Source organism: Artemia franciscana, unplaced genomic scaffold (genome assembly GCF_032884065.1).
Source record: "Artemia franciscana unplaced genomic scaffold, ASM3288406v1 Scaffold_1445, whole genome shotgun sequence".
Taxonomy (NCBI): Eukaryota; Metazoa; Arthropoda; class Branchiopoda; order Anostraca; family Artemiidae; genus Artemia; species Artemia franciscana.
In genome coordinates this window covers 11068-83156 of record NW_027062833.1, presented here as the reverse complement: position 1 = coordinate 83156, position 72089 = coordinate 11068, and the positions used below count along the sequence as shown (strand labels likewise).

The 72089-nt window shown below is 34.1% G+C and overlaps 5 protein-coding genes across 8 annotated transcripts; 2 read left to right on the top strand and 3 right to left on the bottom strand.

Annotated features, from left to right (window-relative positions):
- Nucleotides 1-19829: 19829 nt before the first annotated feature.
- LOC136042545 (uncharacterized) lies at nucleotides 19830-34486 on the bottom strand. The gene is made up of 6 exons (XM_065727511.1): nucleotides 34328-34486; nucleotides 28209-28342; nucleotides 26963-27104; nucleotides 24847-24968; nucleotides 22848-22946; nucleotides 19830-19898 (listed from the first exon to the last, which is right to left on the bottom strand). Exons 1-6 carry the CDS (start codon nucleotides 34443-34445, stop codon nucleotides 19830-19832), a joined length of 684 nt encoding a protein of 227 aa, XP_065583583.1. The 5' UTR covers nucleotides 34446-34486.
- Nucleotides 34487-36582: 2096 nt separating this feature from the next.
- Nucleotides 36583-37563, top strand: LOC136042544 (uncharacterized). Its single transcript, XM_065727510.1, has one exon. It carries the CDS (start codon nucleotides 36583-36585, stop codon nucleotides 37561-37563), a length of 981 nt encoding a protein of 326 aa, XP_065583582.1.
- A 2585-nt stretch (nucleotides 37564-40148) lies between these two features.
- LOC136042547 (replication protein A 32 kDa subunit-like) lies at nucleotides 40149-71121 on the top strand. Of its 4 annotated transcripts, none has more exons than XM_065727513.1 (7): nucleotides 40149-40490; nucleotides 53811-53917; nucleotides 58206-58418; nucleotides 60587-60775; nucleotides 62792-62923; nucleotides 65798-65877; nucleotides 70967-71121. In XM_065727513.1, the coding sequence occupies exons 2-7, from the start codon at nucleotides 53855-53857 to the stop codon at nucleotides 71046-71048; spliced, it is 759 nt and encodes a 252-aa protein (XP_065583585.1). In that variant the 5' UTR covers nucleotides 40149-40490; nucleotides 53811-53854; the 3' UTR covers nucleotides 71049-71121. The 4 variants fall into 4 exon arrangements, with proteins under 4 accessions (XP_065583585.1, XP_065583584.1, XP_065583586.1 ...); XM_065727512.1 differs by having other exon boundaries at nucleotides 40149-40652; XM_065727514.1 differs by having other exon boundaries at nucleotides 40481-40574.
- On the bottom strand, nucleotides 43508-44200 carry LOC136042543 (uncharacterized). Its single transcript, XM_065727509.1, has one exon. It carries the CDS (start codon nucleotides 44198-44200, stop codon nucleotides 43508-43510), a length of 693 nt encoding a protein of 230 aa, XP_065583581.1.
- LOC136042548 (uncharacterized) lies at nucleotides 48691-49749 on the bottom strand. Its single transcript, XM_065727517.1, has one exon. It carries the CDS (start codon nucleotides 49747-49749, stop codon nucleotides 48691-48693), a length of 1059 nt encoding a protein of 352 aa, XP_065583589.1.
- Nucleotides 71122-72089: the final 968 nt, after the last annotated feature.

Below are 72089 nucleotides of genomic sequence, written 5' to 3'. Positions count from 1 at the left end.
ATAATATCTTATACAATAAAATCAATTAGAATACAAGAAAGTTTGATTCTAGCTAGTCTATCTACTATTTCTTATCAATTTCTACTATTTCTGTTCGTGGATTTGCTTACTAGGTCAGAGATCTACTCATCTAGATCTCTAGATGAGATCTAGTCTATCTACTATTTCTATGAGTCATATGCAAGACGTCATTTTAGAAAAGACGCGCAGTGGCCGATATTATTGTCTATTTCTACAATATTATTGTCTTGCATAAGACTCATAGAAATAGTAGATAGACTAGCTAGAATCAAACTTTCACTGCTGAATCTATTAAAAGTTTTATTGAAGTTTCATTAGACGGGGCGGTGTTCGTGGATTTGCTTACTAGGTCAGAGTTATGGACTTGCATATGAGAATATGCGTATGACTCATAGAAATAGAATCAAACTTTCACTGCTGAATCTATTAAAAGTTTTATTGATTCTTGCTAGTCTATCTACTATTGATTCTAGCTGGTCTAGAATCAATAGATTAGAATTCTAGAACCATATGCAAGACGTCACATACGAAATAGTGCTATTCTATTGATTCTATTAGAATCAAACAGAAAGTTTGATTCTAGATTCAAATAGATTTGAATCTATTTATTGAATAGTGAAAAAGTCTTTTCTAAAATGACGTCTTGCATATGACTCATAGAAATAGTATATAGACTAGCTAGAATCAAAATATTTTGCACAAGGACTTGCATATGAGAATATGCGTATGACTCATAGAAATAGAATCAAACTTTCACTGCTGAATCTATTTAAAGTTTTATTGATTCTAGCTAGTCTATCTACTATTGATTCTAGCTGGTCTAGAATCAATAGTAAGTTTTTAAAATCAATTAGAATACAAGAAAGTTTGATTCTAGCTAGTCTATCTACTATTTCTATGAGTCATATGCAAGACGTCATTTTAGAAAAGGAGCGCAGTGGCCGATATTATTGTCTATTTAATAGACAATAATATCTTTTATATCGGAATAGTAGATAGTTTGATTCTAGCTAGTCTATCTACTATTTCTATGAGTTTTATTTGTCTATTCTAGCTAGTCTATCTACTATTTCTATGAGTCATATGCAAGACGTCATTTTAGAAAAGACGCGCAGTGGCCGATATTATTGTCTATTTCTATTTCTACTCCGTTTAATAAATCTATCTACTCTAGTATGCAAGACCTTTCATTTCATTCATAACATAAATAGTAGATAGACTAGCTAGAATAGACAAATAAAACTCATAGAAATAGTAGATAGACTAGCTAGAATCAAAATATTTTGCACAAGGACTTGCATATGACTCATAGAAATAGTAGATAGACTAGCTAGAATCAAACTTTCACTGCTGAATCTATTAAATCTATTTGAATATCGGCCACCTAGAGGCCTAGAGGAAAATATTTTGCACAAGGCCGCAAGCCTTCACTAGAAACAGTGAAAGTTTGATTCTAGCTAGTCTATCTACTATTTCTATGAGTCTTTGTAGTAAAATATTGTAGTACTATTTCTATGAGTCATATGCAAGAATATAATATCGGTAGAAATAGACAATAATATCGGCCACTGCGCGTCTTTTCTAAAATGACGTCTTGCATATGACTCATAGAAATAGTAGATAGACTAGCTAGAATCAAACTTTCACTGCTGAATCTATTAAAAGTTTTAATAGATTCAAAACTTTTAATTCTTAAAGATTCAAAACTTTTAATAGATTCAGCGGTGAAAGTTTGATAAGTTTCTAAGAATACTTAGAGTAGATAGATAGAATAGAATAGATAGAGATAATAAGTTTTCTATGAGTCATATGCAAGACGTCATTTTAGAATCTATTAAAACTTTTAATAGATTCAACAGTGAAAGTTTGATTCTAGCTAGTCTATCTACTATTTCTATGAGCCATATGCAAGACGTCATTTTAGAAATCTCTTTGAATCTAGAATCAAACTTTCACTGCTGAATCTATTAAATCTATTTGAATATCGGCCACCTAGAGGCCTAGAGGAAAATGTCCAGAATCAAAGTTTTATAAAATTTTATTTCTATGAGTTTTATTAAACTTTCTTGTATTCTAATTGATTTTAAAAACTTACTATTGAATCTAGACCAGCTAGAATCAATAGTAGATAGACTAGCTAGAATCAATAAAACTTTTAATAGATTCAGCAGTGAAAGTTTGATTCTAGCTAGTCTATCTACTATTTCTATGAGTCATATGCAAGAATATAATATCGGTAGAAATAGACAATAATATCGGCCACTGCGCGTCTTTTCTAAAATGACGTCTTGCATATGACTCCGTTTAATAAATGACTTTTAAAGTCAGTAGAAAAAAAAATAAAAATTTTTCAGCTATGAATCTAGTAAGCAAGAGTCATATGCAAGACGTCATTTTAGAAAAGACGCGCAGTGGCCGATATTATTGTCTATTTAATAGACAATAATATCTTATACAATAAAATCAATTAGAATACAAGAAAGTTTGATTCTAGCTAGTCTATCTACTATTTCTTATCAATTTCTACTATTTCTGTTCGTGGATTTGCTTACTAGGTCAGAGATCTACTCATCTAGATCTCTAGATGAGATCTAGTCTATCTACTATTTCTATGAGTCATATGCAAGACGTCATTTTAGAAAAGACGCGCAGTGGCCGATATTATTGTCTATTTCTACAATATTATTGTCTTGCATAAGACTCATAGAAATAGTAGATAGACTAGCTAGAATCAAACTTTCCCTGCTGAATCTATTAAAAGTTTTATTGAAGTTTCATTAAACGGGGCGGTGTTCGTGGATTTGCTTACTAGGTCAGAGTTATGGACTTGCATATGAGAATATGCGTATGACTCATAGAAATAGAATCAAACTTTCACTGCTGAATGTATTAAAAGTTTTATTGATTCTTGCTAGTCTATCTACTATTGATTCTAGCTGGTCTAGAATCAATAGATTAGAATTCTAGAACCATATGCAAGACGTCACATACGAACTAGTGCTATTCTATTGATTCTATTAGAATCAAACAGAAAGTTTGATTCTAGATTCAAATAGATTTGAATCTATTTATTGAATAGTGAAAAATTCTTTTCTAAAATGACGTCTTGCATATGACTCATAGAAATAGTAGATAGACTAGCTAGAATCAAAATATTTTGCACAAGGACTTGCACATGAGAATATGCGTATGACTCATAGAAATAGAATCAAACTTTCACTGCTGAATCTATTTAAAGTTTTATTGATTCTAGCTAGTCTATCTACTATTGATTCTAGCTGGTCTAGAATCAATAGTAAGTTTTTAAAATCAATTAGAATACAAGAAAGTTTGATTCTAGCTAGTCTATCTACTATTTCTATGAGTCATATGCAAGACGTCATTTTAGAAAAGACGCGCAGTGGCCGATATTATTGTCTATTTAATAGACAATAATATCTTTTATATCGGAATAGTAGATAGTTTGATTCTAGCTAGTCTATCTACTATTTCTATGAGTTTTATTTGTCTATTCTAGCTAGTCTATCTACTATTTCTATGAGTCATATGCAAGACGTCATTTTAGAAAAGACGCGCAGTGGCCGATATTATTGTCTATTTCTATTTCTACTCCGTTTAATAAATCTATCTACTCTAGTATGCAAGACCTTTCATTTCATTCATAACATAAATAGTAGATAGACTAGCTAGAATAGACAAATAAAACTCATAGAAATAGTAGATAGACTAGCTAGAATCAAAATATTTTGCACAAGGACTTGCATATGACTCATAGAAATAGTAGATAGACTAGCTAGAATCAAACTTTCACTGCTGAATCTATTAAATCTATTTGAATATCGGCCACCTAGAGGCCTAGAGGAAAATATTTTGCACAAGGCCGCAAGCCTTCACTAGAAACAGTGAAAGTTTGATTCTAGCTAGTCTATCTACTATTTCTATGAGTCTTTGTAGTAAAATATTGTAGTACTATTTCTATGAGTCATATGCAAGAATATAATATCGGTAGAAATAGACAATAATATCGGCCACTGCGCGTCTTTTCTAAAATGACGTCTTGCATATGACTCATAGAAATAGTAGATAGACTAGCTAGAATCAAACTTTCACTGCTGAATCTATTAAAAGTTTTAATAGATTCAAAACTTTTAATTCTTAAAGATTCAAAACTTTTAATAGATTCAGCAGTGAAAGTTTGATAAGTTTCTAAGAATACTTAGAGTAGATAGATAGAATAGAATAGATAGAGATAATAAGTTTTCTATGAGTCATATGCAAGACGTCATTTTAGAATCTATTAAAACTTTTAATAGATTCAGCAGTGAAAGTTTGATTCTAGCTAGTCTATCTACTATTTCTATGAGCCATATGCAAGACGTCATTTTAGAAATCTCTTTGAATCTAGAATCAAACTTTCACTGCTGAATCTAATAAATCTATTTGAATATCGGCCACCTAGAGGCCTAGAGGAAAATGTCCAGAATCAAAGTTTTATAAAATTTTATTTCTATGAGTTTTATTAAACTTTCTTGTATTCTAATTGATTTTAAAAACTTACTATTGAATCTAGACCAGCTAGAATCAATAGTAGATAGACTAGCTAGAATCAATAAAACTTTTAATAGATTCAGCAATGAAAGTTTGATTCTAGCTAGTCTATCTACTATTTCTATGAGTCATATGCAAGACGTCATTTTAGAAAAGACGCGCAGTGGCCGATATTATTGTCTATTTCTACAATATTATTGTCTTGCATAAGACTCATAGAAATAGTAGATAGACTAGCTAGAATCAAACTTTCACTGCTGAATCTATTAAAAGTTTTATTGAAGTTTCATTAAACGGGGCGGTGTTCGTGGATTTGCTTACTAGGTCAGAGTTATGGACTTGCATATGAGAATATGCGTATGACTCAAAGAAATAGAATCAAACTTTCACTGCTGAATCTATTAAAAGTTTTATTGATTCTTGCTAGTCTACCTACTATTGATTCTAGCTGGTCTAGAATCAATAGATTAGAATTCTAGAACCATATGCAAGACGTCACATACGAACTAGTGCTATTCTATTGATTCTATTAGAATCAAACAGAAAGTTTGATTCTAGATTCAAATAGATTTGAATCTATTTATTGAATAGTGAAAAAGTCTTTTCTAAAATGACGTCTTGCATATGACTCATAGAAATAGTAGATAGACTAGCTAGAATCAAAATATTTTGCACAAGGACTTGCATATGAAAATATGCGTATGACTCATAGAAATAGAATCAAACTTTCACTGCTGAATCTATTTAAAGTTTTATTGATTCTAGCTAGTCTATCTACTATTGATTCTAGCTGGTCTAGAATCAATAGTAAGTTTTTAAAATCAATTAGAATACAAGAAAGTTTGATTCTAGCTAGTCTATCTACTATTTCTATGAGTCATATGCAAGACGTCATTTTAGAAAAGACGCGCAGTGGCCGATATTATTGTCTATTTAATAGACAATAATATCTTTTATATCGGAATAGTAGATAGTTTGATTCTAGCTAGTCTATCTACTATTTCTATGAGTTTTATTTGTCTATTCTAGCTAGTCTATCTACTATTTGTATGAGTCATATGCAAGACGTCATTTTAGAAAAGACGCGCAGTGGCCGATATTATTGTCTATTTCTATTTCTACTCCGTTTAATAAATCTATCTACTCTAGTATGCAAGACCTTTCATTTCATTCATAACATAAATAGTAGATAGACTAGCTAGAATAGACAAATAAAACTCATAGAAATAGTAGATAGACTAGCTAGAATCAAAATATTTTGCACAAGGACTTGCATATGACTCATAGAAATAGTAGATAGACTAGCTAGAATCAAACTTTCACTGCTGAATCTATTAAATCTATTTGAATATCGGCCACCTAGAGGCCTAGAGGAAAATATTTTGCACAAGGCCGCAAGCCTTCACTAGAAACAGTGAAAGTTTGATTCTAGCTAGTCTATCTACTATTTCTATGAGTCTTTGTAGTAAAATATTGTAGTACTATTTCTATGAGTCATATGCAAGAATATAATATCGGTAGAAATAGACAATAATATCGGCCACTGCGCGTCTTTTCTAAAATGACGTCTTGCATATGACTCATAGAAATAGTAGATAGACTTGCTAGAATCAAACTTTCACTGCTGAATCTATTAAAAGTTTTAATAGATTCAAAACTTTTAATTCTTAAAGATTCAAAACTTTTAATAGATTCAGCAGTGAAAGTTTGATAAGTTTCTAAGAATACTTAGAGTAGATAGATAGAATAGAATAGATAGAGATAATAAGTTTTCTATGAGTCATATGCAAGACGTCATTTTAGAATCTATTAAAACTTTTAATAGATTCAGCAGTGAAAGTTTGATTCTAGCTAGTCTATCTACTATTTCTATGAGTCATATGCAAGACGTCATTTTAGAAATCTATTTGAATCTAGAATCAAACTTTCACTGCTGAATTTATTAAATCTTTTTGAATATCGGCCACCTAGAGGCCTAGAGGAAAATGTCCAGAATCAAAGTTTTATAAAATTTTATTTCTATGAGTTTTATTAAACTTTCTTGTATTCTAATTGATTTTAAAAACTTACTATTGATTCTAGACCAGCTAGAATCAATAGTAGATAGACTAGCTAGAATCAATAAAACTTTTAATAGATTCAGCAGTGAAAATTTGATTCTAGCTAGTCTATCTACTATTTCTATGAGTCATATGCAAGAATATAATATCGGTAGAAATAGACAATAATATCGGCCACTGCGCGTCTTTTCTAAAATGACGTCTTGCATATGACTCCGTTTAATAAATGACTTTTAAAGTCATTAGAAAAAAAAATAAAATTTTTTCAGCTATGAATCTAGTAAGCAAGAGTCATATGCAAGACGTCATTTTAGAAAAGACGCGCAGTGGCCGATATTATTGTCTATTTAATAGACAATAATATCTTATACAATAAAATCAATTAGAATACAAGAAAGTTTGATTCTAGCTAGTCTATCTACTATTTCTTATCAATTTCTACTATTTCTGTTCGTGGATTTGCTTACTAGGTCAGAGATCTACTCATCTAGATCTCTAGATGAGATCTAGTCTATCTACTATTTCTATGAGTCATATGCAAGACGTCATTTTAGAAAAGACGCGCAGTGGCCGATATTATTGTTTATTTCTACGATATTATTGTCTTGCATATGACTCATAGAAATAGTAGATAGACTAGCTAGAATCAAACTTTCACTGCTGAATCTATTAAAAGTTTTATTGAAGTTTTATTAAACGGGGCGGTGTTCGTGGATTTGCTTACTAGGTCAGAGTTATGGACTTGCATATGAGAATATGCGTATGACTCATAGAAATAGAATCAAACTTTCACTGCTGAATCTATTAAACGTTTTATTGATTCTTGCTAGTCTATCTACTATTGAGTCTAGCTGGTCTAGAATCAATAGATTAGAATTCTAGAACCATATGCAAGACGTCACATACGAACTAGTGCTATTCTATTGATTCTATTAGAATCAAACAGAAAGTTTGATTCTAGATTCAAATAGATTTGAATCTATTTATTGAATAGTGAAAAAGTCTTTTCTAAAATGACGTCTTGCATATGACTCATAGAAATAGTAGATAGACTAGCTAGAATCAAAATATTTTGCACAAGGACTTACATATGAGAATATGCGTATGACTCATAGAAATAGTCTCAAACTTTCACTGCTGAATCTATTAAAAGTTTTATTTATTCTAGCTAGTCTATCTACTATTGATTCTAGATGGTCTAGAATCAATAGTAAGTTTTTAAAATCAATTAGAATACAAGAAAGTTTGATTCTAGCTAGTCTATCTACTATTTCTATGAGTCATATGCAAGACGTCATTTTAGAAAAGACGCACAGTGGCCGATATTATTGTCTATTTAATAGACAATAATATCTTGTATATCGGAATAGTAGATAGTTTGATTCTAGCTAGTCTATCTACTATTTCTATGAGTTTTATTTGTCTATTCTAGCTAGTCTATCTACTATTTCTATGAGTCATATGCAAGACGTCATTTTAGAAAAGACGCGCAGTGGCCGATATTATTGTCTATTTCTATTTCTACTCCGTTTAATAAATCTATCTACTCTTGTATGCAAGACCTTTCGTTTCATTCATAACATAAATAGTAGATAGACTAGCTAGAATAGACAAATAAAACTCATAGAAATAGTAGATAGACTAGCTAGAATCAAAATATTTTGCACAAGGACTTGCATATGACTCATAGAAATAGTAGATAGACTAGCTAGAATCAAACTTTCACTGCTGAATCTATTAAATCTATTTGAATATCGGCCACCTAGAGGCCTAGAGGAAAATATTTTGCACAAGGCCGCAAGCCTTCACTAGAAACAGTGAAAGTTTGATTCTAGCTAGTCTATCTACTATTTCTATGAGTCTTTGTAGTAAAATATTGTAGTACTATTTCTATGAGTCATATGCAAGAATATAATATCGGTAGAAATAGACAATAATATCGGCCACTGCGCGTCTTTTCTAAAATGACGTCTTGCATATGACTCATAGAAATAGTAGATAGACTAGCTAGAATCAAACTTTCACTGCTGAATCTATTAAAAGTTTTAATAGATTCAAAACTTTTAATTCTTAAAGATTCAAAACTTTTAATAGATTCAGCAGTGAAAGTTTGATAAGTTTCTAAGAATACTTAGAGTAGATAGATAGAATAGAATAGATAGAGATAATAAGTTTTCTATGAGTCATATGCAAGACGTCATTTTAGAATCTATTAAAACTTTTAATAGATTCAGCAGTGAAAGTTTGATTCTAGCTAGTCTATCTACTAATTCTATGAGTCATATGCATGACGTCATTTTAGAAATCTATTTGAATCTAGAATCAAACTTTCACTGCTGAATCTATTAAATCTATTTGAATATCGGCCACCTAGAGGCCTAGAGGAAAATATTTTGCACAAGGCCGCAAGCCTTCACTAGAAACAGTGAAAGTTTGATTCTAGCTAGTCTATCTACTATTTCTGAGTCTTTGTAGTAAAATATTGTAGTACTATTTCTATGAGTCATATGCAAGAATATAATATCGGTAGAAATAGACAATAATATCGGCCACTGCGCGTCTTTTCTAAAATGACGTCTTGCATATGACTCATAGAAATAGTAGATAGACTAGCTAGAATCAAACTTTCACTGCTGAATCTATTAAAAGTTTTAATAGAATCAAAACTTTTAATTCTTAAAGACTCAAAACTTTTAATAGATTCAGCAGTGAAAGTTTGATAAGTTTCTAAGAATACTTAGAGTAGATAGATAGAATAGAATAGATAGAGATAATAAGTTTTCTATGAGTCAAATGCAAGACGTCATTTTAGAATCTATTAAAACTTTTAATAGATTCAGCAGTGAAAGTTTGATTCTAGCTAGTCTATCTACTATTTCTATGAGTCATATGCAAGACGTCATTTTAGAAATCTATTTGAATCTAGAATCAAACTTTCACTGCTGAATCTATTAAATCTATTTGAATATCGGCCACCTAGAGGCCTAGAGGAAAATGTCCAGAATCAAAGTTTTATAAAATTTTATTTCTATGAGTTTTATTAAACTTTCTTGTATTCTAATTGATTTTAAAAACTTACTATTGATTCTAGACCAGCTAGAATCAATAGTAGATAGACTAGCTAGAATCAATAAAACTTTTAATAGATTCAGCAGTGAAAGTTTGATTCTAGCTAGTCTATCTACTATTTCTATGAGTCATATGCAAGAATATAATATCGGTAGAAATAGACAATAATATCGGCCACTGCGCGTCTTTTCTAAAATGACGTCTTGCATATGACTCCGTTTAATAAATGACTTTTAAAGTCATTAGAAAAAAAATAAAAATTTTTCAGCTATGAATCTAGTAAGCAAGAGTCATATGCAAGACGTCATTTTAGAAAAGACGCGCAGTGGCCGATATTATTGTCTATTTAATAGACAATAATATCTTATACAATAAAATCAATTAGAATACAAGAAAGTCTGATTCTAGCTAGTCTATCTACTATTTCTTATCAATTTCTACTATTTCTGTTCGTGGATTTGCTTACTAGGTCAGAGATCTACTCATCTAGATCTCTAGATGAGATCTAGTCTATCTACTATTTCATATATATGCAATATGCAAGACGTCATTTTAGAAATCTATTTGAATCTAGAATCAAACTTTCACTGCTGAATCTTTTAAATCTATTTGAATATCGGCCACCTAGAGGCCTAGAGGAAAATGTCCAGAATCAAAGTTTTATAAAATTTTACTTCTATGAGTTTTATTAAACTTTCTTGTATTCTAATTGATTTTAAAAACTTACTAATGATTCTAGACCAGCTAGAATCAATAGTAGATAGACTAGCTAGAATCAATAAAACTTTTAATAGATTCAGCAGTGAAAGTTTGATTCTAGCTAGTCTATCTACTATTTCTATGAGTAATATGCAAGAATATAATATCGGTAGAAATAGACAATAATATCGGCCACTGCGCGTCTTTTCTAAAATGACGTCTTGCATATGACTCCGTTTAATAAATGACTTTTAAAGTCATTAGAAAAAAAAATAAAATTTTATCAGCTATGAATCTAGTAAGCAAGAGTCATATGCAAGACGTCATTTTAGAAAAGACGCGCAGTGGCCGATATTATTGTCTATTTAATAGACAATAATATCTTATACAATAAAATCAATTAGAATACAAGAAAGTTTGATTCTAGCTAGTCTATCTACTATTTCTTATCGATTTCTACTATTTCTGTTCGTGGATTTGCTTACTAGGTCAGAGATCTACTCATCTAGATCTCTAGATGAGATCTAGTCTATCTACTATTTCTATGAGTCATATGCAAGACGTCATTTTAGAAAAGACGCGCAGTGGCCGATATTATTGTCTATTTAATAGACAATAATACCTTGTATATCGGAATAGTAGATAGTTTGATTCTAGCTAGTCTATATACTATTTCTATGAGTTTTATTTGTCTATTCTAGCTAGTCTATCTACTATTTCTATGAGTCATATGCAAGAATATAATATCGGTAGAAATAGACAATAATATCGGCCACTGCGCGTCTTTTCTAAAATGACGTAATGCATATGACCCCGTTTAATAAATGACTTTTAAAGTCATTAGAAAAAAAATTAAATTTTTTCAGCTATGAATCTAGTAAGCAAGAGTCATATGCAAGACGTCATTTTAGAAAAGACGCGCAGTGGCCGATATTATTGTCTATTTAATAGACAATAATATCTTATACAATAGAATCAATTAGAATACAAGAAAGTTTGATTCTAGCTAGTCTATCTACTATTTCCTATCAATTTCTACTATTTCTGTTCGTGGATTTGCTTACTAGGTCAGAGATCTACTCATCTAGATCTCTAGATGAGATCTAGTCTATCTACTATTTCTATGAGTCATATGCAAAACGTCATTTTAGAAAAGACGCGCAGTGGCCGATATTATTGTCTATTTCTACGATATTATTGTTTTGCATATGACTCATAGAAATAGTAGATAGACTAGCTAGAATCAAACTTTCACTGCTGAATCTATTAAAAGTTTTATTGAAGTTTTATTAAACGGGGCGGTGTTCGTGGATTTGCTTACTAGGTCAGAATTATGGACTTGCATATGAGAATATGCGTATGACTCATAGAAATAGAATCAAACTTTCACTGCTGAATCTATTAAAAGTTTTATTGATTCTTGCTAGTCTATCTACTATTGATTCTAGCTGGTCTAGAATCAATAGATTAGAATTCTAGAACCATATGCAAGACGTCACATACGAACTAGTGCTATTCTATTGATTCTATTAGAATCAAACAGAAAGTTTGATTCTAGATTCAAATAGATTTGAATCTATTTATTGAATAGTGAAAAAGTCTTTTCTAAAATGACGTCTTGCATATGACTCATAGAAATAGTAGATAGACTAGCTAGAATCAAAATATTTTGCACAAGGACTTGCATATGAGAATATGCGTATGAATCATAGAAATAGAATCAAACTTTCACTGCTGAATCTATTAAAAGTTTTATTGATTCTAGCTAGTCTATCTACTATTGATTCTAGCTGGTCTAGAATCAATAGTAAGTTTTTAAAATCAATTAGAATACAAGAAAGTTTTATTCTAGCTAGTCTATCTACTATTTCTATGAGTCATATGCAAGACATCATTTTAGAAAAGACGCGCAGTGGCCGATATTATTGTCTATTTAATAGACAATAATATCTTGTATATCGGAATAGTAGATAGTTTGATTCTAGCTAGTCTATCTACTATTTCTATGAGTTTTATTTGTCTATTCTAGCTAGTCTATCTACTATTTCTATGATTCATATGCAAGACGTCATTTTAGAAAAGACGCGCAGTGGCTGATATTATTGTCTATTTCTATTTCTACTCCGTTTAATAAATCTATCTACTCTTGTATGCAAGACCTTTCATTTCATTCATAACATAAATAGTAGATAGACTAGCTAGAATAGACAAATAAAACTCATAGAAATAGTAGATAGACTAGCTAGAATCAAAATATTTTGCACAAGGACTTGCATATGACTCATAGAAATAGTTGATAGACTAGCTAGAATCAAACTTTCACTGCTGAATCTATTAAATCTATTTGAATATCGGCCACCTAGAGGCCTAGAGGAAAATATTTTGCACAAGGCCGCAAGCCTTCACTAGAAACAGTGAAAGTTTGATTCTAGCTAGTCTATCTACTATTTCTATGAGTCTTTGTTGTAAAATATTGTAGTACTATTTCTATGAGTCATATGCAAGAATATAATATCGGTAGAAATAGACAATAATATCGGCCACTGCGCGTCTTTTCTAAAATGACGTCTTGCATATGACTCATAGAAATAGTAGATAGACTAGCTAGAATCAAACTTTCACTGCTGAATCTATTAAAAGTTTTAATAGATTCAAAACTTTTAATTCTTAAAGATTCAAAACTTTTAATAGATTCAGCAGTGAAAGTTTGATAAGTTTCTAAGAATACTTAGAGTAGATAGATAGAATAGAATAGATAGAGATAATAAGTTTTCTATGAGTCATATGCAAGACGTCATTTTAGAATCTATTAAAACTTTTAATAGATTCAGCAGTGAAAGGTTGATTCTAGCTAGTCTATCTACTATTTCTGTGAGTCATATGCAAGACGTCATTTTAGAAATCTATTTGAATCTAGAATCAAACTTTCACTGCTGAATCTATTAAATCTATTTGAATATCGGCCACCTAGAGGCCTAGAGGAAAATGTCCAAAATCAAAGTTTTATAAAATTTTATTTCTATGAGTTTTATTAAACTTTCTTGTATTCTAATTGATTTTAAAAACTTACTATTGATTCTAGACCAGCTAGAATCAATAGTAGATAGACTAGCTAGAATCAATAAAACTTTTAATAGATTCAGCAGTGAAAGTTTGATTCTAGCTAGTCTATCTACTATTTCTATGAGTCATATGCAAGAATATAATATCGGTAGAAATAGACAATAATATCGGCCACTGCGCGTCTTTTCTAAAATGACGTCTTGCATATGACTCCGTTTAATAAATGACTTTTAAAGTCATTAGAAAAAAAAATAAAATTTTTTCAGCTATGAATCTAGTAAGCAAGAGTCATATTCAAGACGTCATTTTAGAAAAGACGCGCAGTGGCCGATATTATTGTCTATTTAATAGACAATAATATCTTATACAATAAAATCAATTAGAATACAAGAAAGTTTGATTCTAGCTAGTCTATCTACTATTTCTTATCAATTTCTACTATTTCTGTTCGTGGATTTGCTTACTAGGTCAGAGATCTACTCATCTAGATCTCTAGATGAGATCTAGTCTATCTACTATTTCTATGAGTCATATGCAAGACGTCATTTTAGAAAAGACGCGCAGTGGCCGATATTATTGTCTATTTCTACGATATTATTGTCTTGCATATGACTCATAGAAATAGTAGATAGACTAGCTAGAATCAAACTTTCACTGCTGAATCTATTAAAAGTTTTATTGAAGTTTTATTAAACGGGGCGGTGTTCGTGGATTTGCTTACTAGGTCAGAGTTATGGACATGCATATGAGAATATGCGTATGACTCATAGAAATAGAATCAAACTTTCACTGCTGAATCTATTAAAAGTTTTATTGATTCTTGCTAGTCTATCTACTATTGAGATTAGAATTCTAGAACCATATGCAAGACGTCACATACGAACTAGTGCTATTCTATTGATTCTATTAGAATCAAACAGAAAGTTTGATTCTAGATTCAAATAGATTTGAATCTATATATTGAATAGTGAAAAAGTCTTTTCTAAAATGACGTCTTTCATATGACTCATAGAAATAGTAGATAGACAAGCTAGAATCAAAATATTTTGCACAAGGACTTGCATATGAGAATATGCGTATGACTCATAGAAATAGAATCAAACTTTCACTGCTGAATCTATTAAAAGTTTTATTGATTCTAGCTAGTCTATCTACTATTGATTCTATCTGGTCTAGAATCAATAGTAAGTTTTTAAAATCAATTAGAATACAAGAAAGTTTGATTCTAGCTAGTCTATCTACTATTTCTATGAGTCATATGCAAGACGTCATTTTAGAAAAGACGCGCAGTGGCCGATATTATTGTCTATTTAATAGACAATATTATCTTGTATATCGGAATAGTAGATAGTTTGATTCTAGCTAGTCTATCTACTATTTCTATGAGTTTTATTTGTCTATTCTAGCTAGTCTATCACCTATTTCTATGAGTCATATGCAAGACGTCATTTTAGAAAAGACGCGCAGTGGCCGATATTATTGTCTATTTCTATTTCTACTCCGTTTAATAAATCTATCTACTCTTGTATGCAAGACCTTTCATTTCATTCATAACATAAATAGTAGATAGACTAGCTAGAATCAAAATATTTTGCACAAGGACTTGCATATGACTCATAGAAATAGTAGATAGACTAGCTAGAATCAAACTTTCACTGCTGAATATATTAAATCTATTTGAATATCGGCCACATAGAGGCCTAGAGGAAAATATTTTGCACAAGGCCGCAAGCCTTCACTAGAAACAGTGAAAGTTTGATTCTAGCTAGTCTATCTACTATTTCTATGAGTCTTTGTAGTAAAATATTGTAGTACTATTTCTATGAGTCATATGCAAGAATATAATATCGGTAGATATAGACAATAATATCGGCCACTGCGCGTCTTTTCTAAAATGACGTCTTGCATATGACTCATAGAAATAGTAGATAGACTAGCTAGAATCAAACTTTCACTGCTGAATCTATTAAAAGTTTTAATAGATTCAAAACTTTTAATTCTTAAAGATTCAAAACTTTTAATAGATTCAGCAGTTAAAGTTTGATAAGTTTCTAAGAATACTTAGAGTAGATAGATAGAATAGAATAGATAGAGATAATAAGTTTTCTATGAGTCATATGCAAGACATCATTTTAGAATCTATTAAAACTTTTAATAGATTCAGCAGTGAAAGTTTGATTCTAGCTAGTCTATCTACTATTTCTATGAGTCATATGCAAGACGTCATTTTAGAAATCTATTTGAATCTAGAATCAAACTTTCACTGCTGAATCTATTAAATCTATTTGAATATCGGCCACCTAGAGGCCTAGAGGAAAATGTCCAGAATCAAAGTTTTATAAAATTTTATTTCTATGAGTTTTATTAAACTTTCTTGTATTCTAATTGATTTTAAAAACTTACTATTGATTCTTGACCAGCTAGAATCAATAGTAGATAGACTAGCTAGAATCAATAAAACTTTTAATAGATTAAGCAGTGAAAGTTTGATTCTAGCTAGTCTATCTACTATTTCTATGAGTCATATGCAAGAATATAATATCGGTAGAAATAGACAATAATATCGGCCACTGCGCGTCTTTTCTAAAATGACGTCTTGCATATGACTCCGTTTAATAAATGACTTTTAAAGTCATTAGAAAAAAAAATAAAATTTTTTCAGCTATGAATCTAGTAAGCAAGAGTCATGTGCATGACGTCATTTTAGAAAAGACGCGCAGTGGCCGATATTATTGTCTATTTAATAGACAATAATATCTTATACAATAAAATCAATTAGAATACAAGAAAGTTTGATTCTAGCTAGTCTATCTACTATTTCTTATCAATTTCTACTATTTCTGGTCGTGGATTTGCTTACTAGGTCAGAGATCTACTCATCTAGATCTCTAGATGAGATCTAGTCTATCTACTATTTCTATGAGTCATATGCAAGACGTCATTTTAGAAAAGACGCGCAGTGGCCGATATTATTGTCTATTTCTACGATATTATTGTCTTGCATATGACTCATAGAAATAGTAGATAGACTAGCTAGAATCAAACTTTCACTGCTGAATCTATTAAAAGTTTTATTGAAGTTTTATTAAACGGGGCGGTGTTCGTGGATTTGCTTACTAGGTCAGAGTTATGGACTTGCATAAGAGAGTATGCGTATGACTCATATAAATAGAATCAAACTTTCACTGCTGAATCTATTAAAAGTTTTATTGATTCTTGCTAGTCTATCTACTATTGATTCTAGCTGGTCTAGAATCAATAGATTAGAATTCTAGAACCATATGCAAGACGTCACATACGAACTAGTGCTATTCTATTGATTCTATTAGAATCAAACAGAAAGTTTGATTCTAGATTCAAATAGATTTGAATCTATTTATTGAATAGTGAAAAAGTCTTTTCTAAAATGACGTCTTGCATATGACTCATAGAAATAGTAGATAGACTAGCTAGAATCAAAATATTTTGCACAAGGACTTGCATATGAGAATATGCGTATGACTCATAGAAATAGAATCAAACTTTCACTGCTGAATCTATTAAAAGTTTTATTGATTCTAGCTAGTCTATCTACTATTGATTCTAGCTGGTCTAGAATCAATAGTAAGTTTTTAAAATCAATTAGAATACAAGAAAGTTTGATTCTAGCTAGTCTATCTACTATTTCTATGAGTCATATGCAAGACGTCATTTTAGAAAAGACGCGCAGTGGCCGATATTATTGTCTATTTAATAGACAATAATATCTTGTATATCGGAATAGTAGATAGTTTGATTCTAGCTAGTCTATCTACTATTTCTATGAGTTTTATTTGTCTATTCTAGCTAGTCTATCTACTATTTCTATGAGTCATATGCAAGACGTCATTTTAGAAAAGACGCGCAGTGGCCGATATTATTGTCTATTTCTATTTCTACTCCGTTTAATAAATCTATCTACTCTTGTATGCAAGACCTTTCATTTCATTCATAACATAAATAGTAGATAGACTAGCTAGAATAGACAAATAAAACTCATAGAAATAGTAGATAGACTAGCTAGAATCAAAATATTTTGCACAAGGACTTGCATATGACTCATAGAAATAGTAGATAGACTAGCTAGAATCAAACTTTCACTGCTGAATCTATTAAATCTATTTGAATATCGGCCACCTAGAGGCCTAGAGGAAAATATTTTGCACAAGGCCGCAAACCTTCACTAGAAACAGTGAAAGTTTGATTCTAGCTAGTCTATCTACTATTTCTATGAGTCTTTGTAGTAAAATATTGTAGTACTATTTCTATGAGTCATATGCAAGAATATAATATCGGTAGAAATAGACAATATTATCGGCCACTGCGCGTCTTTTCTAAAATGACGTCTTGCATATGACTCATAGAAATAGTAGATAGACTAGCTAGAATCAAACTTTCACTGCTGAATCTATTAAAAGTTTTAATAGATTCAAAACCATTAATTCTTAAAGATTCAAAACTTTTAATAGATTCAGCAGTGAAAGTTTGATAAGTTTCTAAGAATACTTAGAGTAAATAGATAGAATAGAATAGATAGAGATAATAAGTTTTCTATGAGTCATATGCAAGACGTCATTTTAGAATCTATTAAAACTTTTAATAGATTCAGCAGTGAAAGTTTGATTCTAGCTAGTCTATCTGTACCTTAATGATAAGTTATTTAAGATTGTGGGTGAATTTAAATGGCTTGGTTGCATCTTCGACAAGAACCTATCATTCAGACCACACATACAGCAACTCAAGATCTCATGCCTGAAGAGACTCAATATTATGCGAATGATATCAGCAACAAGATGGGGTCCCAAACCAGACTTTCTTTTGGAATTTTATATCAAATACATAAGATCAAAACTAGAGTATGCTTCATTGGTGTATGAGGCTGCCAGCCCGTCTGCATTGAGGCTATTGGACACAGTACAATACAGTGCCATAAGAGTTTCATTTGGAGCACGTAAAACAACACCTAAGCCATTCTTAGAATCAGAAAGTGGATTGGAAAGTTTGGAAGTGAGAAGAAATGTGCGTTCATTGAAATACTTGAAAAAGCTTTGGACATCAGATTACAACCACCCATTTAAATCTACGATACTTAAAAGAAAAAGACTATGGATTTCCTCAAAGAAACAGCATGGAATTATTAAAGCTTTGCATTTGGAAGAAAATTTAGGATTACAGGTAAATTTAAACCTAGCACTGGAAGTACCCAATCTAAATATCATGCCAATATGGGCCATTCAAAAAGTTTCATGCTTTTGTGATTTTGAAAAATGGGATGGATTGGATTATAATCAATCATTCACAACGGAGAAAAGAATGACCTACCCAGAAGCCATGGACGTCTTTACTGATGCTTCAAAAAGTGACAAGGTCGGAGCTACGTTTTGGATACCAATGTGGAATATCAAAGAACTTTACCGTCTCCATGTAAAATTGTCAATTTTCGACGCTGAAGTGTTTGCTATACGACAAGCAGTATCATATCTATATAAAAAATTGCGATGCGGGGATCAAGTTAGAATATGTACAGACTCTAAAAGTGCTGTTTCATGTTTAAAAGAATTCAGTGATGGAGCGAATCAATCAAGAGAAGTGATCTCATGCTTTGTAGCCATCCAACAACTGCTTTCTAAAGGATTAAAGCTATCGTTTCATTGGATACCTGGTCACAGGAAAATCGAGGGTAATGAACAAGCTGATTTAGCAGCTAAAATGGCCGCCAGTGCAGACATGCAAATAATGCAAACAACGACACCAACAATAGTATTCCAGATAGAAGACATAATACAGCAGATAAAACAGTTTAGCTTTGAAGAAAATAGAAATCTCTCTGGAAATCTTTTGATTACAAAGAAGACCAGAAGGAAATTTGAAAATAAGTTATATGAAAGTTTATCAAGAGAAGAAGGAAAAATTGCATTTCGACTTAGGTCACAAGATGCAGCCACAAGATCATATCTTTCTCGTTTCTATGGAGAAGATCCGAATTGCACCTATTGTGGTCAGACCTTAGCACACCTCATCATCCATTGTGTCCGCACAGAATGTTACAGGACAGACATTAGAAGGTTTATGAGAGAACATCGAATAAAACTATGTGAAGAATTACTCGGAGGAGCATTAACTGAAGAACAATCGGTTGAAAGTATAAATTTAGTCTGTGAATTTTTGAGATTGATTGATAGAAAAAGGACGTTGTAAACTTATCGAAGCGAATTGTAAAAATACAATTGTGGAAGTGCATGGACCCTAAGGTTTTAAAACACAGAGGAGGTCTTTCGGCGATTCACTTCACTTCACTTCATTGCCAATAAATAAGAAACTCAAAACAAAATAGACCGGTTCTAAAACCCGTCACATATAAGCACGATATTCCGGTTCTAAGACCATGGTTCTGTTCTTGCAGATTTGTATCAAGTGCATCTATAACCAGAGGAATATAATGCTGGGCAATGATTTCCACGGCATTGGCATAAGGTTTATACCTCTCCAATAATCACACAACATTTTGTCTCCCATTTTGGAAATTTCGACCAATATCTTCTAAGCTCATAAACAGGAAACTTCCCAATATTTCTTATCTTGGTGAAACAGAACAAGCTACACTGATGGGCATGTCATTACTAAGCATTTCAGAACTTCTGCTGTGATTCCATCTATTTCCAGGAGTTCATCGTTTTTTATTTTTTAGCTTTCTTTGCTGAATAAATGATCTCAGCAGATTTTGGCAGGTCTACAGGTCTGAAACAAGCAAATTTTTCTCATCAGCCTCCCCATGTTCTTGTAAACACCTTTAATGCATTTACAATAATATTGGCTCGATGGAAGTGCAAGGCTTATTTGTTCTAAGTGGACACTAAAGAGAATTTGGAATCAGGCTGCTACCAAATGATGAACTATCAGCTGCAGCAGAAATAGTAGGAAGCTGATATGAAAATATGTTTTATTTTTCGGCTAGACTGGCCGGTTTGTACTGGCAAGAACAACCTAATCCTAAACTAAACTATTTGCGATTCCATGCCAAAGAAAATACATAAAAAAAATTGGGAAGAGGAGGCAATGGTCAGTGAGCTGTCCTAAAATGGATTATATTGCGATAAGTTTGTAGCAATCGTGGTTGCAACAACTGAAATCTAGTAAAGGACGAATCTCGATCAACAGTAATCCGAAATTTATTGTTTTAAAGCGAAATCGGATCGAAATAAAAATGTATTAAAAAGTTCGTGGTAACCAACTGTAGAAAGGAGGGACCCGGCTCAATAGTAACCGAAACTCTAAAAAACGGAATTTTGATATCAATAGTTACATCAAAAGAATCGCATTTTAACGCTGATTTTAAATATATAAATTTCATCAAGTTTAGTCTTACCCATCAAAAGTTACGAGTCTGAGATAATTTGCCTTATTTTAGAAAAAAGCGGAAACACCATCAGATTCAGCGCATCAGAGAACCCTACTGTAGAAGTTTCAAGCTCCTATCTACAAAAATGTGGAATTTTTGTATTTTGTGCCACAAGACAGATCACGGATACGTGTTTATTTTTTTTCCAGGGGTGATCGTATCGACCCACTGGTCCTAGAATGTTGCAAGAGGGCTCATTCTAATGGAAATTAAAAGTTCTAGTGCCCTTTTTAAGTGACCAAAAAATTGGAGGGAACCTAGGCCCCCTCCCACGCTAATTTTTTTCCCAAAATCACAGGATCAAAATTCTGAGATAGCCATTTTATTCAGCATAGTCGAAAAATCTAATAGCTATGTCTTTGGGGACAACTTACTCTCCCACAGTCCCTGTAAGAGGGGCTGCAAGTTACAAACTTTGACCAGTGTTTACATACAGTAATGGATATTGGGAAGTGTGCAGACGCTTTCAGGGATTTTTTTGGTGGGGAGGGGGGGGGTTGAGAGGAGGTGGTTCTTCGGGGGGAACTTTCCATGGAGGAATTGTCATGGGTGAAGAGAACTTCCATAAAGGGGGTGAAGAATTTTTTTTAAGCAATTTTTAAAATGAAAAAATAAATATGAAAAAGTTTTTTCAACTGAAAGTATTTTTTTTCAAATAAATATGAAAAAGTTTTTTTTTAATTGAAAGTAGGGAGCAGCATATAACCTAAAACGAACAGAAATTATTGCACACATGAGGGGTTCACTCCTCCTAATACCTCCCTCTTTACTCTAAAATAATTTTATTGATTTCAACTATTTATTCTACGGCCTTTGTGATTCAGGGGTTATTTCTAAGGAATTAGGACAAAATTTCAGCTCTAGTGTAAAGAGCGAGGTATTGATGAGGGGGCGAACCCCCTTATATACGTAGTAAAAACATATGAAAATAGAAGTTCGTTACGTAAGTTAATTCGTAAATTACGTGTATTTTTACTAATTAAAACGTTCGTAAAAAATCAAAAGTTCTAGTTGCCTTTTTAAGTACACAAAAAAGTGGAAGTCCTCCTCCCCCGCTCCTTTTTTTTTCTCAAAATCGTCCGATCAAAACTATGAGAAAGCTATTTAGCCAAAAAAATAAATTAATATGCAAATCTCGTTTTAATTATTCATGTGCGGGGAGCCAAAATAAAAAAAAGCATTAATTCAAAAACGTTCAGAAATTAAATAAAAAAACAAGGTTTTTCAACTGAAAGTAAGGAGCGATATTAAAACTTAAAACGAACAGAAATTACTCTCTATATGAAAGGGGCTGTTCCCTCCTCAACGCCCCACTCTTTACGCTAAAGTTTTTTACTGTTTTCAAAAGTAGAGTTGAGAGAAGGAGTCAAACTTTAGCGTAAAGAGCGAGGGGTTGAGGAGGGAACATCCCATTTTATATACGGAGCAATTTCTGTTCGTTTTAAGTTTTAATGTCGCTCCTTACTTTCAGTAAAAATAACTTGTTTTTTTATTTAACAACACAAAAACAACTAGTTGAGCTGTGCAAACATGGCAAAACATTAACATATTTTTGGTCACCGGTTAGACTAGGATGAGATAAAAAAAAATCTACATTAAAATAAGCATAATAAAACTCGTTTAATAGAGCTTCGTGTATAGGAATCTTAAACAACAACTCAAGCTCAGCAGTACAGCACCTTGCAGCTTATTAACCACCAAATTGCAGCTATTAACAATTTCTCGTCTGAAGCTGCATCTATTTCCTATGTTGGTTTCAGTATTCATTAACAAGAACATTCCCTGTTTTGAAGGCCTTAGCAAAATTATTAGTTAGTTAATGCGCAACAAAATAAGGGAGAGTCAATAAAATAAATAAACTTCTCTTTTACAGAATTATAATAATTAGTTTAAACTTTTATGAATGAATACTTTTAGCTTGAAATTCTATGTTAATTTTTTCCTTAACTACATAATCGATTGAAACTTACCGTAAACCCTTTGCCTTGCACCACTTGGCTTTGCAACTGTACAAATTCTTGACTGATCTCAATCCCGATAATTCTAGCTGCATTGGAGTAATAGTAAGCCTGGAACAGATAATCTAGCTAAAATGAGAAAAAAAAAAGAAAAAATAGGAACTCTTGCATTAAATAGTCTTCCGACATTTAACTTGTATTTAAATCTCCTAATCCACATGTACAAACATAAAGAAGAATGTTGCACGCAAATTTGGTTTTAAGTTTGTTTTTTCTTAAATAATAAGGTTCATGCTGTAAACGACAATGCCTTCTAATCGCATCTTAACAAAAGAAGAGAAAGTGAAAAGAAAGAGTAATACTAAAGTTGTATCTATTAAAGCTATTGATAATAATCGTTATTTGTAAAGCGGTATTTTTAAAAATGTTCATCTGAAAAGTATGATTTAAGATGGTTAGTCGTCCTCTTTCGTGCTTTAGTTTGTCTATATTAGCTTTGTTGGTGTTTCCAAGTTTATCGGGGATGTTTTTCGTTCGTAATGTATGAATTAGGGTGTTTTGTTGTGCAGTGTCGTGATTTAGCTTGTTCGTGTTAGCTTTGTTGATGTTTTCAAGTGTATTTTGAAAGTTTTCGCTTGAAACGTTGATTTAAGATGTTTAGTTGTGTTGTTTAAAGCTTTAGCTTGTCTTCGTTAGCTTGTTGGTATTTCAAGAGTATTTTGGAAGAGATTGTTTTGTTTTGCTGTTTCGTAGTTTAGCTTGTCTGTGATAGCGTTGTTAGTGTTTCCAAGCCTTAATTGAAAATTCTCGTTTGAAACGTAAGATTTAGGTTGTTCTGTGTTGTTTCGTGGTTTAGTTTATCTATGTTAGCGTTGCGGACGTTCCAAGAGTATTTTGAAAGTTTTCGCTTGAAACATGTTATTTAGGATGTTTAATTATCTTGTTTCAAAGTTTAGCTTATCTGTGTCAGCTTTGTTGGTGCATCCAAGTGGATTTTGGAAGTTTTTCGTTTGAAATGTAAAATTTAGGCTGCTTTGCTCTTTCGTGGTTTAGCTTGTCAGTGTTAGCACTGTTGATGTTTCAAAGAGTATTTTGAAAATTGTTTAATTCTTCTGTTTCATGGCTTAGCTTGTCTGTTTCAGCTGTGGCGATGTTTCCAAGTGTATTTTGGAAATTTATGTTTGAAATATATGACTTAGATATCCACTTTGGCTGTTTTTTGATCTTTCTTGTCTACGTTGGCTTGTTGCAAATCAGTTATAGAAGTTGTTCGTCTGAAACGTATGATTTGGGACGTTTAGTTTGGCTATTTCAAGGTAAAGCTTGTCTTTGTTGGCTTTGTTAGTGTTATAAAGAGTTTTTGAAAGAAGTTGTTTAGTTCTGTTGTTTCGTGGTTTAGCTTATCTTTGTTAGTCTTTTTTGTGTTTCAAAGTGTATTTGGGAGATTTTCGTTTGAAACGTGAATGTTTAGTAATGCTGTTTTGTGGTTTATCATCTCTGTGTTAGCGTTGCTGATGTTTCCAAGTGTATTTTGGAGGTCTTCGCTTTGTTGGAAGTTTTAACTTTGTTGGTGCTTCCAAGTGTATTTTGGAAACTTTTCGTTTGAAACGTAAGGTTTATGATGTTTAGTTGTGCTCTTTCGTGGTTTAGCTGGGTTGGTGGTTGGTGTTTTCAAGTGTATTTTGGAAGTTTGTTTCTGAAACGTATAACCTAACCTTCACACGGTAGGTTAGGTCAGATGACGCGTCATCTAAACTGCTGTTGGTGTGGTGCTTCGCGCCACACCAACAGCTAGTTATTCAGTATTTATCAGTGATTCGATAATGAGGGCTCTTAGATATAGAACCAAAATATTAATTTAGGAAATTTTTCACTGCCTTCGAATAATTTCTCATTGTTTTATATTTTGTTGTTCGTAACATTATAGACATTGATCCAGGTCAGTCAACTAAATATCGACAGATATATCACTGTCGTCTAACGCATGGGAACAGTGAAATTATTTACATACCCCGTATAGAACAGGTCCGAGTCTTGATCCAATATCCAAAACTACTTTTCCCGTTAGGTCTGGCAAAATCTCTTGGAAAATTACTCTAAGGCGAGGTATGGATGCGGAATGTGAAACAAAATCTGAAAAAGATTACAGCTGATAATTAATCAAAATGCTTGCATCTAGGCTATCTTCAAGAAATACTCGCAGGCAGCGACCTTTACTTTAAAAAAATTTTCTCCCATTTTGTTTCTGTTAGTACAATAATTTCCAAAGTAAAACAGTTCAAAATAGGGATGAAACCTTTTTATTGACAGTGAATAGATATAAAATTATTTAACGGGATATTTCGAACACATATACAGTGTTCATCATCAGCAAGTTATCTACATTAATTTCCATGCAGGCAGCGATACAGAAAGCATTAATTTAGAAAACAAACAGAACAATTGAATTACGATAGAAAACGAACAGAAAAATTTACTTGCAATTTTAGCAATGAAACTTCAAAATAACCTCCGAATTGGCATACTAATGATTGAGGATTAACTCGTCTAATGAAACAGCATTTTTTCGGAAGATAGTAAAGAGTAACGGCTGCATTTTAATTGATATCAACTTGGAATATTTTCTCAAATGCAAATTTAATTGTACCATTAATTTGTATTATATGCCTTCATTGGTGTTTTGCTCCATATTTACACTTATTTGCTTTGAACTGGGATGTCCCCTTTTATTCCACAAATGTTGAGTAAATTTTGTTCTTTTTTTTTGTAATGGCAAATCACGTAAAGCACACATTCATTAAAGTACATATTTGTTGTCCTATGAAACAGTTCGTGGAAACAAGCTCTAAGTAAATGACGAATTGTGTTAATACTTATCAACAATCTAAAACAGAAAAAAAAAATATTGTATCCATCGAAAGTTATTCGCCTGAGAAAATTTCTCCAAATTTCGAAAAAGGAGAAAAAAAACTCCCAAAAAGGAGAGGGATTTTGAAAGAAAATGCTGCATTAAATTATAGGGGAGTTTTGCAATCATACGGAGGAAAAAACTGAAAAATTATAGTGTTCAGTGGGACCAGAGCCATCCTAATCTCCATCCTCTGGACGCCATGGAATATACACGTATCTTAATATCCATTTTCTTTTAAGAATATTCTGAATATTTTAATATTCTGCTCGCCATCTTAAGAGAAAAAAAAAATAAAAAAAAAGAATAAAAAATCAGGCGACACGAATCAATACAGCCAGATTCTTTGATCAAAGAAGAACAATTTTTGCACCATTATGTGGTCTCGTGAATAAATACAATCCAATTTTTTCCAAAAAACTTTATTCTTATAGGTCTGTTTTACCCAGTCTTCATACCAAGTACGTTGCAAGCCGGTTGGAGACAAAAATGGGCCTATTTCTAACGGTCTGAATCAATATGTCCATGACGGCTCTGATGCTTTACGGAGCTGAGATAAGGCAAACATCAGTCGTGACTCTCAAGACCACCGATGTATTCAAATCAGAGAGCCCGAGGAGGGTTGAGGGTAGGTGATAGTCCTGACTTCGTCAACAACAAGAACTTGCTCCACCTCACTAAGGAGTCTCGCTTTTCGTTTCAACAACAAGAAGAGCTCTATAGTTTGGGCACCTGCTTATAATTCACACCAACCCACAGAGATCATCTACAACTTCCAACTTATCAAAGCCAGCTGGTAACGCCCGGAAGTCGGACAAAAAATGGCCCGATAGGATGGTTAAGTTCCTCACCATGGAAAACATCAGACTTGAAAAAGACATCCGATCGCCATGGATCAAAGTAGAGAGAGGATCCAGAAGTCACTCTCTATGCCAAGTAGTGCCTAACAGGAAATATACTTAAATAAAGTGAGTAATATGGAAAAAAAGCACATCTGTTTGAATTATCTGACATGCAAAGAAGTACATAGGAAACATACGTTTCCGTACACAGGGTAGACAGCAAGAAAAGTTCTAGACATAAGCATCATTCAGAACCACTCTCCATACTTTTTTTTTATAACAAAGCCAGTCTAATTACTATCGTACTCTGTCTGGGGTATTCTTAGATCTTCAGCAATATTAAAACTTTGGCAATGATTTACAACTAAAATACTAACTTAAGGGTGATGTGTTCTTTGATCCACAATCCTTACAATAGGACCTTGAGAGTTTTCCGTCTTCTACTAAAGAATCAAGTAAATCATCATCGTACAAGAAGGCATCAACGTGAACCGTGTTTGTAGCATTGCAGTCTGAATTCTAGAATTAGAATGGTGAGTCAACAAGTAAATAGTGAAAAAAAATTAATTAATTTTATTTATAACCCATAAAATACATAAAACTGTGGAGTAAACACAAAAAAAAAGAAAAAGAAAAAACAATCATAAACATACAATTCTACAACAAAAATAAATTACCTCAATTCAAAAAATGACAAAAGAGGGTCAAAAACACCAATCATTTGCTGAGTTTTAAAAGATATATCTGTAGATAATTGTTTCAGTCGCAAGGGCGCATCAATGATGTCAAATTTAGAAACGACTGTATGGTTCTGATACCACCGAGGCAGACGCAGCAAATACTTACAATACTTAAAATATCCTGAACGTATTTTCTTTATATCCTTCTTGCGAAGGAGGAAAGCAAAACCAGAAAGATAAAAAACAGCAGGGGTACAAAAACTAGAATAAAGACGGCAGAGTCCTTTTCGGTTATACCGACCACGATTTGGTGAAATTTTCCCGTAACCAATCCGCATACTTTTCAGCACACTGGACGTAATAGCGGAGCAAGTAGACGAAAGTGACATGGAAAAAGAAAGACCCAACCATTTAATACTTGCTGAACATGGTATAGTCGAAGAACCCAAGCAAAGAGGTGATGCTGGTGGAGGACTCCCAAAACACAAAAACTCACATTTGGAGGCATTGACTGAAAGGCCTACTCTGGATAGTGCGGCTGAAAGCCGGTCAAAGTTGGTAATTAGACTATGTTTTATCCAGCTAAGAAGCAGAACATCATCAGCATAAGCAACGTGACTAATACCTAAATTATCATTGTAAAAAAATGACGGTTGAAGACGTCGGAGACACGAAGCTAAAACACACTTAAATATACTCGGGGATAACACGGCACCTTGCCTAACCCCTTTTTTAACAGGAATATACTCCCCTACAGTACCATCCCACTTCACCCTAACTGAAGAATTAGTGTACCATTACTTAAGCACGGAAACAATAGGAAGGTTAACACCTGACGCTGTTAGAGATAACAAAGCATTTGAATGAATTACATTGTCAAAAGTACTAGGAAATTTCAGTGAACTGTAGCATTTCTTTTATATTAATTAATGACAAAACTTACTGGACCAACCAAGGGACATATAATGGTTTCGGAGGAAAGTGTGGCATCCAATGCTAGACGCTTTCTTAGTTCTGCGGCAATGCCTTTGAGCTCCACCTCAACATTAATAGTTCCACTAAAAGCCTCACTTTCGTCTGCAAAAGAAATAAACCAACAACTAATGCAAAGGTACAATATAAATTTTCTTGAGAGAAAAGGGAAAGAGAGAGAGAGAGAGAGAGAGAGAGAGAGAGAGAGAAAGAGAGAGAGAGAGAGAGAGAGAGAGAGAGAGAGAGAGAGAGGAGAGAGACTGCAGTACCTACTTAAAACTAGTAAATAGCGAACCGTAGCCCAAAGAAGTAAAAAGTTTAAAAACGGGCTTAAAACGACCTAATGATAAAAAATTGCTGCTTGTAGTTGATTCAGGAATGATAAACTGTTTTAATTAAGCTGGCTCGGGATATTTCTTTATATTTGTAGAATCATGAAAAACTAGCGCTTTACTGAAAACTAAGCTTTCTTGAGTTTCCTACAGAGCTGAAATCGTGCTGTAAAGTTGATTGATTTCATAGCCAGTAAGACTATTGAGTGCTTTGCGAATTATTTCCAGCCGGCCAGTTAAAGTGCTTCTAAGTCGGTTTTGTTGCGTCGGTTTAGTAAAAGTTTCAGAAATGGTGAAAAAAAGAGAAGAAAAATGGGAAACTATAGCCAGCCACTCAATCACTTTTGCCAAAATACTGGACCCATCACTGAAAAATTGTTTATAACTATTTGATTAGCATCCCGACATATCCTTGAATATTTACAACTGAAGTTGAAACAAAAAATGAAAAAAAATAATGAATCCCTAAGATTTTTAAAACTAATTTTTTTGGTATTTTCACTGAAAAAATCGTACAGCTTAGAATTACTTCTCCCTTTTAAATGCTTGGTATCCAGATATATCACTGAATGCTGACAAGATTAAAAAGAAACCTTTTTTGGTATTTCCAGTTAAAAAATCAAGAAAAAGAAACTAGCTCCAAACCCTCTATTTTGTAAGATAACATTTTTGTATCTACACTCAAATAAATTGATGACCTCTTACCCTCTCCCCATGCATTTTCGTAAAATGGTGCCTCTGATAGAGATATAATTTTAAATTGCTTTTGAAACCCTGACCCTAAAGGAAAACAGGAAAAGAAAAAACAAACATCCCTACAGAGAAGTACAATTATAACAGCTGCTCACAACCACGAGAAAGAAAATCACCCTACAAACCCTAATCTTACCGAAAGTGATATTTCCTCGAACATTTGCAAAGAATTATTGTGGTAGTTGTAGAGCTAGTCGTTGCAATTTCTTGGATTTATATAAATTCTGCCTCTTACGCAATTGTAGTATGCTTGAGTGCAATTTTAAGCATGTTAATATTTGTAACATTTTTCACATGATCGCTGGTTTGGTTTCATTAAAGCTCATGTGAAGGTTCCCCCCTTTTTTTTATCTACCCCTAGGAAGAAAATTAAACCAGTCTGTAAAACAAAAAAAAAATTGAAGGAATCATTCCCCTCCCTTTAGCCGTTCTTTTTCAGTGCACCACACCAAAGCAAAAATCACCCATCAAAGTTCGTTGAACTTAGGTCAACAATAAAAAAACCCTTCCCAATTACCAACCCTCCTCTTTTAAACAACTCTCGTCCCGAACCCCTGAACAAGAAATATTCTGCTCGTTCCTATACTACCTACCTAGCCTCTTAAAAACACCAGTACCCACCCATCCTTCTCCTATTTTTACAAACAACATTCCCTTTGCTACCTCCCCCTTCATAAAAAAGTCGTATTTCCTCCCCTCTTACAGAATGTGGCCTTATACCCTCCCTTGTCTCTCACAAACCATCGAATATTGCGACGGAGGGGAATCACCATTCCCACCATGGCAATCACCAGGTAACAGCCGCTTAACAGATTATTTCTATTCTACTGCAGTTCCCTACGATGTTCATAATATCCCCGTAAATTATCCACTGTCCTCCTAATCTCTCAGATCCGCTCCAATCCCTCTTTTTAATCATGCTTCTCAAATGAACCTCAGTCTTCATCCCGAAATAGATGGCTCTCCTCCCTCAGATCCACGTTCTCCCCACTCCCTTCTGGCTCCCACAAATAACACACACAAAACTATTCGCTTTAGTATCCAGTTTACTTTCCTATAGTTTCTCATTATGAACGCCGAAAGCCTGAATTTCAAAAGATTTATCGAACTAGAAATATTCTCTCAAGTACACAAAATTAATTTAATTACCGTAACAGAGATCCAAGCACAGAACCTCAGTGAATAACTGAAAATTGACAACCCCTCCCAATTCGTAAAACTTGGCCCTCATGACCATACCATAGGTAAAAAAGGGAGGTGGAATAGTATTATTTGTAGGTAATTATCTTTTACCCAAATCAATGCATACTCCCCACTTTTCAAATTATGATGAAATCATTTGGATAAGTGTAAGACCCAGAGTTTTACCACATCCTTTTAAGTTGAGTGTTTTGCAAATTTTATTACTCTCCAAATCAAAATGCTGAACAAAGACAGCGATTCTGCCAGGAACTGCATAGTAATACCGACTTTGTCCTCTGCAAATTCCCGAACACCATTAATTTCCTAGCAGGTGATGCTAATGATCTGGAGTTAAATTCCCTTTGTACTTCTCTCAATTCAAAACAGATAGTAAAAATACCAACAACCAAACGAAATTCTACCCTTGATTTTATTTGCACGAATATGCACGCTTTTTATAGCCCACCCGTCCCTTTGCCCTGTTAGGGGAAGCTACCATTTTTGTTTATTAATAATACCTCTCTCCAGCTTTAATCATACTTTTCCCGTTACTGAATTCTCTTATCGCCCAATTTCCAATGTTGGCCTCTTTGAATTTGGATCTTAGATTACTAATGAAAACTGGCTGGCTCTCAAGGGGGACAATGACATTAATGTTAACATCTCTTACTTCGCAAATCTGATCAAAACAAAATACTTGGATTCCTTCCCTGAGAAAGAAGTAAAAACACTTTTTGAAGACAAACCGTACATTACTAGCCAACTGAAAAAGCTAATTAGAATTAAAATGATTCTACTCAAGAATGGTAAAATATCCGAAGCTAACTCACTGTGTAAATACACAAAAAATAAATTCGTAAATCTGCTTCTCCCAATTATAAAGGTAAAGTCAAAGACTGATTTTCTACTAATCCAAAACAATGGCATAGTAGAATAAAAAAATCCACAAAAACGCGTAATAATATAGATTTGTATGTACAAAAATACCCTTAGTTATAGCTAATGATCTGAACAAATTTCTTTCCTCCATAGTTCAGAGCCTCCCTCCCCTCTCTTTTGATATTCCTCATGATTTTTGCACATAAGAAGTTGCGATAGAAGAAGTAGTAGTAAATATTATGTGCACTTTTGACATCCTTTTCGTATTAATAGTTACGAGCACGACCTTACAAGTAGTTAGAGTAGTTTAGTAGAAGTGTAGAAGTTGCAGTTCTAGCAATGACAACAGTAGCATGCAAAGATTATCGTTTAGTCAATTGATCTTCCGCCTTAAGCATTCTCTGAGAGCTCCAATTTAATACCCAACCCCTTTCTTGAGACACGCCCTTTTGACAATCAGCATATATGCTGTGTTTTTATTTACTTAAGATTCCCCCCCCCTGTCAAATTTTCTCTGTCAAATTTTCACCTTCATACACTTGGCCTTAATACTGCTAGAATCATAGCAGTAGCGATAGTAGTAGAAGCACTAGTAGCAGTAGTAGTACTATATTAGTAGTAGTAGTAACAGCAGTAGCAGCAGTATTCATAGCAGTTATAGCAGTTACATGTTGCCTTTTGGTCATTTGAACATCCCACACATGATGCCCCAGAAGTTTCATCTTGATATGGTAAGCCGTTCGAAAAATTGCTGAAACAGCTCTATCAGCAATCTGTTTGCATTGAGTAAATCTCTGATTTAGTTCAACTTTTCCCTCAATGTTTCCCCAAATGTTCATTTTAAAATCATCAGCATTGGTCGTAATCGCTACAGAAGCAGTAGTTTTAGTAGTAGTAGTATTAACTTGTTACATTCAACATGAGGTTGTTGATTCAACTTATTACAATCAGCTAATGCCATAACACTGCTGATACGTCCTCTTGATAACCTTTAGATTCATTGGCTTCTTGAAATTTTCATCTTGGTGCTCTTGGCCTTGCAAGTAGTTGCAATAGAACTAGCCGTTGAAGTAGTAGTAGTAAATTTAGCAGTGATAGAAGTAGTAGCGTTTACATATTGCCTTTATATCAAATGATATCCCTTTTACGTATTCTATGAAAGTTTCAACTTCATACCCAAATCCATTCTTGAGATACACTCATTTGACAATGTGCATGCACATAGTGTCATTTGATTTAGTTGAAAATTTCCCTCAACATTCCTTGAAAAGCTCACCTGAATGCCCTTCGTCTATTTTGGAAAATAAACGTCAAACATGCATACCTTCCACAATAACATATGCTATTTGTAAACAATGAATACACTGTCTAGCTTACACCCATTGCACCAGGGACTGTGGAGATGTTCACACCCTCAAAGTCATAATCACTGGAACTTTCAACAAAGACGAGCAAAATAGCTCTATTAAAATTTTTATTGGAATTGTTTAGGAAAATGATGGGCTTGAGGGTGGGCTGGTTGCCCTCCATTCATTTTTGATTCTTAAAAAGGGCACTAGAACTTCCAAATTCCAATCAAATGAGCCACACCCAAAGTTTGTACAGCCACCTGTTCCATAAGAACCTTACACGCCCAAGGGCATAATCACAACTCTTGCCCCTGGGCTATGGAGACTATGTCCACCTTGGAGGCAGTGTTGTATGTTCTTTGGACTATTACAAACAAAATGACAATCTCAAAATTTCGACTGGATATGTTTGGGGAAAAGAAGGCGTGGGAGGGGGGTATTTGCCCTCCATCACTTTTGACTCTTAAAAGAGAACCAGAATATTACATTTCTAATCAAATGAGCATCCTCTGAAGTTTTTCAAACCATCCCTCCTATAACAAACCTTACACGCCCCCAGGGCATAACTTACAACCCTTGCTGGTAATTATCTGTTATAGCTACAAAACTCAAGTTGTTCATCTAAGTAGAATTGATTTTTCTGATCAAGTATGAAATTCGTTTAGTTTGCAACACGTACTAATTGAAAATAGTGCCTGATCATGGATGTTAAAATGAAAATTTGGGATTTGCCAAGGACTGACAAAGAGGCAATTAGACTTTTCCTAACCTATCCTATAACAGATAATATAATTTTGTTAGTGAAATATTATATTTTCATCTTATTTTGGTATACTTCATCAAGATTGAGTGTCAGAGAAACCGGTTCTACTTAGATGAACAACTTGAACATTTTCGCCATGACAGATAAATACCCCCTTGCCCCGAGACACAGGGAGGTTGTGTCTACTCTTAAGACATTGCTATGTTATCTTTGGGTGATTTCTTGAACAAAATGGCTATCTCAAAATTTTGTTTGGATGCATTTGAGGAAAAGAGGACGTGGGGGGCTACTTGCCCTTCAATCGCTTTCACTCTTAGAAAATACATTGAGGCTTCTGATTCCCAATCCCGTGAGCCCCTTCGAATTTTCATGCGACCGCACCTTCTAAAAAAAATATTATATGCCCCTGGGGCATAACTTACTACCCTTGCCCTGACCCCCTCAGAGGAGGGGGTTATCATACTCAAATTCATAATTACCGGACCTTTCAACTATGCAAACAAAATGGTAATCTCAAAATTTGATTACATGTGTTTTGGGTGGAAGGGGGCTGGTAGCCCTTCAATTACTTTTGACTATTGAAAAGGCTTCTGAAACTTTCTTCATCCAAACGAATGATCTCTTTCTAAGTTTTACGACAAATCCCTCTACGCGAAGTGCCCTGGTCTGAAACCAATAATCAAATTAATAAATAACAAAATTGGCCCACATCGCTCTTTATTTAGGCAGCGCTATTGCGCTGCCTATAATCTCGCAAAAGATTAACTAGGCAGCAATCTTTTCCAATTTAAAAAAGAATATGAGATGGGATTCAATGAGGAAAGAAACATACCGTTTTGTAGATCCTTTATATTTTCACTTAGCCATTGAAAGAACTTGCTTCTATGATCTTTAGAATCTATCCTTCCAGCAAATGAAATGAATTCGGAAACAGCCTCTTGAAAATCCATGTTTTACATATGAAAAATCTAGATGGTGTTCTCAAAAATATTAATAGCAAGCAGTTTAAAAGTACCGATAAGCGAGGGAAAAGAGTTTGCTCCGATTTTCAAATTATTTGCGAATGTTTTAGTCATGAAGAATCTAGGGAAGATTTAGTTGGCGGAAAATTTGAATCTGAAAAATTGTGAATGCTTTCTTTTAACTTTAGAAGAATTAGCCTATTTGGAAATATGAAGAGCTGCTGAGGTGGTATTAAAATTATTTTATAGACTTATTTTGTTTAGTGAGAATTTGAGAAACTTGATTGTATGGTGTATTAAAAGAGTACTAGTGAGCTATTAAAGTGAGGAGGAACAGGTGCTAAGGCACCTAAAAAGGGTCTGATATGGATCCTGGACAAATTCTTCTCTCACCAGCCATGAATGTTAATGGACCTAGTGAACTTGAAGCATTAAGCCCTTCTTTCCTCATGAACCAACAGAATGTCATGCAGCCTATACTTCAGAACAGCTTACCATCAAACCAAGAGACATTGCCAGTGGGCATGTACCAGAACAATCTATCACCTATTCCTCTAACACTACCAGTAAGTCAGTTTGTTAATCATAACATGCAAGTTCCTTTTTATCCTTTTCCAGTTTATATGACTAATCAGTCAACCAGTAATCAAACTGCCCCAGGCACAAGTATTCAATATGCAACAGGTACTACAAACCAGGGACAGATGCCTAGAATGATTCCCAACCTGCAAAATATTTACCAAAAGGACAATCAAACAAGAACCATGCTAAAAGTCCCAAAGCAAATGCCACAATTTCCTAATGTATATGCAAATATACCAACTCATAACAAATTTGAGGTTCTTCCTCAAGATGAAGATCCACTGAATGAATGTGAAAGTGACCTTAATGAAAGTGACCTTAATGAAGTTATAAATCCAGCTGTGGCTGAGGGCCTTATGGACATTTCAAACCACACACAAAAACAAAAGTGGTGTAATGCATCACCAGGTACTTCAGATGTGAGACAGTCTAGAAAGCAAGAGATCAGAGCTCACACTAAAGCACAGGTGGAAATTCCAGAACAAGAAATCTTTAACAATCAAGTCATGCTTCAAGTGAACAATATCAATGAAAAGTTTAGCGGTGATTATGAGATTTCCAAGTTTCTGAAGGAAAAGACCAAGATTAAAAAATTTGAATTTGAGATAAATCATGATAGAACAAAAATGATTATGTTCCTACAAAATGATGAAGATGCCAAGGAATGTATGCAGATAGATAGAGTTGCAAATGTATCCGTTAGGACAGCAAGAAAGCCAAAAACATGCAGGGGCATCATCAAAGGAATTCCTTTATACCTGACTGATGAACAAATTAAAGAAAGCATTGACTCACCATTCCCAATAATTGAAGTGTTGCGCCAAAAAAGATATAATCGTGAAGATAAAAAGCTGGAGAACAGCTATTCTGTATTGGTGGAATTTGAGAGCCCATTTCTTCCCCCAAATGTGTGGTGTTCAGGAAGAAAAAAAGAAGTTTTTATATATAATCGAAGGGTGTTGCAATGCTATAAATGCCAACGTTATGGACACTTACAGAAAGACTGCAGAGCAAAAGAATTTACCTGCCTGAGATGCTCAGGCAATCATTTTTCAAAAGAATGCTCATTGAAAGACAAAGAAATTAATGATCCAGCTAGGCAGTACTGTTGTGCTAATTGCAAGGGTAGACATTCAACTATATCCTCAGCTTGTCCTGTTAGAAGGGAAAACAGGGAAATATTAATGGCAGCAGAAAAGTATCAGATGGGATATAGTAGAGCCAGAGTAGCATATAAAAGTTATGCACAGATAGTGCAAAATGAAGCTTCTAGAACGCTAAAACCAGAGTCCATCATTGTCAATAGAACAATGAGTCAGTTAAGAGATGAAATTGTCAGGAATACTACTAAAACAATTGTAGTAGGACTGCTATTATCCCAAGACATGTTGAATATTGGATCTCTCTCACTAGATGAAAAAATCAAGAAGCTTTGTAACTTTGTAGAAACAATGAAAATATGCAAATTAGAAATGAAAGATATTGCTGATGTGTGCCAAGTAGAGATGATGATAGGATCAGCTGCACCAACACAACCATGAACATGAGAATAATTTCTTGGAATGCATGTTCAGTTATGAAAGAAAAGAAGGATTTGTTTCTCATGAGTTGCCTAGAAAATAAAATAGATATATTTTGTATTCAGGAGACTTGGTTAAAGCCCCATATAAAACCAGAATTCCATGGGTACAATGTGATCAGACAAGACAGAATCCACACCAGTAAAGGAGGAGTGTTGATTGGAATCAAACAGAATTTTCATTTTACTGAAATTGAATTAGAATTGGATGAAGAAGTGGGGGACAGGATAGAATTGATGGCGGTTAAGCTAGTTCTACCAGGAGGAAAGGGATTGTATATTGTTAATATATACAACCCTTCAGGATCTAATGGAATAATTGGCCAAATAATAGAGGAAGTTTATCAACAAATACCAAATTCAGATGATATCATCATTTTAGGAGATTTTAATGCCCATAGTAATTTATGGTGCAGATGTAATGTGATAAATAAATCAGGTAGGAGTATTGAAGCTACACTCCTATCTACCAATATGATTCTGTCAACTCCTAAAGGATTACCTACCAGAATAAATCCTCAAACAGGAGACTCTACAACCATCGATTTGGTTATGGCTAACCCAAGAATTTCCTGCTCATTAGTTGTTGACATTTTACAGGACCTTGTTCTCCATAGTGATCATAACCCAGTGATTGTGGAAATAGGCAGTAAATATCCTACTGGAATTAATGAAAGAAGAGATAAGTTCAGAACTGGAAATGTCAATTGGGATGATCTAGCTGCTAAGCTGAAGGATGTCAATATCAGAGCTGTTATTGAGGGGGAAGCAGAAATAGATAAGAAAATAGAAGCATTTCAAGACCATCTTGTTTGCACAGCTAAAGAAATAGAACCATTTGGTCCCGTTGGATTTTCAAAAAGAAAAAAGTCTGCTTGGTGGAATGAGGAGTGTCTGAATGCAAAGAAAGAGGTCTGCCAAAAACGCATGCTGTACAGAAGATAAAATTCTCTCTCAGATTTTATTGAATATAAAAAAGCTTATGCAAGTTTTAAAAGAATTGTGTTAAAGTCCAAAAGAGAAGCCTGGAATTTGTTTTTAGCATCATTAGACTTTAGAAAGCCAGCAAGCAAGGTCTATCAGTTCATTAAGAGTATATCAAACAAGATGCCCGCCCCTAGACAGAACCCACCTTTAATATTCGAAGATAAAGCACTGGTAGAAGACAAAGAGAAAGCAAATGCTGGTGCCGCCCATTTAATTAAATCCATTGGAAAGGCAGATCCTAACGATGTCGAAAGCCAAAGGATTAAAAGGAAAATTAAATTTCTCTCCTCTCAAGGTGGAAAGGAAGAATATAACCAGCCTTTCACACTCAAAGAGCTTGAAGATATAATCCAGGGTTTACCACTTACCTCTCCAGGCCCTGATCTTATTCATCCGCATTTTGTTAGATCATTACCACCAAATTGGACCTCAGCTCTACTAGATATATTGAACCTTGCCTGGTCTCAAGGCAAATTTCCTACAGTATGGAAGTATGCTGAAGCTGTTATGATACCAAAAGGTGGCAAAGATCTATCCAAATTAGAAAATCACCGAATGATATCACTTTTGCCTGTTTTAGGCAAGGTTTATGAAAGGATTGTCAAGAAAAGGCTTAATTTTGAGATTGAAAGAAGGAAATTGCTGAAGGATATTCAATGTTGCTTCAGACGGAAGAGGAGCACTATTGACTGCCTTAATTGCATAAAGCAGGACGCACTTTACGCAATGCAAAACAATTGGATAATGTTATTGGTTATGTTAGACGTTGAAGGTGCATTCAACAATATAGTCCATAGACAAATTTTGTCTGGTCTAATTGAAGCTGGTTTTAAGGGAAGTTTAATTGCATTTGTTGAAGATTATATGAAGCAGAGGACCATCAAAGTCAGAGTTAAGGGTGAACTATCAGATGTTATAGTAGAAATTAAGCGAGGCGTCCCCCAAGGGTCTGCCTTGGGGCCGGACCTCTACAATATTGGAGAATATAATATCCCAATAGAAGAGAGTGCTGAAAAAGGCTGTATATTTGCAGACGATAACAATGTCTGGGTGTTGGGCCGCTCTATGGAAGAGATTCACATGATTATGGAGTCTGTTTTGGAACAGCTGCAAAGATGGGCAGATGATATTGACCTTAGATTCTCACCTAATAAAACTAAAGCTATGATATTCACAAGAAAAAAGATACTGGTACCCCCATTGCTTCATATATATGGGCAACCTATAGAATATGTCAATGAATCAAAGATACTGGGATGCGTTTTTGATAAGCAGTTAAGCTGGAATAGCCATGTACAATCATTAAAGACCGCTTGCATGAAACGTCTGAAGATTTTACAGGGAATTACAGCTGCCATGTATGGTTTACACCCTGATCTGCTATTGGATTTTTATGTAAAATACATTCGAGCTAAATTAGAGTACGCTGTGGTGATATATGGATCTGCTAGTCCATCACTTTTGAGTAAGCTGGATGTCTTGCAAAACTCAGCTATCAGAACTGCTTACGGAGGTAGAAGTACGACTCCAATTCCCTTTTTACTATCGGAAAGTGGCTTAGAAGACCTTGAATCGAGAAGAAACATAGCCTTTTTGAGATACATTAGAAGAATATTGCTCGCGGGTAAAAATCATCCTGTGAAATCACGGATCATAAAGACAGGAAGAGCATGCACCAAGAATCCAAAGAAGGTTAGAAATCAACTTAATTTTTGGGAAAAGGCTTCAGAAATTTCAGCATCCAAAGATGTAAATTTAAAAACTTCCGAATTTTTAAGCATATGTGAAGTTCCTGATATTGCTCCTTGGGAAATAATCGAGCCAAAATGCAATCTATTATTTCCTACAAAAGAACGTGATATGGACATGGAACTCAAAATAATGCTAAACGACAAGTATAAAAATTACATTGAAATATATACTGACGGTTCGAAGTTGGAGAGCCCTACAGCCGTTGGTGCTGCATTTTGGATTCCAAAAATGAAAGTTGTCAGAAAATATAAATTGTACCCTGAGGTATCAGTGTTTGTTGCTGAAGCATATGCCATTTTGAAGGCATTGGAGTTTGCAGAAAGTATGGAAGACCATGAGGACATTCTGATATGTTCTGACTCAATGAGTGTCTTGGAAGCATTAAAAAAATTTTGGAAGGTCTAGAGATCCATCAAGAGAAATAGTGGCTTGCTACCAAAAATTGTTAGGGATGTTAAAAAGAAGGAAGATTTCGTTTCAGTGGGTTCCCGCCCATGTGGGAATTAAAGGGAATGAGAGAGTAGATAGAGAAGCCAAAACTGCCGCACTAGAAGGTCAGAGTGAGTTGGATGTTCCTACTCCAAGAATTGCAACGCAAATAGAGCAAATGATTAAAACAATCCGCGATCAAAGCTTCCAGGATAACCTGAACTTATCAGGAAATTTGTTTGTAACTACAAAGGAGAGGCGCAAGAGAGAAGTTGTAATATATAAATTTTTGAATAGATGGCAATCAAGAATCGTATTTAGACTCAGATCTGGTCATGCTGGGGTTCGAAGTTATAAAGCAAGGTTTGAAGGAGCTTCAGAAAGATGTGAATTTTGTGACGTTGAAGAAACTATTGAGCATTTACTTCTCGAGTGTGATAGATATGCGAGTGAAAGGAAGGAAATAGTGAAATTTTTTCGTGTAAGAAGCATTAAGCCAAGTGTATATCATATTCTGGGTGGTCTCACTACATCAGAAGACAAAGTGCAGATACTTCAACTTGTCACAAAGTACTTAGAAGAAATCCACCAAGACTTTAGACTTTGAAATCAGTTATTGGAGTTCCAGATTCTACAAAGAAGGCTCTTAAGTGGTAAACAGAGGAGAGCATAATTCCTTCAACTTCAACAAAGAGTTTGCTCCGGTAACTTTATGCTCTAATTTAATAAAATTTTAAGTAGACGAAATTCATGTCTGAAATCACAAAATTCAAAGAAAATAGATGAAGGTAAAAGGTTGATAGTGCCCTGCTCAACGTCCTCATATATGCTGCTCTGTTTGCTCATAACCATAGGAAATATCCAAGGTAAAATTCTAGTTGATTGACTTTTGGGTATCTTGGAAAGGGGTTAGGTTAGGAAAATGAAACTCTCAGGGATGAGTGTAAAGGCTAAAGAATAGGTAAATTTATAGCAAACAGTACAACTGGCTTTTGTATAAAATGAATATACCACTTGATGCCTTTTTAAGCTCTTTATGAATATAATAATCACTTCTACTGGAAATACAGATTTAAGCACTTTTTAACCTAACCTAAACTGGCCTTGTTATAAATAATTTTAGCACTGAGAAAATGTAGCATTATTTTTTTGATAGAAAAGATAGTGCTGAGAAACATAGTATTATTTTACAGAAAATGAGTGATAAGTTATACTCTAATTGAAAATTTATCATTTTGAAGAGCTCAAAAAGTGCTTAAATCTGAATTTCTGGTAGAAGTGATTATTATATTCATAAAGAGCATAAAAAAGGCATCAAGTGGTATATTCACTTTATACAAAAGCCAGTTATACTGTTTGCTATAAATTTACCAAAGTATGTCCCAGGAAGGTATTTTGAAGTACCCACCTCCACTCCTTCTCCCTCTAGAGGGCCCTGACCTTTGATGACCTTTAAAATTATGGTAAAATTCTAGTTAATTGACTTCTTGCTATCTGAGAAAGGGTTTAGGTTAGGAAAATGAAACTTTCAGGGATGAATCTACAGACAAAAGTATGTCTTGGGAAGGTATTTTGAAGCAACTACCTCCACTCCTTCTCCCTCTAGATGGCCCTGACCTTTGATGACCTTTAAAAATATGTGTGTTATAAAAGTGAAACCTTGCAAAATAGATCTTCTGCTTAATTGAAGTACAACAAAATTGTTTTCAGCTTCATAACTTTGCTCAATTCCATTTTATAAGGTTTTAAAGATATGCAAATACATTTCTTAAATTTTGAAAAAAAAACATTGATATGGCTCAAAATTCTACTCAAATAACAGGAATTGCATTTTCAGAACCAAAGGTAGAGAAAAAGCAACTAGTAACTGAAAATTAAGGTGAAATGTTGTTTTGTCAAAATTTCAATAGGTATTTACCTGTCATGTAGGCAAATTTCAGGGTCCTCTAGAGGGAGAAGAAGTGGAGGTGGGTACTTCAAAATACCTTCCCGGGACATACTTTAGCCCATACACCCATCCCTGAAAGTTTCATTTTCCTAATCTAAACCCTTTCCAAGATAACAAGAAGTCAATTAACTAGAATTTTACCAAAAATTATGTTTATTATAAAAGTGAAACCTTGCAAAATAGATCTTCTGGTTGAATGAAGAATAAAATTCTAGTTAATTGACTTCTTGCTATCTCAGACAGGGTTTAGGTTAGGAAAATGAAACTTTCAGGGATGGGTCTACAGGCTAAAGTATGTCCTGAGAAGATATTTTAAAGTACCCATCTCTACTCCTTCTCCCTCTAGAGGGCCCTGAAATTTGTCTACCTGACAGGTCACCTGTTGAAATTTTGACAATACAACATTTTACCTTAATTTTCAGTTACTAGTTGCTTTTCCTCTGCCTTTAGTTTTGAAAATGCAATTCCTATTATTTGAGTGAAATTTTGAGCCATTTCAATGTTTTTTTTCAAAATTTAGGAAATGTATTTGCATATCTTTAAAACCTTATAAAATGGAATTGAGCAAAGTTATGAAGCTGAAAGCAATTTTGTGGTACTTCAATTAAGCAGAAGATATATTTTGCAAGGTTTCACTTTTATGACACACATATTTTTAAAGGTCATCACAGGTCAGGGCCCTCTAGAGGGAGAAGGAGTAGAGATAGTTACTTCAAAATATCTTCCCAGGACATACTTTAGTCTGTAGATTCATCCCTGAAAGTTCCATTTTCCTAACCTAATGCCTTTTTTGAGATAGCAAGAAGTCATGCAACTAGAATTTTACCATATCCAATGCAAACTATAGTATTTCAGTTAAACGTATGTAAAAGTACTGCATATTCTCCTTCTACAATTTTTTCTCAGTAAAGGATAAAGCATGCCTATTTAGTTGTAGCCTAAACAAAAAGAAGAACTGAGTCAGGTATACCTAGTAAGCTAATATTTCTGTTGAAACTTGTCAAATACTTGGTAAAACTTCTAATGATGAGCTTTTTCCAGGAAATTTGCTTTGGGTGGCCACATCTAAAGGAAACAAGCTATGCTAATAAAATGAAAGGGTAAATATATCACAGTTCATATTATTGACTTACCAATAAAGTGAACATACCATTCAATACCTTTTTTATGCTCTTTATGAATATAATAATCACTTCTATTGCAAATCCAAATTTAAGCACTTTTTAACCTAACCTAAACTAACCTTATTATAAACAATTTTGGCACTGAGAAAATGTAGCATTATTTTGTCAAAAACAACCAAGAAAACAGCACTGAGAAAACACACTGTCATTTTGTCAGAAAACAAGCAATAACCCATACTTTAATTGAAAATTAATCATTTTTAAGAGCTCAAAAAGTGCTTAAATTTTAATTTGCAATAGAAGCAATTATTATATTCATAAACAGCATAAAAAAGGCATCAAGTGGTGTTTTCACTTTATTGGTAAGTCAATAATATGAACTGTGACATATTTACCAATGAAAGTAGTAGGCTAGGCCTATAATCAGACACCTTATTTCATGCTCTTTCCAAGTATCATTAGCTTACTTTTAATTGCATTGTCCAACAAATAAGGAATTATCCAGTAGGTGCTGGCTAGTGATGATGCTGAGCCAATGTGTCAGCTGCATCCCTTTCTTGAAGCAGTGGCTTAGATGACCAATCTTTGTCCAAGCTTCTTTGAATGCCTCCATGCTAGGGGCTAAGACTGCTTCTTTGCTTAGGGAGTTTCAGAGCCCCATGACTCTATTTGGGAAGAAGCTGTTCTCTAGTCTGGTGTTGACATGTTTGCAGTACAGCTTCATGGTATGTCCTATAATGCTTGTTGGCTGGTCAAGTTGAAGCATGTTTTGTTGAAAGGACTGAGTGTGGAGCATTTGATATGCCATTATGACATCTTTATGCTTCCATTGATAGGAGAGGATAGGAATCTGTAACTTGTCCATGTGGGATGGGTAGTCCAGGCTTTTACAACCTTCTTTTGATTTAATTGCTTGCCTTCGGACACTCTTGTTACCTTTATTTAATAGGGTTGCCATACACATATCAAATTCCTGTTTTGGTAGAACAATTTCTTTGTTTAACTTTGACGTCAGCTTTGGTGACCTAATGCAGAACTTTCTTTTTACAATTCCCAGAGTCTGGAGTGATTTGGAGGCAACTGACCAAGCATGTTGTTCAAACTTCAATTCATCATCCAAAACTATACCCAGGTCTCTTTCAGCATGGGAAGAACCAATCATTTGCCCAACACTATCTATTCCACACATGTAATACTGACTCTTCAAATTCTTTCTACCAAATGAATTGTCCTGCATTTCATAATGTTGTACTAACCTCCAGATTTTTGCCCAATCAGGGAGTTTATCTAGGTCAGCTTGTAATAAGGTTTTCTCTTTGGCTGTTTTTGCAGGGCTGATCATCTGCATAAAGGTTCATTTTATTATTGACAAATTGAACAGTATTGTTGATAAAGGTATTAAGTAATGTTGGACCAAGGATTGTTCCCATGGTAGCCTAACTTAATTATTCGGTGTACTTTATAATGTATAGTATCTTTCTATTAATCAGATGATCACATTGCCCTTCATTGTTTGTTTATCCTATCCACATTTTAAATTATTTCAAATGGTATCTTTACATAAGACCTGTATTGCAACCTTTTGTTGTATTGTTCTTCACCAGTCAAAATATACAAGAAAGCTAGTTAACAAAGAAAGCCACTGTTATTTACAATCTTAAGTAATCCTGCCACTTTTGAACTTGCTGGTAATGATAAGAAGAAGACAGCTATTCTCAATGAAGTTCCAATTCCAAAAATTGTAGGGAGGTATATGGACTAACAAGTCCTTTCACCTCTTTGACTTCTTCTCCAGAAAAACTAGCTACCAGAAGTGCTCTTCTCCTCCAGTCTGCAAACAATGGATATATACGATTATGAACAATAATACACTGTTATTGATTGTGGGAAGTGCGAGTACCTGAGCTACCTGTCCCCAGCAGTTTAAGGCACTAGGCCAGCCGGTACCAATATGGCTCTTCCTACTCATTCCCGCTCTCTTCTGCACAATCAAAAATTATGGATAAATCGCGTCCCTTTAAAAATAGACTTCTTCAAGCTTTAATCTTTATTAAACAATATTTCTCTTCTTTAAGGTATCAATTGCTGCCTTAAATATCTTACAATCAATTTCCCATGGCAGGTTAGAATCCAGAATAGCTATATAAGTATTTGGAATCTTAGCCAAGGAGCAGAAACACTTAAGAGCAACAGTCTCCTCACTCTGAGCCTGGCAATCGAATAAAATATGCTGGATTGTTTCCTCTGCTGAAAAGCAGATTCGGCATAAAGGGGAATGATGTAGCTTCCAATTAAATAACAAGCTATTTAGAAGTAGGGCACCTGATTTCAGCTGGTAATATAGCACTGTATTTAATCTTGTATGAAAGAGATAACATTAATTTACTGTGATTAACTTTGGATCTTTGCCTGATAATATCTCGTGAATTGAGGCCAGAGGAAGGACTAGGAAATAACATGGAAGCCTTTGCTGCTAGAGAATCAGCCATATCATTATATTTTATGCCTTTATGACTAGGAACATGTTGAAAATAAACTTCGTTTTCTTTGATCTTAAGACTAAGAAGCTGTCTTCTAATATTATATAAATCTTTGTCATTAGCAATTCTATTAATATTTTGGATCAGTAGTAATGCTGATTTAGAGTAAGAGAGACAGAGTATATTTTCAGATTCCATGTTATAATTTATAAGTGCATCCAAGGCCAGGCGGATGGCACATAATTCAGCAGACAAGATAGAAGATCCCAATGGGAGAGGAGAATAAATGTTCAAATTCAGGGATGGGATAAATGCTCCTGCTCCAGCTCTTTCCCTCTGGACAGATCCATCTGTATATATTTTTCTATAGTTGGGGTTTGAGATGTGTTCAGCCAAAATAGTCTGGATCTCGTAATTAGGAATCAAATCTTTACTAATAGAGATAAGTTCTACTTGACAGCTTGGAGGACTCATTTCCCATGGGGGGGGACTCAGTAAAAGGATATGCATAAAGCAAATGTTGATTCCAGTTTGGGACCTCCAGTTGAAACTGATTCCATGATGAATGGGCATTGGGACAGGCTGACTTCTCAGCAAAGGTATGTGCATATACAGCATGCTTGACTCCATAAGCCTGGATTTGGGAGAAATATTTTATCCTTAGACTAGATGCTCTTTCCCTTAGGGATACCAATCCCGACAGTATTCTTAACTTTGACAGAGGAGTATGCTTATGCACACCTAAAGCTATTCAAATAGCAGAATTTTGTAAAGATTCAAGGATTTTGAATGAGGATGGAGGATGAACTGAAAAAATTTGAATCCCATATTCTATATTTGAATGAATATATAATTTGTAAAAATCCAAAATAATTTTTGGGTGACATCCCCACTTACTTCCAGCAGGTCTTTTCAGAATACAAAGTCTCTGAATAATCAGAGATTTCAAAGAATTAATATGTTCATGCCACTGCATTTTAGAATCCATTAATTAACCAAGTAACTTCACTGATTTGCAATATGGGATATCCCTTGAGAAAATTGACAGTGGATTAGGAGGATCTTGAGTACCATTAGTAAATATAATGGCTTTAGTTTTACTGATTGAGATTGGGAAGCCAAATGCTAAAGAGAATCTCTGGACTAAACTTACATCCTGTTGAATAAGGCTTTGAAGAAGGCTAATATCCCTTCCCGACTTCCAAATGATCAAATCATCTGCATAAAGGCCAAATGATGCATGAGATACTTGAAATTCAGAAACATACAAGTTGAATAGAAGAGGGCTCAATATTGCACCTTGAGGAAGTTCTCTCGTAATGGGGCATTGCTCACCTCTAGACTGATTTACTTGAACGTAAAAATATCTATCAGTTAGAAAAGACTTTATGAAACTTATTAAAGGATACGGGAAGTCAAGATTTATTAGGATTTCCTATAATTTATTGTGGACTACATTTCCATAGACAGTTGACCAGTCAAACAGAACAGCCATTGTGACATGTCTAATTTTAAGAGAGTTACAAACATCAATTTCTAGCTGGTTAATGTTGTCTAAAGAACTATGTCCTTTTCTGAAACCTGTTTCTTCACTAGGAAAGAGATTGTTGACTTCAGCAAACCACTCAATTCTTGATAAGACAAGCCTTTCCAGAACTTTACTAAAGGAAGGTAATACCAATATAGGACGGCAAGACTTAAGATCATTAGATGAATAAGAAGGTTTTAAAGCTGGGAATACCTGAGCAATCTTCCAAGCATCTGGGAAATTTTGATTTGACCAAATAAGATTATAAAGACTTAAGAGGGCTGTATGGACCACCTTTGGGGACTCAAGAATCCCCTTCATATAAATACCATCATAACCTGGGGAAGACTTGATGTTAAGAGAATTAAGTGCTACACAAAATTCATCTTGGGAAAACGGTTTCATCAGAGTACCCTTATAAGAACAGGTAAGAGGGAGATTACAAAAAGGAGGTTGGATGGGATGAAAATCTGAGCAATCATTTTTAAAAATATCCGTAAACAGATCTGCCTTCTTTTTATCTGAAATAATTGGATATCCATCCTGAATGATATCATATCTACGGTCATCATTAGGCTGCTTTCCACTATTTAGTTGGCTAATGAAATTATGGACCTTTGAAATTGGGGTTCTAAAACTGATCCTTGAGCTGAAATTCAGGCATGTACTCTGTTTAGCTCTCCTACAAATTAGTTTCACCTTAGCACATGACTGCTTATAAGAGATTGCTGTTGACTGAGATGGGTGCTTTTGAAACATTTTACGAGCCTTTCTTTTTGCCAGAACTGCAACCCTACACTCATCATTCCACCAATTTTTGGGTCTTTTGGAGCCATTGTAAAAATGCTCCCTAGTGATTGGAATCGCCAATTTAGCTGACTCCAGCAGGATTGATTTCAAATTAGATTCAATGGCATTAATATCAGAATTAGGAGAAACAAAGGAAAAATCTACTTCATTTAATATCTCACGAAAAAGGGACCAATTACCTTTGGAGTTAATAAATGTAGGGACGTAAGGTTTGGGAGTGTAGCATAAATCTTGAAATGATGTAGGAATTGCACAATGATCAGATTGAAGAGACGACACCTTTACCATCTGAACTAAATCATAATATGAAGAAGGACCTAGAAGCAACTCTATAGTTGAGAAAGAGTTAGAAGAAATGTTATACCTGGTCTGAAAGTCAAATGGAGTGAAAATCAAGGTGTCAGGAAAATTGGACAATATGTACTCTATTCATCTTCCTGCTTTGTTGCTACCAGCTGATTGTTCCCAGAGAGGACTATGGGCATTAAAATAACCAAAAATAAAGGTATTATTACCTGATAATTCTGCTTCCAAGATACTTTGATGTCCTTACTCCCACATGGATTATAAAAGGATTTTATGGCAAGATGGTTACCATTGGCTAAGGTAATTATTATACCTACAACATCTATTTCATACCTGTAGATAGTTAAGGGTTGAGGGGAGTGTTGGGGTTGAAACATGAACAAAGATTGCCACACCCCCTTTCTTTCTGTTAGTTGATCTATCTTTCCTGTAGCACTTGTACCCAGGCATTTTGATTTTCTTGTACTGATGAAGATTAGTCTCTTGTAGACAAATAATCCCAATTCTATTATCATTTGCACATTGGATAAGATCAGCAAGTTTATTTGAATTTAAAGAGACGCAATTCCATTGTAGGATCTGCAGCTTAGTTAACATAGGAAGGGTTAAATAGGTGACATACATGATACTTTGAGAGAATGGATGATAATTCTGTTCCTATTTCATTGAAAATAGAATTGGAAAAGTAGTGTTCTGCAATTTTTTTTGTTATACTGGCTTTTTTTTATCTTTAGCCATATTTGATTGTAAGATCAGGTCCACTGATGCAACATATTTAATTAAATTAGTAATACGAGGTCCAACTCTATCTTGCATAGTGATGGCTTGAGTAGAAATATTTGGAAAAGCTGGCACTCTTTCAGACCAAGATTTAGGATTAGTCTTTGGATTGTTGAGGGATGGACTAGCTTCAGCTTCCTTTGGATGCTCCTTAGCCAACAGAGGGTAAGAAGTCTCAGTAGGAGGTATGAGTGCCTGATTTTGGCTGTTCTTGTGGACCTGTAGCCAGGGTTTTTGAGGAAGGGCTAAATTCACTTCCTTGGCCTCATTAACTCTTGGACCTGATGGTACTTTGGAGAGCTTGGCCAGCTCCATTGCAGCTATCAGGAAAGGGACATTTTCTTGAAGAGCAATCCTTAAAACTTTAGCTCGCTGAACATATTTAGGACATGAATTGTGATCTGTTGATTGATGTCTACCATCACAGTTTGTACATTTAGGCACTTCAGTGCATCTACTTTCTTTAGACAAGGAGTGATTACCAAGGCAATTAGGGCACCCTGGTTCAGAAGAAGAACAATACTTAGATGAGTGACCAAGCTTAAAACATTTTGAGCATTGAAGAGGTTTTTCTTGGTATATTTTATGAGCTTTTTGCTGACCAAAAAGGAACACCGAGTCAAATTGGGAACTAGCAGGTAAGATAAAGAGGACACTCTTACTACTTCTTGTTCCCTTAGAATCTAGCTTGCACATACGATGAACATCCAGAACCTCCAGCATTTCCCCCTTATTGTTCATAAGACCATCTTTCAAGTCATCATTTGACAGTTCCAATGGTATGTTGTACAGCACTATTTTCTGAGAATTTTTCAGGGTTGGTTTCCACCATTCAGGTGTAACAGGGATATTGCCAATTTTGTGTAGGCTAAGTGCTTTGCAGGCTTCATTTCTGTCTAGAAACAAGGGGTCATTCATCTCCGTAAGTGAACAATCTCTGTTCACATTCACAGTGAAGCTGCATCTAAAAGCTTTAAAAAGATTCATTCTAATATTAGTAATATTTTTGACAGAGAAAGATTGATCTTTTACTGTTGGAGTAAAAAGGACAATGGTTTGTCCTTTACCTCCACAGCTGGGACTGAGTTTGAGAGTCCAACTATTTCAGGAGGACTCATAGAAGGTTTTTTTCTTTTCTGTTTTCTGCCCACTGTCTGAAAATCCTCATTTAGCAGGTTATCAGTTTCAGAGATTGGTGACTCAAGAGACAGTAATCATGGTTTCATTCAGGTTATCATCATTGGATATTGGAGATACAACAATAGGAATATTCGCTTCTGATAACCAATTAGATGATTGGCCCCCTTCCCCGAGGGGACTAGAAGAGCTAGGAAACATTGAGTTCAGGAGAGGGAAATTCCAGAAACTCTAACCACGCAATAAACTTATATGAAAAAGCAAAATAATACATCTGAAACAAAAGGAGTAGCAAGAGCTTTAGTTCCTTTCACTCAGAAAATAAATGAAATCAATAATATAAATTTTCATCAATTGATTTCTTCTTTTCTTCTCATGAAACTTAGTCATCATTTTTTTTTTAAATACTGTTGCCTCTTTATAATTTATTCTGTGCAGTTAGCTCATTTACTGCAAAATGGGTCGCAATTTGGCAACTCAGGTATTGTACCTTAACATGTACAAAACACTATATGTGATCTTGTTTGATAAAGGCCCTGATACGCATGGTGTTTCAAATGTTCTTATGCATGAATTGGCTTCTTGTCTGGTCACTTCTCTTGCTTTTCATTTTAACCTTTGTTTAGACTCTGGTGAATGCCCTACTGTGTAGAAAAAGGCAGTGGTAAAACCGCTTCACAAGGGTAGAAGAAGGTTAGCTTAAATTTTAATTTTTGTTTCATTTCAAAGACTTCTATTTTTCCAAGAGTTATGGAAAAAAAATGGTTTATTGTTCCAAGATTTATTTGAAAAAATGACCAGTGGCATGTAGTACAGCATGGTGTTAAAAAAATTTGTCTTGTAAAACCTAGTTAATGAAAGTAATTCAGTATTTTCTTAAGACAGCTGATTCTGCTCAAAAGTTTGATTGTATTCATATTCATTTTTCTAAAGCATTAGACAAAGTTGCAATACCTCAGCTGTTGAAAAATCACCAAAATTATGGAATTGGATGTAGAACTTTGGCTGGGATTACAGATTTCATAACAGATAGGTAACCAAATATTAAGGCTGGTGAAGCTTTATCTGAAGAGTGTAGTGTATTGAATAGAGTTCTCCAGGGTAGTTGTTTGGACCAGTTTTATTTCGTATATTCTTAATTGGTTTGCCACAGGTAATCCAACATAGTCCAATTAAAATGTTTACAGATCATATAAAGCTTTGTATGGTTTATCCTTCCTAGTTGATGTGGCTCTTATACAGGAAGATTTAAATTTATTGACTAATTTTCTAATTTTAATTCAATGCCTATAAATCAGGGACTTTTATCACTTGAGGTTTGATAATCAAGCGTTAGCTATATAACATAAGGCAAACTACCATTTGCTTGGCATCAAAAGAATGTTTAGAAGATTTAACCTGCAAAGCTTTGCTAAACTGTATAAGACAATTGTGCAACCTATAGTTGGATAATGGTCATCTGTGTAATGATCAACAAGAAAATCAGAGTCACAGCTTATTTTCAAAAAAATGCAAAGATAAACATCTAAATGTGTTCCTTATTTAAAATATTTACCTTACGAGTGTAGGGCAAGCAGTTTGTGCCTACTGTCTTGACAATTCAGGAGAGATAAATTTGATTTGGTTACCACATTTCAAATTCTTAAAGATGTTGGTAATCTATCCTGTGGTGATTTCTTTCAATTTAGCCATTATTCACCCACATGGCTGAACTAAGTGAAATTTTACCAGCAAAGGGTTTCGAGAAAGGTTGGACAGGGGTCTTGTGTAAATTCATCCATTCAATCATGGCACATGTTGCCTGACCATTTTATGTCAACAAACAATATTATAGTTCTGGTCTGGGCCTCTTTTTAAAAGGTAGTTTATGGAACCATTACATTTATGGTCTTTAATATGTAATTGTTTACTTAATGCCACCCAAGAGGAGCACTGTGAAATTTTTTCTGTTTGTCATGAAGCATTTGTTTCTTTTTGTAATGTGATAAGCCTATGGAATTTTGTATTTGTGGTACCAATCAATACCCAGACAACCAGTTCATGTATATATATATATATATATATATATATATATATATATATATATATATATATATATATATATATATATATATATATATATATATATATATATATATATATATATATATATATATATATATACATATATATATATATATATATATAATATTTTTATCAGCAATGTTTTTGCTATTTTGTAATGTGAAAGACCTATGGGACTGTAAACTATAACGTCTATGACTTTGTTGCTCAGGATGAGAAGTTTTGTCCCTGTTTTTGTTGTTATTTTTTAATGCAGCAGGGCTATGGGACTGTTACATGTATGGTTTTGTTGCTGTATTTTGCTATCATTTTTGTAAAAAGACGAGCCTAAGGCTTACTCTTTTTTCGCTTAAAATAAATTATATATCATAAAATACAAAACAATAGAGAAATGTAACATTAGAACTGTATGTGCCAATGAGATAATCAAGGGGGATAGTGGTAGTAAGGCAGGTTGTTGGGAAAGTAACTGTAGTATAATGAAAGAGCATAAAATAAAGAACCTAATAGTACTAATTTTATTGCCTGGTTTCCTATAGGCTGGTCAACCACAGAATTTTACCCTTTTTGCCGTCTTCAAAAAAGTTGAACTAGGAGAATGATACTCTTAGGAATGAATTCAGATGACTTGAAAGTTGTTTTCATGCTCTGTTTCCTCCCCATTTCTAAAACCTAAAAAACTGGGTTGACAAGAGAGTAGTACTACTCAATTCCCATTGAAAGATTGTTAAGAAATTATAATGTTTGCGTCCTTGACAACTGAATTACAGCTTCCAATATTGCAATATACACTGGTTTCCTTTTGTATAGTAAGCTCTTATTCTGTAAACATGTAAAAAGTCAAATTGCATTATACATACCATAAATGTCAAATGCTTTTGCTGTATCAAGAAGGAGAATGTCCACTGGTCTCTAATGGTTTAGTTGCAATATTGTGTAGACTGCAGCAGGTATGTTTCAACAGACCTGTCTTTAGGAGTGCAGCATGGGTTTTGAATTTAGGGGGGGGGTATAAAGAATATGCCTACAAAATTGTCCAGTGTTCCAACAAATGCAGACGTATAAGCTAATTTCCAAAGTGTCAGCACTTTGCACCAACTTCTTGGAACTTCTTTTTTGGGGGTGGGATTCATCCCCCCCCTCTCTGCACCCCTGCCTGCCTTTACAAATATGATTTGGCTGTCAGTAGGTGATTGGTTGTTCTCTAAGTGGGTTACAAAAGTTTCATTGGGGAATTTTTTCCACAATTTTCCTCATCACTAAGGTAACAATAATTGGCATGAATTTTCAGCAGAATTCGTGAGTCAATCCTTTTTTGAGGATGAATTTGATGTGTGCTTGTTTCCAATATTGTGGTAGCTCTTTTGTTGCATATAACATATAGGAGACCAGTTCAATTTCATTAGTAATATACTGGGAATTTTTTATAAAGAGTTGTTTTAAAAATTATCAAGGCCTACTGTTTTGTTTGCATCAACATTTCTTTGGTCTCTGGCAAATATCATCAAGGATAGAAGAAACAAGTTGCATTAATAAAGTTGCCTCGACTAGGAAACTTGGGAGGATAAGTGTCCATTGTTATGGTGGTGAAGTTTGTGCAGAAATTTTATTGAAGCAGTCCCATTTGTATCAGCAATAATGCTGCCATCAGATTTTCTTTTCTTACGTTTAGGTCAATGGGATGGGTTAGTCTTAGATACATGCTACCAAAACTTCTCTGTGTTGGTCTTAAGGTGAGAGGCAATATACTCTTTTAGTGGTGTTTTCTAACGTTTAGTGGATGCATAGAAGTTTGTTATCAAACAAAATTAATCAAATAGCTACTAATTAAATTATTTTTCTTTCAGACTAACTCCATTGCTACTGTTTAAAGCTCTTGACAGCGGAGAAAATGGATCAAAGTGGAGGATTTATGAGTTCTCCATCTGGTGGCTCACCAGCTGGTTCCAGAAAGGTATATTTGGATAGTTTTTTTTTTTTTTTTTTTTTTTTTTTTTTTTTTTTTTTTTTTTTTTTTTTTTTTTTTTTTTTTTTTTTTTTAGTGTCATTCCATTGATGCTATGGAAACCTTTAATAAAGCTTGATTTTTTTTAGACTCTTATGCTGATTTATCAACTGATAGCATATTTCGTTTGAAATCAGGTATTTTGTTTCTAGTCACAATCTTTCCAGAAAAAAAAAAATAGTTGCTCCTACTTGATATATAAAAAGTTCCCAATGAGAAAAGAAAAGAAAAAAATATCTTGGTAGTGTATTTTTAAGTTTTTTTGCATAAATTTCATTATTTTTAGAAAACATAAAAAGACATAATTTATTAAAGTGATTATGGCTTTTAAGGTATTTAAATTCATCTTTGGAATTTATCATTGTTGTTTTTTTATTTTCTATTTTTTGAATTCATTTTCATTATTTTCACTTGTTTACAAGATTAGAAATGGAACTTTACAGGAAAGAAGGGGGTAAGTATATTATGAAAGAGTTGATAGAGTGATGGGGACTCACTCTAGATGAACAAAGACTATGTATGCCAACTATATCTTCTAAATAGCCATCGAGATAGTAAGTGAAAGGTTGGACGAAAAGATTTTACCGGAGATTTTACAAATTACCGGGAAGTGGCTAGAGAGGAAGGCTTAAAAAGGACGGTATAGAAGAGGAGTGTCCAATAAGGGGATCGCTTTAGGTGGCTTAAATGTTTGGAGGGAGGCTAAAATGTTCTTTCTCTGATCCACCAAAACATTTTTGCACTATAGGTGTCTTTGCTACCTATAGTCTATTCCCTGTTAAAAAGTGCGGTAAATTAAGATACACTATTTATTGTCAGCTTATCAAAGTAGCTTATCTGCACAATTCTTGGAACAGCTTAGAAGAACAAGTTGAAGCTTTCCTAGAGTTTGTTTTTGGGTGTGGACCTTGGAGGAAACTAGGAGGAGGGGGGCAGAGCTGGGCTAAACATATTTTGTCTCAAATCTTCCTAAATGTTTTTGGAATTAAATCCTTTTGGATCTAAAATCTTTTCGTGTTGAAATAGTGATGTAAATCGAAAGACACTCTCTTTACTCAGGTCAACAAAATACAACAGAAGTGGACACTGCTCCTACTTTTAGACGTAACCTAACCTCTCATTTACGAGAAAAAAATCGATCAAGTACACTCCTGCTCTTAGGCCCAAGAAAAATCATCCCATAAAAAAGTGACAACATAAAATAATAAATAGATATAAAAAAAGAAATAAAAGTAAACTACTTCAATCTAATCCCAAATTTTACTTTATTTTTGAATTTATAAGTTAATTCTAGCATATTTAAATTAATATTTAACTATTTAGTTACGACGCCTAAATTTAACAATTTTTTGTGATTTTAATAAATGATTTTTTACTCTTTTCTTAAATGATGCAAGGTTATGTGTATCCATGCTGTCAAAATAGCATATCTTAAATGCCAAGTGAACCGCTTCGGAGATTCACTTGAAACTTTCAGGTAAGGTGTACGGGATGGATGGGGCACATGGTCTTCTAATAGATTTCATGTCTCCCATTCACTTAACCGTCTTCTCTTCGAAAAGCCCCTCTGTGAATAAAAATCCATTCACACCTAAATTAAAAAATAAACTTTAAGACCGTATAAGGTTATCAAAGTAGCGTATTTGCAATGTCTTTGAATGGCCTGGGATGTCAAGTTGGATCTTTCGGGGAGTGTTAGAGGGGCAAGAGGATCTCAAGATTTGACTTGGAGGGAGGAGACTAGGAAACTAAAATGGTTTTTTCTCCAACCGCTTAAACATTTTTGTGCTAGAAGTCATATGAGAACTATTATTTATTCACGGTTAAGGAGCAAGGTTAATCAAAAGACACTGTGTGTGGCCAGGTTGTCAAAGCAGCGCATCTGTAATATCCTGGAAACGGCTTTTGGAATCAAATTCCTAACAAAAGGAGAGCGAAGATTGAATCAGTAATTATTAGAATGCTCGTTCAAGTCATTTGAAGCACTTCTTATAAAAAGCTTGAAAACATTTGCCTATGGTGTTTTTTTTTTTTTGGGGGGGGGCTCAGGTATCCCCCTTGTCCTCCCCTTAAGCGAATCCATTAGCCTACATCATAATAGTTAATTTCATAATAGTTGATTCCTCTGAGATTGGGACGCTACATAAATACCCCTTCAATAGTCCTCAGAATTTTGGTCGATAATATTTCGGCTTTGTCTGGTTCAAAATTTCTGTTTACGGGCCAAAATGCTTGAGTATGGTAATATTCTGTTGCACGGTCTTTTTTTTTTTTACTTAAAAAAGGCACTATATTTTAAATGTCCATTTGAATGAATCTTCTTTTGATAGTCTACGACTAGGGACTATGGATCGCTAAATTCGTGACTATCGTGCTGTGGAAATATAAGAAAGTTTATATTTTATCGATAGTGGCCTTAGGGTTCTCATAAATGTTGTGTTATATTACACAATTTCTATCGAGATCGCAATACTTTAAAGGAGTTGAATTCCTATTTATAAAATTATGTGGATTTTCATATGCTGATAGTTTTCGATGAGTAACTTTAAACTTAACACCTTTTATATATCCAGAATCGACATAAATAATAGATTTTATTGTTGTGTATTTTTATCTAAACTTAATTTCATAAAGTTTTGTTGACAAGAGTCACTCTTTACCTACAGTTTCTTACTGCAAATTCAGGAATTCAAGTGAGGGAGATTAATTATTTTTCAATCCCTTCTTTGCGTTCAATTTTAACATTTTTATAAAAATGCTCCGTCCTAACCCGGGAAATTGAAGCATCTGCAAAAAACGATATAGTTTTCAGACTAGCTATTGGTTGGCCGCTGGCAGCATTTCACCAACACTGGAAATGTAAGTTTATGCTTTCAATTTACGATTTGCATATTTATGGTTATTTGAAGTAAGACTGAGAGTCGTTGAAAGATATGTGCTTAAGACTGTTTGAAACCTTAAAAATCATTTTGTGAGTCTCAGCGTTCGCTGACCGTCTCAAAGACAAGGGGGCTCATTAGTAAATGTTCCCGGCACCACAGGAAACTCCCAAAGCAATTTTGCTTAAAATTGATAAAGGATCTTAAATGTATCAATAGCTCGAAGAGCAAATGGGAGGCAAGTTAAAAATAAAGAAACTGTATAATCTCTTACTAAATGTTAAGGAAAGCGTTGTCAATTCATTGTACATACAGCATTAATAATATGCATGAAGGTGGGTAGCGAGACACGGAACTCCCAAAGCTGTCAAATTGTTCAACTGATACTGATTTCTAATGTTTTCCAAGCACGTATCTTAGACTATTTCTTAGGAACAGCCTTTTGCTGAACTTAGAAAAAAGAAAGCAGAAAATTCAGCTCCATTTAATCGAAAAAACACAATTTCCGCTTTCTAATGATGTTAGTTTTATCAAACATGAATATCTCTATCTCCGGCACAATTGCTCTTCAAATTGTTCTTCAAAGATTCCCCAGAAGGTAGATCTTGGCTTTTAGTTTTCTGTCTTTTATTCGGATTTCTTATCCTAGCTCTACAAGTTATGGTAAAATTGCTCTATCAATTCAAGATAGTTCGGCCACATAAACTAAAAGTGTTTATAATGGACAAGATATGGTGATCTTCTAATGAACCCCCTTAATGAAATGGTACTACTTTATGTATATTCCCAATATAATTTTTCACAAGATGGATGTTAAACTTTGAATTTTATCTCATTTGATTGGAATGGAAAGCCCTTTCTAAATTGAATTGCCTTTTTTGTAGAATAAAATTGTAAGCAGTCAACTCAGGATTTCCGAGAACCCATTGGTCTACTTTAACCCTCTCCCCATTTTAGCTTATTTTTTCTTGCTACAAAATCGCTCTAATCTTTTTTATTCTTACTAAAAATACAAAAAAAAAAAAAAAAAAAAAATGCATTTTGACTTTGATCTCGCTGTATACTACCATTGTAGATATTTTTTTTTATATAAGCTTGAATGTTTCTTTTAACTACTTATTGTTTCTTTTTTTTATCATGGTAAATAAACTGTCTGAGCCAATTGAAAGTCAAATCGACTAACTCGGGCCAAGTACGTAACCTTATCGAGTAACCTTATCGTTTTATATTTTATGCTACTATTTTTTCGCTGTTAATAGTACTGCAGTGAGCTATTTTGAAATTCCCGGTATTCATAGAAACTTTCCAGGATTAAAAGTGGAAAATACTTTCAATTTAACTTTCTTTTTTTTTTCAAGCCTGGCATGTCCAAAGCCCAAAATGTAGTTGCAATGACAGTTGGCCAAATTCTACGATGTCCAGGTGGTGAAATCACAGTAGAGAATCGGCCTGTTGCCATCATTGTTCTGATTGGTCAAGTCAAAAATATTCAGTCTCATCCTGGTAGAACTAATTTTCACCTTGATGATAAGACGGGAATCATGGAAATTACGTATTTTCATGATGACGAGGTTTGTATTGGTCCTTGAGTGTGTGCATGTAATTGATCCCTCATTAAACTGAACCCCAAGAAATTGAACCCGTTTAACTGAACCATCCTACGTCTAAACTCAGGTGCAACTGAACCCCCATGTAACTAAACAATGGTGGATCTGAACCCTCATACAACTAAACCACATTTAACTCAAACCTCATGCAACTAGACTAGACCCATGTGCAACTCCAACCCGTGTAATTGAACTTTCGTTTAACTAAACTCCGTAAAATTCAACCCCCTTGCAACTGACTCTTCGTGCAACTCGGCCCCTGTTTAACTGAACCCCCGTGCAACTCAACCCCATTCAACGGAATCTTCACCGAACTCAACCACTGTTTAACTGAACTCTCGTTTAACTGAACCATCATTCAGCTGAACCTTAATGCAACTCAACCATCAATCAACTCAATATCCACACAACTCAAACCCGTTTAGCTCAACCTGTTATTCAACTCAACCTCTTTGTAATTCAAGCTTCGCGCAACCCAGCCCCTATCTATTTCAATCCCCATTCAACTCTACTTTCGTGTAATTCAACCCTTATTTAACCCAATCCTCATTCCCCGTTTAACCCAAACCTGTCGTACTCAACCCCCCTTCAAATCAACCACGTTCAGCTCAACCCTCCTCAAATCAGCAATTTAACTAGAAAATATAATTCAGCCCTTTTTTTCGGAGGTGAAGAAAGGTGACTCGAATCAAATGATGTTTATTTATTAGTTAATTCTATTTTTACTTCATTTCGACGTAAAACCACCACCCTCTATCCCTGCAAAAACAATAATTTATCTTTGTGTTCTATATATTTGAATATTAGTGAAACTTTTCAGGCCCAGGGCCTAAACACACTTAATGGTCATGGTCTTAGTAATAGATTCATGTAATAGTAATAGTTGTACCCTAGTACAGAGAAAAACAGCACCTAGTTCAGGAACGGTACTATTATTTCAATTCACCTTAATAGTAAAAGTTGATGGCGGAGACAATTTAAAGGAAATTTTTGATGAGAGCTGGAAACGATAACAAGTCTCCTTTTTTCTGTTTCCAGTACTAATAAGGTACTAAAATATTATTGAGAACTGCTTAAGGTGATTTGAAAGCTAAGATTCACATTTACCCACTTTTTATAATTTCGTCTTGGCAAAACTACCATGAAATGCCTCATGGCACCAAAATACAATTTTAGTGTCACTTCTGGAGTGTAAAGGCTTGAAATCATAAAAAGTCTATCACTAAAATCTCCATAATCAAAAACCCTTAAACTAGTTTTAAAAATCCCCCCCTTTAATACTCCCTTTCGTAGTCAACTTTGCGAGTGAAAAAAAAATGATTTTGAGAAAACTAACGAGTTTTCTCATTAAAAAAAAGTCGTTCAAATACGAGGCTAATTCGTTTATGATTGATGCTATTTATTTTCATTTCGACATTAAAAACCATTGCTTCAGACTTTATGCAATGTTTATCTGCAAAACCAGCTGAGATAAGCTCACTCATAAAAATTCTTTATGTTTGGTAAATTTTGAAAAAAACTCTCAATGCGAAAACTGGCCTAGGTTGAGTTTCCTAAAGAATTTAAATTGTGTGGCAAAAGTTGTAAATAATATAGCTGGCGAAAGACAAATAAACACCTCATAAATTAGTATCTTACTTAGTGCACGCTACTTAAAGAATTTCTTGCTCCATTGAGCAACATCCTGTTTTTTTAGTTATACTTTGTGTTTTCAGTACAGCGCTATTTTTTCAGTATCCTACAAGTACAAGGCAATATTATGGCTTAAAACACATGTTAGAATCTTAAAGTTTTGTATCTTGTTGTAACTGTTTGTTTATTAAAGTAATGAAGTAAATGCCTGCCAAGATCATCCATCGGAACTAACTGTTTTTTTTTTTTTTTTTATCACTTCAACTCAAAATATATCACTAGCATTCAAAATCCATTTTGCAAGTTAGACTTATAGTGCTACCTGACGTAACTTGAAATCACAGCTTAGGTACCAATACAGCTGTGAAAACTCGATTTATTTTTGGGACACAGTGCGCGGTAGCAATGCTAGCGGCTGGAGACAGGAAACTGGCAGCACAGCTTAGATACCAATATTGGTATTTAAGCTGTGCTAGAAATTTACTAATTTTTCTTCTTAGACTAAACAAGAACCTGAGCTGACTGATGAAGCGATCGTAAAGGTGGTTGGGCACTTCAAAGAGTTCCAAGGAAGAAAGTCACTTATGGCTATAACCTTTAGGATTTGCGCCTCTTATAATGAACTAACATGCCATATGTTGGAAGTCATGTACACTCCCCTGAAGCTGAAACAGATTCAAATGAAGGACGTAAGTATTTATTTCCTTGTGCAGTAAAGACTTGTTAACGATTCAGAATACCCTCAGGGATTTAGATCTGTAAGTACTGGTTTCATGCTTGGGTGACAGAATGCATTGGACTTATTTTATTTGGGCTATATATTTGTACATTGGGGGGTGGGGGAAAGTATTTGAACAGTTTGAAGTTAGAAGACAATTCTTACTTCATAATATGCAGAATAATTGTAGCCCACACATTTTGCATGCAGACCTGCTGTACTTTATCCTCCCCCTCTAATGTGCAAATATATACCTCAAATTATATGTCCAATGCATTCTGTCGCTCGTCACTTCTCTTTTTGGCTGTGAAACCGGTTCTCTCAGATGTTATGTTCAGATCAATAACTTGTGTGGGTTCTGAACAATTAACAAGTACCGCCTCTTCATAGTCTTTTTTCTTGCTTTTTGTGGCTGAGAATTTTATTCTTTAAGGTCTGGTAAAAAACGAAGTAGGGTAATAAGGCACAATTTGGGCAAGATGTCTTAATTGTCAATAAAATCAGGTACAAACTAACAGAACAGAGAAGAATAAAAATAATCACGTACGTTTCGAACCCAAAGCCTTGAAATGACCCTATAGTTTTTCCTTATAATAATTTTGTCAGTCACTTTTCTTCCACAATACGAATATTTTGATTGGTAAAGCAAAAAATAATTCTGTATCATGTAATTTTGAAGGTTTAAGTCAATAGTAATTGACAGTAAAGAGCTATTTGTGGTTCTGGTTTTATTATTATTTTATTTTTTGGGTGCCTCACAACAAAAAAGGAATAATTGTAGTAGAAATAACAGTATTTTGTGCTAATATAATCTTTTTAAAAATACAAAACAAGGGGGGGGGGTAGAGAAGAAAAATACGTGTAATAATGTTTATCTAGGAGTAATGCTTGAACTTAATGAAAATCAAAATTGTAATTACTTAGCCAATTCTTATGCTCAAACTATTCGCAATATTTCTCGTAATATACATCAATCAAATAACTAAACTGCTTCTCTGTAATTTAGGAAGAGTTTGAAAGAAAAATGGATGGGTGGGGGAGGTACGGGCGTAAGGGATTTGTAAAATTTTGCTTCATTGTGACACCGATTCTATTACAAAGATTTTTATTTTCTTTTCTGTACTTTCAAGCACTTGGCGTAATAAATAATTAAGTAGCAATACCAGTAAATATGTTTTGACTGTGAATTGGATTTGGCTTGTTTTGTTTATTTTCTTTTTCAATGAAAAACAGACCGTGCACATGGAGATCAAACCGTGTCTATGATAAGGAAATTCATAGCAATTTTGACTAGAATACTGTTAAAAACGACAAAAGTAAACTAGTTAATTAATTAGCACTATGCTGCTGCTTAGCTAAACTTGATGTAATAGTACTTGTAGAATTTCGCGTGTCATGAGCGGTTTTTTGCGAAAGCAATGTATTTGTTGTTATTTGTAAAAGCACGCCTTTCTATGAACTAAAACCCAGTGTTGTAATTGTTTTTTGTTGTTTTTTCTTAAGGTGAAATGGCTCATCATCATAGCTGACTGTAATTTTCGTCGCATAGAAAAATCAGTAGGCTAATTTATGTCTGTAAATTTGTTTGGATTCTGGCTTGGTCCTCAAGTCAGACCATAGTTGTTTATTATCGTAAAGAGCTTTTTTTTCGGAATTAGATGGTTCAGGAATTGATCTCATAAAAAATAATGGGCTATCCCGCTAAGGCAGTCATCTTGTATGGACAAACAAGCTTCAGTCGAACATAAGTAGTTGATATTGTTATTTCAGCGTGAAATTGCGTAAGACATTGAGGATATATACAATAACTGAAAATTCGTGATTTAAACTTCATTATTACTCTTGAATTGTCTGTTTTTCTTCTAGCTGTTACAAATTCCGTCACGTAAATCCTATTCCCTATCTTTTGTCTTCATTGTCACTCTGGAAGTGAACTATTGTAATCCCAGGAGAAAGATCTTTCATTTATTTCCTCTGAACTTTGTAGCTTGAAAAGTCTGGCATAAGTCACCAAGCAGAAGGAGCGTTGCCTAATTCAATCATTGCGCCACTAATGGATAGAGGCTCTACGGCTGGTGGTTTCACTCCCAATCAGCAGAGAGTACATGCAATAATTGCGGTAAGTGTTTTAACATAAGCATAGACTGTATATACTTTCTATTGTTCTTGACCAGCCTAGATCGAAAGGCGCTCACTGTACAATCATAATCTTGCAAAAGAGTATTTAAAATATATATAAACAAAACGGTCAGTAGCTACATAAAATATCGTCACGATGAACACTTTTCCTTGTAATATTCAAGGAAAATATAATTTAACTGCTAAAGTTAACGTCTTTAAAGCTTTCGAATCAAAGTAAAACAGAAATATATGTATTTATATAAGAAATTATAATATAAAGGGACAAAAAGCTATCCACCCCTACCTACTTGTGTTTTACCATTTGACAAACGATGGTATAAAATATTTTCGTTGCATAGGGCTTTCTCTCGTGCTTTTGCTAGGCTTTCGGGGGTGAGTGCGAATGCAAGGTGGAAGGAAGATGCTAGAAACATGAGAATAAGATTCAGTCTCTATCCCGAACCTTCTGCACAGAGCTGACTCCCACCCAGAGTATTTTTTCGAACTTCGAAGGGGAAATGGGATGGAGAGCTTTACTTGACGGTATGCTACTATTAGAGATCTAGATGTGTGGATGTATTAGAGATTAGAGATGTGTGGAGTCTTGGGAGGTGTTTTTATGGGACGGGGGGTTGAAAAGCTGAACGAGAGAAAGCGAATGGTCAGCTTAGATAATGATTTTGTCTACCTATGATTGTTTGCTTAAGTCCGAACTGATAATTACGGCTTAAAGCTGGGCTCGCGTAATTTTAGTTTCTTGTCGAAAATCTGGAAAAACGTTTTGTTATAGAAAATGTTTGAAAATATCAGATATTCCATAGTAAGCTCTCACTCATCTTCTTCAAAAGAACCCATTTCTATCCATTAAAGCTGACAAACTAAAATAGAATGGTGAACTTATTGTCTTGATTTTCAACGATTTTTTCAGCAACTGGTATAAAGGTTTGGTGTAAATATAGTTTTCACACAGTGAAATCTTTTATGGTTCATATTAACTTAGGATGAGGTTTATAAATGCATGCCTGGACACTCTTAGAAATTTTATCCGGGACTTTTCTTCATTTTTACTTAGTTATTTTTTCGATTTGTCAAGTACGACAAAAAAAAGAAGAAGACGAAAAAAGGCGAAATAAACACTAATACGCGCTTCAAATTATCAAATTCCCTTTGGGACTTTTTTTTTCGCATTTACAAATTCTCAAGTTTTTCTGTTGTATATAGGACACTGCTCTGTAACTATAGAATCTCCTAATTATGGGGGAGGGGAGTGAAGTTTTTAGAAGAACAAACCAACAAAAACCTCTCGTAAAGCAATTATTTGGGTTTTGTATTCTAAAGTGCCATATTGCAACATTTTCGTCCTTATATGTTTCACGTCTAAAAGTCTTAATGCGAAAAATAATCGCTCTTTCTGATGCAAATTTTACTTTTTTATAGTCAGTGTAAATAAAAAAAAAAAGAAAAAAAAATACCAAGCGTTCTCTATTCTTTATTTTTAAATGTTTGTAGTGTTGTTTTTAGCGTCCAAAAAGTATTTAGATATGTGTTACACCATTGAATACAATTTTAAATAAGTTGCAACCAAAGAGTGATTATTTTTTTTAAAACTGAAAATGGAGAAAGGTATTTTACAAGATGCATGTTCTGGCACTTCTTGTTCTGTTGAATAGCCTGCTCCAACTCTAACCTGGTACTCGGTAAAAAAAAAATATTGTTCTTTGAATATAAGTAGAAACCCTATGGGAATGTTCTCTAAGACGGTAGACGATGGTGACAGAACCACACAATAGGGCGATAATTATTTGGGTTGATTTATCTTTTTTTTTAAGTAATGGTATAAGTTCTTCAGAAGTTACTAGTGCGAGAAGAATACTCTTATTTTTAGCAGGATGAAGTTGCTACTTATAGGACTCAAAAACAGGATTATCAAAGTCTGTTGAGACAGAGTAATCTGTACGAGAAATGTGGTTCAGTCCCGCTTTCCAGGGCTATAATAATAGAAAGGATGAGATGGTTAGGACAGGTTTTGTTGAAGAAGTATGTTAGATTGGCAAAGATAGTCCTTGTCGCTCAGCCGTCTAAGGCACAGCAAAAAGCAGGTCGACTCAGAATCGAGCGGAAGGATGTCGAAAGGGAAATCTCCTAGGGGAGCCCGGAACTTCTAGGGAGGGCTTGGAGAGGAAGGCATTGCATAGAATGGGATGGAGGAGGAAAATGCGTAGCTGTGTTGGCCTCAGGTGGCTTGGTGACGCGGTGAGTTGTTAGTAGCAGTAGTAGTAGTAATTCATATGCGGACAGATTAGATTAATTTTTCGTTTACAATATAATAATATTTACATATTCACTGGTTCGGATCATTCCCATTAATTACAGGACTCCGGTCAATATCGCAAAGCTCTTGTTTCAGATTTAGTAAATTTTATGTAAAAACTTTTGCCTATATGTGCCGTGTTTTGCCTTTTCCACCATAAGGCAAACCAATCTGAAAATCAGACATATGCAATGGTCAGATGAGTTGCCTGGAATAAGAGACAGTGACTGAGCTGAAAGGTGAAGAAATGTTATCAATTAGTAAAACTGACGCATCAGCTATCCTAGTTCGCATAAGACATACGGATGTTAAGCCGTGAGATAAATGGCGTTCTTCGAAGCTGTATCCCAGTTTTATCGGCATGGGGAAAAAGAATTCCCCCATGAGAAAAAAACTGTATTTATGGCTGTTATAGCTATTTAACGCGAATTATAAGAAAAACGCTATTAACTCTTGTTCTTGTATGTATTCCCTGGTAATTTTGGTCATTCTGTCTGTCAGCATTAGTCACACTCTTTATCAGTTTTCTTCCTTCTCAAATGCCCAAATCTTTTATTTTAGAACTCAAGTGATGAAATGGGCATACACAAAGATGATATTGTCAGGCAGTGTCAAGGCATCATTAACAAGAGAGAAATAGAGTAAGTTCTGTTTCCTCGATTTTTATTTTCATTCTTTATACTTTGATACTTCCAATCAGGCGAAATTATTTCAGTATTTCAGGTTAGAAATTTAGTTGTTTCCGCTCACCCGAGGAATAGGTTCAACCTTTATCTTCTTTGAACTTTTGCTCAAATTCCCAATTGTCAACATGGACCGCAAAGCACGGGAATCCGATAACAGTAGGAACTTAGTTCTTTTTCAAAAAGGAAAACAAAAGATGTTTTAAAATCGTCTAAAATCAAATAACTTGAAATAATGATTAAATGGATGAAATGATAATTAGTGTCATCTAGTGGTTCCAAGCAAATTCATGAAGCTAATATCAAAAGCCTGTGTAGATGTTATCTGTATACATACGAGTACTGTCTGTATATTAGTGTATGTTGTTCTAACTAGTCTATGTTCTATAGCAGGGCTTCTTAAACTGTGGGTCGCGACCCCCAGGGGGGTCGCGAGACTACTGAAAGGGGGTCGCAAAGATCTGATACTTTTCAATCACAATAAATAAAATTTTAAAATTAGTATACACACTACGTACAAAAATATAAATACAAATAAAAATCATACAAAATACTATTGTAGTTTTATTATAATTTTTTTTTGAAAAAATTGGCAATGCAAAACTGTTATGTAGGGCCTATAAATGAAAATATGGAAGTAGCATTTAAAATAATAAATACAACGCGCTTCTCGATTTTCAACTGAAGCTATGACATTGATGTCTGGCCGCCGGCGTCAGTGTTTGCAAGATAACTTAGTGATTATAAGTACCCAGACGCCGCGTCGCCTTGGGCTTACAGGTTACACATTCTGTTTGTACTTCAGTTTGGACTCAGCTTTGTCTTCGTAGAGACATGTGTGTATTTACTGTGTAATTTTCAGTTGGTGTTTTAATTATTACGTTAAAGTTCAACTACAATTTTTTTAATTATTTATTATCATTTAACCATCATGGATAAATGGCTAATTAAAATTCCAAATAATAAGTCTGCCACGCCCTCACAACCAAGTTGCAGTGCTTCAAATCCGACATCTAGCAAAACAAAATAAAGAAAATATGACGAATCATATTTGCAGTATGGCTTCACATGCTCTTCTCACAACAATGAAGAACAACCAGTGTGCTTAATTTGCAAAGAAGTTTTGACTGCAGAAAGCATGAAACCGTCAAAACTGCAACGACATTTGAATACTTAACATGCAACGTTATGAAAAAAGCCAATAGAATATTTTGAGCGTCTTTTGCAAACATCAAATAAAGAAAAGAACACTTTGGAGAAGTATGTTACTTTGAATGATAAATATCTATTGGCATCGTATGAAGTTTCGTATTTGATAGCAAAAACGAAAAAGCCTTTTACTATTGGAGAGCAAATTTTACTACCCGCAGCTATAAGAATGTTTGAAATTGTTCATGGAAAACAGTATGCTGCTGAAATTAGTAAAATTCCATTATCAAATGACACTGTGTCCAAAAGAATTTCAGACATTAGCAATGATCAATCAACAGCTTCTTATGAGGCTTAAAGACAGCTCAAAGTTTGTAATGCAACTGGACGAGTCGACAGACATTTCAAAATGGCACAGTTGTTACTTTTTGTAAGATATATTTATGAGGGAAGCATTCATGGAAATATACTGTTTTGTCGTCCTCTGGAAGGTCATACTCGTGGAAAAGATATATATATACATATATAAAAAAGTAAATGAGTTTTTTGAAAAAGTAGGATTAAATTGGAAAAATTGTGTTGGTGTGTGCACGGACGGTGCTGCAGCAATGACCGGACAAGATCTTGGTTTTGCAGCATTTGTTAAAGCTGGAAATGATCATATTACATTTACACATAGTATGATTCACCGAGAGGCACTTGTTGTTAAAAAAATTGCACCAGAATTAAACACTGTGTTTTTTGATGCAGTCAAAATCATTAACTTTATTAAAAGTCGAGCACTTAATAGTCGATTGTTTACAAATTTGTGCATTGATATGGATTCGGATTATACAAGTTTATTGCTACATGCTGAAGTTAGGTGGCTATCAAGAGGTCGAAGTTTGAAACGATTATTAACTTTAAAAGATGAAGTTCTTATATTTCTAACAGAGCAAAATTCTAATTTGGCCGATTATTTTCACGATAATTAATTGCTTCTCAAGCTATGCTATTTGGCAGATATTTTTGATAAAATCAATGATGATGAATTTATCAATGCAGGAAGTCTGCGTTAATATGTTTATGTTAAAAATTAAACTTGAGGCCTTTGTTAAAAAAATTCTTATATGGAAGAACAGAGTGGAAAGTGGATCGCTCGAAATGTTTCCATTTACTGACGAGTATATAATTAGTAACAATATTTCAAAAAAAGATGCTCCTATAACAAAAATTATAGTTAATCATTTGAAGGATATGGAAGTTTACATGCATAGGTATTTTCCCAATGATATCGATACACAACAATGGATTTGCAATCCATTTTCAATTGAAATGGAAGAAATTAATTTTTAAACTTAAAAGCACAATAAGAATTTGCCGAATTAACAAGTGATACTACCTCGCGACTCAGATTTTCTCAAGTGCCTGTGCATGAATTTTGGATAGAAATCAAATCAGAATATCCCCTACTATCGGAAATGGCAATAAACAAATTACTGCCATTTTGTACAACATATTTATATGAATCAGCCTTTTCCACATTAACTTACATAAAATAAAAATACCATTCAACTTTAATAAACGTTGAAAATTTATTACGATCTGCACTAACTCAAATTGAGCCTAGATTTAATTATTTGTGTAAAAATAAACAATCACATCCGTCACATTAATATTGTTTGATGTTAATAATATGTTTTATTAAAAAAAATTGTTACAAAAGTTTATTTTTTCTATTGAATATAGATATAGTTTTATGTTTTCTTATAAAAAAATTGTTACAAAAGTTTATTTTTTCTATTGAATAAATATATATATATAGTTTTATTTCATTCTATTTATTGTGTTTTATTGCAACCGATATCCCGTCAACGTATGTGAAATGAATGGGTCCGTATTCTTTAATCCTTATTTTATTTTCATTGTAAAATAGTCCGATATTACATCTACATCTACGGTTAATATATATTTTATTATATGGAGGAGGGGGTCGTTTAAAATTTCCTAAGCTTGAAGGGGGTCGCTATATAAAAAAGTTTAAGAAGCCCTGTTCTATAGGACAAACTTGCTTTAACGGAAAAGTGAAAATAAATTGCAAAGAATTCCAAATCTGAATTTTGAAATCCAATTCAATTAAAATCTATATTCTACTGAATAAAAATTAAACCAATTAAAACTTGTTTTGAATGTTTTTCTAGTTGTGTGGGCAATGCTATAATGTGTGTTCGACCAAGATCGTATCTAAGAGGGGAGTTACCAGATTTCAACCCCATTCCCCCGTTCTGCCTGAATTTTTGTCTAACAGGTAAAATGTAGCAAAAATACATATGCAAAATTGCCAACGTGTTTTTAAAATGTCTTCTTTTTTCGTACCTATCCCCCTCTCCGAAAAATCCTAGATACGCTCTTGAGTGCCACTAGTAGTTTCTAATTCCTCTTTCACGCATACTAAACTGATGGTTTTACCATCAGATGGTTAAAACTAGATTGTTTTACCTGCAAAATCGTAGTAGTCGATAAATGTTACTATTTTCTATTTCTAAAGCAAATTTATCTAGGCTAGGGTACTATCTATCCATATTTTCAACAGCCTGTTATTGTAGTCGTAAGTTAATTCATCTGAAATACTAGTATCTTCATCGGTCAGTTCGACAGGGTCAGTTCTTTTTTTAGTCGCAAAATGAACAACTAGGATTCTGTTATTTATACCTTTCCAACCTAAGCAAGACTTACAGCTTCCTTATTTATCAGGAGCCCTACTCTCTGCCAATGCACCCCATCCTTCCTGCCTGAGGAATTAAATCCTGTGTCACCCGATACCATGGTTCCTACCCCTGGGAACTTCTACCAAGTTTCTGCAACTTCTAACAAGTCTTAAATGGGGACGAAGACCCCACTGCCTTTCCATAATAAACGTAGAACAATAGGGAAATTTTGTATTTGACAGTTTTTTTTTTTTTTTTTTTTTTTTTTTTTTTTTTTTTTTTTTTTTTTTTTTTTAATATACGTTGTAACATTCTAAGTTGTGATTTTCATGTTATTTGAATCATTGAAATTATTATGGCCTCAGGAAAAGCAATGGGTCCCAAACTAGTGCAGGACAGGGACTAATACATCTTCTCAAATCTAGACGAAGCGCTTAAGCTGGCTTAGAACCGGACAGCAATAACTCCCTAGGACATCCAATATGAATGGAGACTTTGTACAATCCTGGGCCCATCTTAATTACAACATGGTTTTTCGCATGTGACGATGCTTTTCTATCAACAAGAGTCGAAATCCTGCACAAACAATATTCAGCCTATTACCTACGACTCAATATATATTCCTGCCTAAAAATATTATAGTACTATCAGGAGACAGCCCATAATAGATAACTTTGCTAGGAAGCGTTTTTTCAGTAAAAAAAACAAAACAAAAAAAAAACAAAACCCACCAAAACAAGCAAAACCCAGAAGAATTATCCATCAATTAAAATCCCGCCCAAATGCTGTGTCACGGTTCTTCTTAGGGAAACTCGTGAATGGTCCACCCTGACTCCACTAAAATTGAATATGTATAATGTTGAATCATATATTTTTTTTTGTGGTTTATTGAATTATGATGAGACATTATTTGCGACTAGTTATTAGTTAAGATTCGTTTTTTTTTACCCAAACCTTGCGCTTCCGTATCTCAAAGTTTGTTTTACCCTTTCTTTTAGTTTTCCATTAACCTCCCCTTTTCTGGTGTATTTTTGAATTTGCCCCCTTTCCTTTAAATTGGGCGCCACAACTCAAAGTAAATGACTGTGCCTATGCTAGGTTGCATTGTTAAATTTCATTCGCTATGATGTGTCCGTAGATTCTCTGTCTTATACAAGTTTTTTTGTTAGTATATGACAAATAGATTCCATTTCAGTTGAAATTCTTTTTAGGTCCATTTTACAAATGATGACATCCGAAGGTCACATCTTTTCTACGGTAGATGACGATACCTTTAAATCTACAGATGCTTAAAGACCTGTCATTTACCATTCACTTGGCTTTTCCTTTGTATAAGTTTTGATAAAATAAACGAAATATTACTGAATGGATCTCTTTCACACAGTTTATGATTATGAACAGTAATTTATAACTCACTGGTGGTAATTTAATGTTTATATGTTAGCAAAGTTTAAAACCTGATGTTTTCATTGATTTGTAGCAAGGGATCTTAAATTCAAATGCTATTTATTAGGTCCATTTTACAAATGATGATATCCGAAGGTCACATCTTTTCTAGGTCACATCTATATGACGATATCTTTAAATCTAAAGATGCTTAAAGAGCTGTAATTTACCATTCGCTTGGCTTTTCTTTTGCATAAGTTTTGATAAAATAAACGAAACATTGCTGAACGGATGTCTTTGGCGCAGTTTATAATCATGTACAGTAATTTCTAACTGAGTGGTGGTAACTTAATGTTTATGTTGTAGTGTAGTATAAAACCTGATGTTTTTGTTGATGCATTTGCAAGGGATCTTAAATTCAATTGTTATTTATAACAATACCACCCTCCTAGCCAAAGACCCACTATTCCATTGCATCATTTTGAAGGGACAACAATTTGCATTTTTTTTTCAGTTCAGAAAGTCAATGAGCCCTAAGAAAAACTGTGGAGTATATATTAAACGATTAAGTTTAGTTTAAAACGTAAAAGCTTTTATTTGTAAAACGTTTCTTGCATAGTTTGTATACTACTTTCTACCGGAGAAAGAAATTGGTTCCAAACCCAAATGTAGTGTGGGAATGAATAGTTTTCTAGAGTCTAAAGCACTAAGGCTAGGGATGGTAGAGAGGTTTCAATACTAATATGCAGAACAATGCCCCCCCCCCCATAAAAAATAAAGTGATCCTTTTAACTAAGCGGACTGACTGGAAAAATGTAACTTCTTGAGAACATACTACGGTGACATATATTCAAACACACTACTTTTTCCTATTTTAGGCTAGTGTAGACGAAAATTGTTGCTCTAATCTAAGGGGTATCATTCCTTAGCCTTTTCTGCTGATGCTTA

Excerpts from the sequence above, each read along its gene's own strand:
- LOC136042545 (XM_065727511.1), bottom strand. The coding sequence starts at position 34,445 with ATGGATTTTCAAGAGGCTGTTTCCGAATTCATTTCATTTGCTGGAAGG. Across the intron at positions 22,947-24,846 it reads TCGGACCTGTTCTATACGGG|GCTTACTATTACTCCAATGC; the intron begins GTATGTAAATAA and ends TATCTGTTCCAG. Across the intron at positions 19,899-22,847 it reads TGCAAGGCAAAGGGTTTACG|ATGCACTTGATACAAATCTG; the intron begins GTAAGTTTCAAT and ends CTCTGGTTATAG.
- LOC136042544 (XM_065727510.1), top strand. The coding sequence starts at position 36,583 with ATGAGAATAATTTCTTGGAATGCATGTTCAGTTATGAAAGAAAAGAAG.
- LOC136042543 (XM_065727509.1), bottom strand. The coding sequence starts at position 44,200 with ATGATCAGCCCTGCAAAAACAGCCAAAGAGAAAACCTTATTACAAGCT.
- LOC136042548 (XM_065727517.1), bottom strand. The coding sequence starts at position 49,749 with ATGAATCTTTTTAAAGCTTTTAGATGCAGCTTCACTGTGAATGTGAAC.
- LOC136042547 (XM_065727513.1), top strand. The coding sequence starts at position 53,855 with ATGGATCAAAGTGGAGGATTTATGAGTTCTCCATCTGGTGGCTCACCA. Across the intron at positions 53,918-58,205 it reads CACCAGCTGGTTCCAGAAAG|CCTGGCATGTCCAAAGCCCA; the intron begins GTATATTTGGAT and ends TTTTTTTTCAAG. Across the intron at positions 65,878-70,966 it reads ATTAACAAGAGAGAAATAGA|GTCCATTTTACAAATGATGA; the intron begins GTAAGTTCTGTT and ends AATTCTTTTTAG.